A 72,089-nucleotide genomic window follows, 5' to 3' on the forward strand; every position below is an offset into this window, starting at 1 on the left:
TGGTCCTGTAGACTGGGAATTAATTAGAGTTGGAAAACCTAAGATTCTTTGAGAGGAAATTCCAGAACTAATCAAAATGAGAGAAAAACGGAGGTCAAGAAAATTGTTGATAGTTTTGGTGAATTTAGGACCCACAGATGTGTAAAACCACCTAAAGCAGGCCTGCTATAAACCAGGCACACAAGCCAGTAAGTGGACAATTATCTTTCCTTAGTTTGTGAAAATTTTAATTTGGCTAGGAGGAATATGGAATGTGCTGCTATGGAAAACATGTGTTCCCTGTCAATGAGAATATTCTTGCTGAAATGGGATGGCTTCTTCCTTTGGGTGTTAAATAAGGGATTCATACCCTAGTGTTGAACTGTAAAATGTGTTTCTTCCTAACACTATGGTTAGGACTCTGTGAGTTTAGGGTCCACCTGTTCTGAAACCCTTGCTTTACAGATGGGGAAATTGAGGCAAGTAGAGGGAAAGGGACTTGGGAAAGGTCACCCAGGGGAGGAGTGGCACCCAGGGAACCAAAACTAACTTAATCTAATATCAAACAGTATAATATATACACATTTTTTTTTTCCTGACTAGAAGGCTTCAGAAATAACATTGAATATTACCCTGGGAATCCTGAAAGGAAAAGCTCTAGACTCCACTCATTTAAATTACCAAGAAAGCTGGGACCTGATGATAGAATCTAAACTCAGTTAAGATAATATAAAACTTTGTCTCAAAGAGTTTGAGTGTCTGGCCACATCTCTAAAGAGTCCTAAAAAGTTTTACTGATTTTTTTTTTTCAATGTTCAATGATATTTTTGAAATCTTTGGTTTGAATATTAGAAAAATACAAAAACAAAAATAAACTTAAAGCATAACTCCTAAACTGTTTTAAGCTTAGAGCTCTGTTCTATTTCAACTACCATTGGCAATGAATCACTGAACAGGGCATTCTAAGGGCATTCCTAATATCCTTTAATTAAAACTTACAAGGGTTTGTATGATGTAATGCTAAGGAAATTAATTATTCCCAGGTGTTCCTTTGCCAAAAAGCCTTGCACAGGAGACTTGCTCTCCTGTTCTCTGAACACTACCTGCCTTCCTATCTGAAATGATGTCTGTCTTTCACCGCCTTTGAATTTATGTCTTAGCCCAAGTTCTAAAAGCGAGCCTGAGACTAAAGCCTCTGTGATAATAGTTTATTTGGTGACATGTTCTCAATGATCAGGGATCGCAATCAGGGGGACAGGGAGGAAGAGAAATGTGAGACTATGTTATTGAATTGGCCAACATTACAGGACTCTATTTTTTGAGTCCTTTTGTGAAGCCATATGAAAGATATCTTAGTAGTATCTACTTGGAGGGAATAAAGAGGGGAAACATTTACCCACTAGCACCTTTCCCTTTTGGCCAAGTGTTGTCCTGAGGAGTGCTAACATCCCTGACTTCTGGGTTGTCCTTGTGTGAGTGCCAAGTTACAGAGCTGGACCTGAGCAAAGCTAGTGGAAGTCTGCATAGAATAGGTTGCTGCCAAGAAGATCTGAAACCTTACATATGAGGTATCTAATTTACGTTCTGTGGTGGATTGAATTGTGTACCCTAGTTTGGACATGTTTTTGTTCTTGGCTTGCATTCTAATGGGCGAGGACCCATTATAAATAAGATCTCTTCAAGATGTTACTTCAGTTAAGGTGCATCCCAACTGAATCAGATTGGGCTTTAATCCATATTACTGGAGTCCTTTGACTCTGAGAAAGTCAGAAGGAGAGAGAAGCTGTGGGAAGCAGTCAGAAGTTGGAAGTCAGTGAACCAGGAAGAGAAAGAAAATACCACCATGTATATTGCCATATGATGGAAAAACCAAGGATCAAGGTTTACCAGTAGCCATCCCCAGAATGTCAGTCTTTGGGGAGAAAGCATTGCCTGGCTGACACCTCTATTTTGGACTTCTCCTAGTCTCAAAACCATGAGCCAAAAAATCCCCTTTGGTTAAGTCAACCCATTGTATAGTATTTGTTTTAGCATCTAGGAAACCTAAATACCTTCCTTCAGAGTTCAGATTAAGCCCTACCCAGTTGCTCCCTCCCCCCTGATTGCCTCATTCTACTGTCTACCTCTAGCAGAAATCACTCACCTGGGCACCTGCTACTTTACAGTGTGAGTTATTTTTTCATAGATTAGTGTCCTGGTGCCAGTATGATCCAGAATGCATGGACTTCTGAAGTCCATTTATCTGAGATCTTGGACTGTGTCTCAGTTTCTGTGTCTCAGAAACTGTGTCTCAGTTTCTCCACCTTGACAGTGATGGGAATTGGATTAGTCTAGGACTCACAAACTCATATGTCAATAGGGATCTGACTGGTGAATAAACAACTAAAGCTGGCATCTATCTTAATTGTATTCTTTCCACAGGATGTGCTTTGCTTGGATGTTAAATACACGGAAATTGTCCTTGCATCTAAGCATAAATTTGCTCTCTTTCATTCTTTTTTGAAAAGCCACGCTTCCTGATCTATCTTTCATTCTTCCACTTTTGATAAAAACATGTTTACAGGAAATATTACAGTACAATCTAGTGGTCAATGGCCATTCTTCCCAAGCCTTGGTGTTGACTTTGGGAGTTGATGAGGACTGTGGTGAAGCCTCAAAGGGGCAGCTGCTACTCAGGTTGTTGCACTCAATCCAGGGCCATTGGAATCTTCAGATTACGAGAAACTGGAAATATAGATTTTTATTTGTAAATCTACTAAATTTAAAATGTTGGTACTCCCCTTCAAATTAATCTTACAGAATGTTGACTTGAAAAAATTCCACATCCTATCTTTTTCTTTTTTTTTTTTTTTTCCCCCCCTAATTATTCAGCTTTTCTTCACAGGAGTCCTAGACCACAGCAATGCATATATATAATATACAGCACTCCCACACATCCACCAGAAAACCTTTTCTCTTCCACAGTGATACTCTTACACCCTATTCATATCATATTTACTTAAAGTGATGTACAGAGTCTGAGACATTAGCTTTCTAACAAGGTGACATCTGTGCTTACATTATGGTGCATACTTTAGGATACACAGTTCTTTACATTTTTAGTTATCCTATGTTTTACATTATGGTTTACATTATCAGTCTGTCATCTCCTATATGTTATGGTGTAATATTACATGTTTTATATCCATCCTTGTGTACTCTCAAGAAACTCCTCTCTTACCCCCCATTTACTTTGGTTCCACACATTTAACGTCCATTTTCCCTTCCACCTTGGTGCCCACAGTGACAGCCAACCTCCGTTTCCTGAGGAGCCACTTCCAGAGATAGATGGAATAGTGTTCAGGGCCTAACTTACTCAACTGCCCCAATGCCCTGGGAGCCACCCTTTCTCTCGAGGGATACAGTTCCCTCTATTTGATGGCATTAGTCCTCCCCAGGATGTGGGTCCACCCCCACTCTCACTACTTGGGTTTCTACCCCATGGTGTCACCCACTCTGGCAGAATGAGCATTTAGACATTCCCCAGGAGTCCGTCCTGCATCAGACCCTCCCCTCCGAGCATTCTAAACAGGTAACCCTCTTTATTATATTTTGATATGATTTTCTCGGCATTTTACTCTCCACCAACACCTGACCCTCTCCTGTGTTCGTATGCTACCCCTCCCTCCCCCCACTTTTGGGCAACGTTACCCATCCGTCCCTCCCCAGCCACCCTCAAACCCGCAAAGCCCCAACCAAAGGCAACCCCTTGCCCCCCTTTTATCTCATATCCATGTCTACATAAAATAACATGACTTTAAAATGCTGTTTGACACTTCTCTGAAGAAGAAATACAAATGGCAAGAAAGCACATGAAAAAATGTTCCAAATCTCTAGCTATCAGGGAAATGCAAATCAAAACTACAATGAGATACCATCTTACACCCATAAGATTGGCAGCTATGAAAAAAACAGAAGAATACAAGTGCTGGAGAGGATGTGAAGGAAGGGGAACACTCATCCACTGCTGGTGGGAATGCAGAAGGATCCAACCATTCTGGAGGACAGTATGGCGGTTTCTCAAAAAACTAGCCATAGATTTGCCATATGACCCAGCAATACCACTGCTGGGTATATACCCAGCAGAACTGAAAACAAGAACACAAACCGATATATGTACACCAATGTTCATAGCAGCATTGTTCACTATTGCCAAAAGTTGGAATCAACCCAAATGCCCATCAACAGATGAGTGGATCAATAAAATGTGGTATATACACACAATGGAATACTACTCGGCTGTAAGAACAAACACACTACAAACACATGTGATAACATGGATGAATCTTGAGAACCTTATGTTGAGTGAAGCAACCCAGACATTGAAGGACAAATATTACATGACCTCAATGATATGAAATAAACAAGCTGCCCTAGATAGCAAGAGACTGAACGATAGGCTTACAGGAAATCGGAGGGTGGAGGAAGGATATGAGCCGATGTCTGCAGGGGTCGAATTTAAGACGAGATGGTGGTAAGTATGAACACAAAGAAGAGATAAAAGGGGGGCAAGGGGTTGCCTTTGGTTGGGGCTTTGCGGGTTTGAGGGTGGCTGGGGAGGGACGGATGGGTAACGTTGCCCAAAAGTGGGGGGAGGGAGGGGTAGCATACGAACACAGGAGAGGGTCAGGTGTTGGTGGAGAGTAAAATGCCGAGAAAATCATATCAAAATATAATAAAGAGGGTTACCTGTTTAGAATGCTCGGAGGGGAGGGTCTGATGCAGGACGGACTCCTGGGGAATGTCTAAATGCTCATTCTGCCAGAGTGGGTGACACCATGGGGTAGAAACCCAAGTAGTGAGAGTGGGGGTGGACCCACATCCTGGGGAGGACTAATGCCATCAAATAGAGGGAACTGTATCCCTCGAGAGAAAGGGTGGCTCCCAGGGCATTGGGGCAGTTGAGTAAGTTAGGACCTGAACACTATTCCATCTATCTCTGGAAGTGGCTCCTCAGGAAACGGAGGTTGGCTATCACTGAGGACACCAAGGTGGAAGGGAAAATGGACGTTAAATGTGTGGAACCAAAGTAAATGGGGGGTAAGAGAGGAGTTTCTTGAGAGTACACAAGGATGGATATAAAACATGTAATATTACACCATAACATATAGGAGATGACAGACTGATAATGTAAACCATAATGTAAAACATAGGATAACTAAAAATGTAAAGAACTGTGTATCCTAAAGTATGCACCACAATGTAAGCACAGATGTCACCTTGTTAGAAAGCTAATGTCTCAGACTCTGTACATCACTTTAAGTAAATATGATATGAATAGGGCGTAAGAGTATCACTGTGGAAGGGAAAAGGTTTTCTGGTGGATGTGTGGGAGTGCTGTATATTATATATATACATTGCTGTGGTCTAGGACTCCTGTGAAGAAAAGCTGAATAATTAGGGGGGGGGGAAAAAAAAAAAAAAAAAAAAAGAAAAAGATAGGATGTGGAATTTTTTCAAGTCAACATTCTTTATCTAAGTTCTTTATCTAACTTTATCCAAGTTCTTTATCTATCCTTTAAGCTCATCGCTATATGCCATTCCCTAGTAAGGGACCATGAAGTTATATTGGGCTTCAAATTTCGGGGAGTTCTGGATCACAGAGTGTTTCAACAATGGCAATGGAGGGATACTGGTATGGGGTACCAATGACAGGTGATATATGGCTGACAGGGAGCTGTACAGAACATATGTCCAGGGTGCATGGTAATGTTTGGATATACTCATAGTGGCAACAATTAAAAACCACAGTAGGGGGGGTACTGGGTTCCTGGCCAGTGGTGCTCTGTCGTGGTCCCTAGGGGAGCAGCGACAGTCTCCCAGGTACAGTGGCGGGGACCGGGAGGGAGTGAGGGTTCAACAGTGAGCCCCTGATGCTAATGACTATGCTTGTGAGCTGATAAACCCAAAATAAGAACAAGGCCTAGAACAACTTTGTGCCTGGGAATTTCCTCCTGTCAGCCTTCATGTTACTCAAATGTGGCCAGTCTCGAAGCCAAACTCAGCATGTAAATGCAATGCCTTCCCCCCAGCGTGGGACATGACACCCGGGGATGAGCCTCCCTGGCAACGAGGGACCACTATCAACTACCAACTGATGATGCAACTGGAAAATGACCTTATACGGAAGGTTCAATGCGGATCAGCAGAATATCCATGTCTACATAAAATACCATGACTTTAAAATGCTGTTTGACCTAAAGTAAGGGGGAAATGGAAAGGAGAAATGAGTTTATATGGCTACGAGTTTCTAAAAAAGAGTCTGGAGGCTGGCAGAAGGTTTGCCCTCATGCACAACTGAGCAGAGTCAGAGAGACAGATAAAGCAGATACAACCCCCAGATATTGGTTCCTTTGAGGGCTAAAGAGACCCACGGGAGTTATGGTCATGGCCGATGGGGTTAACTACCAGGTCAGATGGCCCCTCTTTGGAAATGGTGTTTATGTGTGATGAATCTGGACTCAGATGGGATCTCCCTTCATAAGACTTTCATGCCAATGTGCTGGAGGTGCAGTTAATGTTGGGGTTTAAGATATATTTAGGGGATTTGAATCTCTGGACTGACAATGTGATAGCCAGATCCTGAGCCTCAACAGACTCCAGCACCTACAATCTGATTTATTGGACTTACCACATTCAGCTAAGATGGAGTTGAAGAAGGACAACCACCACACCATGGAGCCTAGAGTGATTATAACTGAAAATGGGAGGATTGCATCCAGCATCCAGGTGGATTCTGACCCTCCTCTTGACATAGAGGTGCAATGGACACAACCAATCCAATGTCCACATAGAAGAGGTGGCATTGGAATGGGAAAAGTGGACATAGTGGACGAAGGGTATGGGGAAAGGCAGGAAGAGATGAGAGGTGGAGGCGTCTTTGGGACATGGAGCTGCCCTGGATGGTGCTTCAGAGGTAATCACCGGACATTATAAATCCTGACAGGGCCCACTGGATGGAATGGAGGAGAGTATGGGCCATGATGTGGACCATTGTCTATGAGGTGCAGAGGTGCCCAAAGATGTACTTACCAAATCCAATGGATGTGTCATGATGAAGGGAACGAATGTTGTTGGGGGGGGGGAGAGGGGGGTGGGGGGTGGGGTTGAATGGGACCTCACATATATATTTTTAATGTAATATTATTACAAAGTCAATTAAAACAAACAAACAAACAAACAAACAAACAAATTAATCTTACAGATGGTGCCCATGAAACCAAACTAACTTCTCTTTGAGCTAGTTCTGAACCACGAATAAAAAATTCCTAAGAGGCTTTCTGGAGTTCATATGTTATGCTTCATACTCACAACTGCAAAAGCCTCTTTCACCATATATTTACTTCCTGGTCTGCATTTAGATAGTCTCTGAAATCTTTGTCCAGACCACAACCCCATTATCATCTTAGATCTGTAGTTCTAGACCTTATCTTCACAAGCTGCCTGTCTCCCTGCCCATAATCCAGGCTCTCTGCTAGCTCAGTTACATGGCCTTTGGTTCTAAGAAACACAAAGAATTAGCCATGAAATGAGACATTATTTTTCTTCAGCCCAAGGAGTGTAACTTTCGGCCAAAAGCAAAAGTTATCAGAACTATGGAAGCCTAAGACATGGGTATCATGTTAACTGTAGGATGCATTGCTGTAAAAAGCCAGAATAAATTGTATTGTCCGGTGGGGAGCTGTGGATCACTGGAAGGGCAGAACTCAAATCTACTGTTCCAAACACCACCTGGACCTTGCTCTTGCCACCTGGACCACTTGTCTCTCCAGTAGTTTATCTTTCTGCATGGTCATTCCACGTTGTACCTTGGAAGGGCTATAACATACTGAAATTGTGAACACCCACAGTTCTTAGGTGTGTGAAGGGGTTTCTAGACACCTTGTTTCCCTTTATGTTTTCATTTCAGATAAAGTAGTGATGGAAAGAAAGAGTGTTTCCTTTTTTTATTTTTAAAGAGGAATATCTCAATGATTACTTCAATGAAAACTGTAAAGGTAAGTTCCATTATTGTTCCCATTTTATGGATAAGGACACTGAAGCTTGGAGAGGGTCTGACTTACCTTAGATCACCTAGTCACATAGTAGTAGAACCAGATCTATACTAGTGACCCCACTCTTCCCCCAAATGAAGAAGTGTTAGGTAGAGATGTTTTACTCATGGTACATAACGTATAGAATATATAACAGCACCATAAATCACTAATTCATGGCATTAGCTGTTTTGTGACAGGGCTATGTAAATATTCATTGTTTCTCTGTACTCCTCTTTCTGGGAGGTTGCTTTGGAAAAGAGATCTATCTTTTAAGGCTTTGAAGGACAGAATAGCTATTACACCAGGTAACTGGGGTGCTGAGGACCAGCTATGCCTAGAAATGAGGCATCCAGAGACTGGCTTCAAGACACCATCTAATTCGAATTCTCTAAAATGCCTTGTTCTAGTAACTATGGGTATCTGTCCCTCTAAAGTCATTTCCCAATTATTCATAAGTAATTGTAAAAAAAGAGGGATTTGAAAATGAAAATAATATGAGTTAGCAGAAGACAACTTACCAGCAAAATGTGAGATCTTCATAACAGTAAATATATAAACTCATCCACCTATTCATCCATCCAATTATCCTAACACAAATAGTTATTTTTTTATGCTTTGTCACTGTATATGTTATAATGCATCTATCCCATGCTTCATTTATCTTACTTCTGATGGCCTTATACCATCCCTCCCTTTTTTCTTGCCTCCTACAGCCTGGTGCTTGGTTAGATACATACATTCAGTTGGAGTCAGGCTCTAGCTGCTATAGCCATATAGGACAGATCTATCAACCTTTCCAGAGAATGTCCTTCTTTTCAACCCAACTATGAGTTCAGCTTTGAAGTGTCCTATTTGGTCCCTTGGAGGCAGCATTTTATAAAGGTTATGTGAAAAGGTTCTGGTGACAGACATGATGGGTTCAAATCCTACTCTTAGTAGTTATGAGATCATGGAAATAAAATATCACAGAATTCTTGGGAAGGTGAAATGAGATTATGTATATAAAATCTCTAGCATCATGCCTGGCACATGTCATGTGTACAAGGAAAGGTTTTTGTTCTCTGCCATGTTTTTTTTCTTTGCAAATTGCTAACCACATGCTCAGATTGAAATTTTGAATCTAATATTATCTTGACTGAGGGCAGCTCACTTGGCCCACTTTGATTTCAACGCATTTGCTCATCCCATCCCATCAGGTGAGACTCTCAAGAACCCTTTTACAAAAACAGGGAAGATCATATGACCCAGCAATTCTACCGCTGGGTATATACCCAGAAGAACTGAAGAATAGGACACAAACCGATACATGCACACCAATGTTCATAGCAGCATTATTCACTATTGCCAAAAGTTGGAATCAACCCAAATGCCCATCAACAGATGAATGGATAAATAAAATGTGGAATATACATACAATGGAATACTATTCAGCTATTAGAAGGAATACAGTACAAGCACATGTGATAACATGGATGAATCTTGAGGACCTTACGTTGAGTGAAGCAAGCAGACATTGAAGGACATATACTACATGACCTCTCTGATATGAAACAAGCAGACCAAGCTGTCTCAGAGAGCTAGAGACTGGAAGATAGGCTTAAAGGAATTTGGGGGGGAGAGGAAGGTTGCAAGCTGATGCCTACATGGGTGAAATCTATGACAAGCTGGAGGTAAGTATTTGTACAGGGAAGGGATAAGATGGGGGCATAGGGATACCTTTGGGTGGGGCTTGTGGGCTTGCATGGGGCTAGGGTTGGGAGAATGGGTCAGATGGCCCAAGGAATTTGGGGGAGCACTGGGGGGAACAGATGAATATGGGAGAATGTCAGGTATATGTTTGAAGCTATAATGTTGAGAAAACTCTTTAGAAAATATAATAAGGAAGGATTATGTGTTTAAGGTGCTTAAAGGGGGGAGGGCATCTGGTATAGGGGCAAGCTTCTAGGGAGTGTGTGAGTGCTCATTTTGTTACAGTGTGTTATATCATTGGAAGGGGACCCATACATACAGTGTACCCACATCCTGGGGAGACATGATGTTCCCAAATAGAGGGAATTGTGTCTCTAATTGGTGGCTCCCAATTAGCTAGGGGAGGCTAGTATGTAAAGCCCTCAGCATTGTTGCAGTATCTGTAAATCTGGTCCCTCAAGTAGTGAAGATTGATTGTCACTGTGAGCCCTGAGGGGAGGGGGAGAGAGATAAAGAATAGATGGAAGCAGGGTAACTGGGGGACAATGGAAGTGCTCCACAAGATCAAAAAATGATGGACATAGGACATGTTAACTTATACTAAAAATGTATAAAAATCTATAAGCAAAAATGTAAACCATAATGTAAAACATAAGGAAGCTAAAAATTTAGAAATCTGTACAGTCTAAAATATAAACCATAATGTAAACCAAATTGGAACCTTGTTTGATAGCTATGTTTCAAAATCTGTACATCAGCTGCAGCAGATGTAACATGAACACGTAAAAAGATCACTGCTGGGAAAAGGGGAAAAGGGTTTGATGTTGGATATATGGGAATTTCCTATATTGTGTATGTGAATTTCTGTGATCTAAAATTGAAGTCAAAATTAAAAATTAGAAAGAAAAAGAAAGGATGTAGACACTGAGGAAGAAGTGAAAGAAAGTGCCTTGCCACTGTACATACAGGACAATACCTATTACAGTGATGAAATGCAAAACATCAAAAACAAAGTTTTATGATATTTTTCATTTTTTAATAACCCAATTTATTTTTACTTATTTTAGTTTTCTAAATTAGTATGTATTCTATTTCTAATCTTTAAACCTATCACTATTTCATTTTCCTATTAATTGAATTTGACAAGACATTAGGCTTATTTTTAAGGAAGTTTTTGACCACAGAGGGGTTCACCTATGGCAGGGGAGGAACACTGGTGTGGGGTGTTACTGATGGGGACAAGGTTGGGAGGGAGTTCTCCAGGATATGTATATAGGGTATATAAAAATGTTCAGATATATGTTGAGTATTTTCGTAGTAGCTACAGTTACAAACAACAACTGAGGGAGTGCTAAGTTCCTATCCAGGGGAACTCTGTCACATTCCCCAATGGAACAACATTAATCCCCCAAGTGCAATGGCAAAGACCAGTAAGGAAGGATGGTCCAACAATGAGCTCTTGATACTGATGACTATGCCTGTGTGCCTGTGTGCCTGAAATATGAACTAAGCCTAGAGCTGCAGATGCCTAAGAGTTACCTCCTAAAAGCCTCCATGTTGCTCAAATGTGGCCACTCTCTAAGCCAAACTCAGTTTGTAAATGCATTACCTTCCCCCCAGCATGGGACATGATTCCTGGGGATGAGCCTTCCTGGTGCTGAGGGATTACTACCAATCACTAACTGGTGATGCAACTAGAATGAGACCTTGAATAAAAGGGCCAACTCAGACCAGCAGAATATCTCAGCCTACATAGTGGATCAAGTGTTAAAAACTGCTTTTTGACCTTGAATAAAAAGGGAAAATGACAAAGATAGATGAGTTCATATGGCTAAGAGTCTTCCAAAAAGAGCCAAAAGGTCATCAGAGAGGTCATGCTTACACATACCTCAACAGGATCCCACAGAGAGCCGAAGTAGATACAACCCTAGGTGCTGGTTCTCCAGAAGGCTATGGAGATCCACAATGTATATGGTCATGGCAGATGGATTTGGAGTTCTGTGCCATGTCATAGGGCCCTACTTTGGAATTTGTACTCCTGAGTGTGATGGAGCTGGACTCAGGTGTGACTTTCCTATGCATGCCTCTTCTGTCACTTTTGCTGAACCTTTGGTTGGTGCTAGGGATGGTGCATACTCAGGGGTCTTGGATATCTGGACTGCCCATGTGCCAGCTGGGCCCTGAGCCTCAGAGAGTTGTGACTCCTACTCTCTGGTCCATTGGACTGGCCCAGGTCAGCTGACAGGGAGGTAGAGATGGTCAAATACCACAGCAGGGAATCTAGAGTGCCAACAGTTGCAAGCAGAGGAATTGCATCTGGAATCTACATGTGGAAATACATGTGGAATCTAAGCTCCCTCTTGATCTGGAGGTGGACTGGACATCACCATCCCAGGGTCCACACAATGGATGAATAAAATGTGGATTAGAGTGTACTTCCTGATATTATACTATAAAACTATTGTGACTAAATAGAAGAAATTATAACATTGAGGTGGAGAGACAGGGCAGATAATTAATCCTCATTTTATGTGTGGAGAAACACCCAAGCCAAGTTGAACTGCTCCTCCACAGAAACAGCCTGGTGCTTTCCCCACTCTCCAATGCTGTTTTCCCAGTTCTAGAGTTGTGAAGAGAGAAGACATTGCCTTGACCTTTTCTTTTTCCCTCCACATAGTTTACCTCTTAGCCTGCAGTGGCAAGTATTGGTCAGTCATGTTGGTGACAAATGTTCTTCCTTCCAACTTGGAATAATACAGTAGGAAGATCTTGGTTGTAGATAAAGGGAGCATCCATAGAGGAGATGGCATCAGTTCTTACACTGCATATGAAAGGCCCAAGACCTTTTGACTCGTAAGATCCCTTCAGCTACACATTTCCCTGCTCAAAAAACTGTCCTTCCTTAGCTGATGTTCAAGAAGCTCATCCTTTGCTTTCCCCCACATCCATCTTATTTTAAGACTAAGGATTGTCTTCCTGGTCTGCTAAGTGTTCCCAGCACACACTGCCTATCAGTCCTGGGAGCCACTGGTTATGGTGTGCCTAATGTGACTTTCCTTCCTCTTACCCCTTCTAATTATTTAGGTTTTGTGCATCCTTCATATTAAATTGAACTGCAAATGTAGAGGAATACTTAGTAGAGTGCCAAGCTCATTATAAAATTTTAATAAGTTGAACCTTTATTTTTTCCTTAAGACCTACCTCTTCTTTCCCTGACAAATCCAGCCCATATGAATCTCTCCTTCCTTTAGACTTGAACCAGAAAACTATTTCAAGTGGTAATTTTTTTTCCACTATTCTTTCTTCCTTTTTTGGAAAGTTGGATCTTTTTTTTTTTTTTTTCTTTTAGAGAAGTTAGAGGTTTTACAGAAAAATCCATACAGAAAATACACTGTTCCCGTATACAACCCCCAACCCACATTAACACTTTTGTAGTTTCTTTTTTTATTCGTTATTTTTCAATTTGAAAATATTTTATATTTATTTTTAATTCTTTTTTTAAAGATACATAAATAAAAAATATTATATTAAAAAATATAAGAGGTTCCCGTATACCCCCCCCCCACTCCTCCCACATCAACAACCTCTTCAACTATTGTGGCACATTCATTGCATTTGGTGAATACATTTTAGAGCACTGTTTCACCACATGGATTATAGTTTACATTGTAGTTTACACTTTCCCACAGTCCATTCACTGGGCTATGGCAGGATATATAATGCCCAGCATCTGTCCTGCAATATCATTTAGGACAACTTCAAGTCCTGAAAATTGCCCCCACATCATATCTCTTCTTCCCTCTCCCTGCCCTCAGCAACTACCATGGCTATTGTCTCCACATTAATCATACAATTTCTTCTATTGCTAAAGTCACGATAGTTCTATAGTAGAATACCAGTAAGTCCACTCTAATCCATATTTTATTTCTCCATCCTGTGGATGGTGATGTCCACTCCACCTCTAAATTGAAAGGGGACTTCAATCCCACATGGCTGATGGATGGGATTCTCTTACTTGCAGTTATAGGTACTCTTGGTTCCCTGGTGTGGTGGTTGACCATCTTTACCTCCCCGTTAGCTGACCTGGTAAGTCCAATGAACCAGAGAGTAGGATTTACAACTCTGCTAAGGCTCAGGGCCCAGCTGGAACATGGTCAATCCAGAGACTCAAGTCTCCTGCATATACACCAACCCCAGTGCCAACCTCAGGCTCAGTAGAAGTGACAGAAGAGGCATGTGTAGAAAGGTTACATTTGAGTTCAACTCCATCACACTCAGAAGCACAAATTCTAAAGTAGGGCCCACTGACAAGCACTGAACTCCAGAGTCATCTGCCATGCCAGTAGAACCTGTGCATCTCTGTAGCCCTCAGGAGCACCAGTACCTGGGCTAACGTCTACTTTGGCTGTCTCTGGGAGGTAGTTTTATTTTATTCTCTTTTTTTATTGCTGCCAAAACTCTGGTCCTGAGTGTTCTTGCCTGAACATAGTACAGCCTCTCTATTTCTCTCTTGGCCTCCAATCTCTTCTCCCTACCTCAATTCATCCTTTGAATTGCCTTTAGATGTAGATTTCTTGCAGAGAAAATAAGACCCTGTTCCTTTCCTAACTGGAAACTATGACTCCATCATTTTCTACAAGATAAAACCTGAATACCTTAGCCTGACATTTAGGGTCTATAAATGCCTGGCCCTGATCTGTCTTTCCAGCTCCTTCAAAATATACCATTTGCACCTTCTACTAAAATCTTACTAGAATATTCAGCAGTATAGGAACAAGCCCCAGTTTTTACCAACTCTTTCATTTTTACTTGTATTATTCTTTCTAAGTGAATGTTTGCTCTACCCCACCCGTTTTCCCCTAGTGCAAGTCATATCCGTTTTTAAAGACTTAGAGTGAATTTTATTTCCTTCATGAAACTTTCTAATATCCAGAGTCAGAATTTGCCTCTCTTTTGTCCTGTGTTTTGATTATACTTTGTACCTCATCAGAGCACTTAGCTCATCCATTACATTGGAAACTCTTTAGGGACTGGGCTAGATCTTATTTATGTTTGTATCCCTTGTAGCATCTAGTACACTTCCTCATAATTTGGAGGGGGCAGGGACTGTTGAGGGAAGAAAACCTTACTTCAACCAATCAATTTGTTAACAATGTAAACAGTTAACAAATGTGAGATTTGTATGGCTACCGATTAGATCAGCAAGCAACAGGCTGCACCCTCGCTTTTGTGTCTCCTTAGAGATACACATTTATTAACTGTGCCCTTCAAAAGAGTGTAAACTTCTGAGAGTTCTCAGTGAATGTTTACAAGACACACAGGGAAGCCCAGAGGAATTCCTTAAATCCTCTGTTCTTTTTCTCTCACCTATCCTCCACTGCCTGCCGGCTGCACCCCACCCCCCACCCGTGGGGTAGCCAGGGGCAGGCCAGAGACTTCAAAAGCCTGATGAATCCAGTCTGCAGGAAAAACCAACGTTTTTAGCTCTTTGTGAGGGCAGATCCTAGAGGGAAGTGTTTTGTATTATAAACAAGGAGAAAGTCCATGTAGCCTTGCAAATTAGCACAGGCTGGCCGCAGCCAAGTCTGATCTTGAAAAATCAGGCAGAAAAGCCTTGGAGATGAAATATGTAGCTTCTAATCCTAGCACTCTGTGGGGTCCAGCATGAAAATAGTTGGAGAAATCTACAGAAGTTACTAGTTAGTGTAAGGAATAGTAGAAACCTTGAGTGAGGAGGGGTACGGGGAATATGATATTATTATATTTTTTAACTGTTATTGTTATGGTGGGTAACTTGGGGATCTTTTCCCAAACCAAAAGTGAACGACCCCCCCCTTTTTTTTAATCTTCTGGGAACTACTTATTCTTCTGAATTCTTCTGACCAATAAATGTGAGTCCCAGATCCCTGGTGAGGATTCCCAGTGGTTGTTTGGTATGTGACCTGAGCCCCGCCCCCTCCCTACCCTGCCAGAGTGAAGGGTAAGCACCTGACCCAAACTAGACCAGCAAGAGTCTCTTTTCTCAGAATTTGGAATTGGGATTTAACTGGAGTCAGTCTGTTAAGGCTTCCAGTAGCCAAACCCTCCAGTTTGTCTGAGGACCAGGGGAAGCTATTCTGCAGGCGCAGAAGGATCAGGAGCAATAGAGAAGGGCTACGGGAGCATCCAAATGTACCCCCGTCTCTGCCAAGTTTTCTCATGGCTTGATCTGCCATAGCAATAAACATTTCTGCCATTTGGTAGCTCCTTCCCTTACATTCAGGAAATAATCCTTTTCCAAAAAAGATAATATGATTGCAAAAACAACAATTTCATTTTGTCTAACATTAAGGAAATTATAGTGCTCAATGGAAAGTTATGCAGCTATTTAAAAGGATGTTTGCAAAAGGATGTTTCTAATAATTGGAGGAAATGCTTATATTATAACTTTAAGCAAAATAAAAGCCAGACAAATTTGTTTATATAGTATGACCTTAACCACATTAAAATTCTTATAAAACTATGTATAAGAAAAAACAAATAATAACAGTGGCTGTTGTTCTGTTATTTTATACTTTTTATATTCATCAATTTTTTTCTAATAGGAATACTTTTCTTTTTATAATGGAAAACCCAATTTTATTTGAAAGAATATATTGTCTAATTTTCTGCATTATCATCTAAACTTAGAATTTATTTTATTTACTTATTTTTTAAAGATTTATTTTTTATTTATTTCTCTCCCCTTCCTCTCTCCCCCCTTGTCTGCCCTCTGTGTCCATTCGCTGTGTTCTTCTGTGACCGCTTCTATCCTTATCAGCGGCACCGGAAACTGCGTTTCTTTTTGGTGCGTCACCTTGTTGTGTCAGCTCGCCATGTGTGCGGCGCCATTCCTGGGCAGGCTGCACTTTCTTTTGCACTGGGTGGCTCTCCTTGTAAACTCAGAATTTAAAACATTGACTGGAAGACCACAGAATGCTAATGTTGAGAGGGTCCTTGGAGATTTTTCAGACCAGGGTTTTTAAAATATTTCTATAGGATTATAGATCTCTTGTCCTCTGAGAATCTGATAGAAACTTTCACTCTTCTTTTCAGAAAATAAATAAATAAATAAAAGTGAATCTCTTAGGATGCTTTAGTTGCAAGTTACTGAAAATCCCTGTTCATATGATCGTAATTTATAAATAAAATTTATTTTTTTAAGCGACTAAAACGTCCAGGAGGGACTTCAGGATCAATCTTTACGTGAGGATTGCTCTAGTAACTCAACAATAGCACAGGGCCTTGGTTTTATTCCTCTCTTCCTACTCTTCCTTTCTCAGGTGCAACTTTATCCTAAGGCTAACTCACCTTGGAATCCCAGGATAGGTGAACTAATTTCCTGGGGCTTCACACATTTCCATATACACCCAGAAGAAAAGAGAGTCTGCCTCAGTTTCCCCAGTAAATAAACTGTTATTTTCAACCTGATTGACCAAACTGAGATTACATGTCCTTTCCCAGATCAATCACTGCAGCCAGGAAAATTTAAGTGTGTTGATGAGCTTTGTCTAGGTCATGTATTCCACCCAGTTTCTGCAGATCATATTCATGCACCAAATGTCATGATGTGCCTAGTTCATGCTGCCCAGAATCTCAGGATAGATTTTCATCTATAGTCTAAGGACAATGGAAAGACACAGGGGATTTTTAATCTTTCTAAATCACTCCCAGTGACATGGATAGATGAATGGAGTACTCAAAGTTTTGTGAAATGGTTCTGGTGAAAGTGAAAAATGAGCACTGCTGAAGGTTAAGGGCAGTGAAACCTGAGAAAGTTCACCCCTGAAACTTTAGCTTCTAAACCCATTTATCTGAGTGAAACTCTAACTTATCATCAACCCTACCCTATCGTCTGCCAATAAGTTCACATTATATCTCATGGAGAAATGAGTTCAATCCATTTTCAGATGAATAATTATTATGACAGTGGTAGTGACGAAGATGATAAAACTGATGATGATGATGGTAATGATAATTAAATATTAGACTGGACTAATAAACTTTTGAAATAGATTTTATTGCTATCACAATTTTACAAGACGGGGACCTGAAGTTATAAAAGAAGTTAATTAACTGCCTGAGATCATACAGCTAAGTCGCAGGATCAGGGCTAAAACCCAATATAGTCTGTCTGCCACAGGAAGCTGGTCTCTAAACAACGATCTATAAGGTAACTGTTGTAGAAAGATTCCAAAAGCTCCTAAACTTAATCGTCAGCAAGTTCTTTGTGTTACCAGTGAGGCCAGAGTGTAGTGGTCATAAAAATGTGACTCTCAGGTCTCTGACTGCCCCAGGCATCACGCCCTGAAACCCACATCCTCCCTGGCATCCAGGCCACATTTCCCAGGAGCTGCTTCCAGCTAGTGACCAAGTTTGACAAAGACATAAGGCAGGCCTGTTCCTGGGAGATGGAAGGCCTCTCTTAGGGGCAACTTTGGTTCAAGGGCTCCCTACCGGCTTTGCTGAACACTGTTAGAATTGAAGTGTGATCTAAAACTCTTCCCTCAACCCGCCTTCCTTCTTTCTCAGTTCATCAGGCACAGACCTACATGGTGCTCCTTTGGGTCTCGTTTTCCCTAACAGGTGTTTCTCCTAATTAATCTTCTTACAGGTGTAATCCATTTTAGCATCTCCTTCTTGAAAGACTTACTGAAGTTCAGGAATTTCAGTACGTCTATATTTAAAACATGCATCAGTTTCTAGAGTTGTATATTTATATTTATAGTTAGGACATCGCTCTGGAGCCATACCCATATACGACAGTGAACTTAATTGATAAATGTTGTGTGTGTTCGGCCTGCTCCTCAACTGGCTATTCCCCATCTCTCTCTTTCCTTAGGCCTCCCTATTCCATGAGAAAGAACAATTTTGAAATTATGCCAATTCGTAACTGTACAGTAGACTCTAAGTGTTCAAGTGAAAGGAAGAATCGCACATCTCTCACCTTAAATCAAAAGCTAGAGACACTTACACTTAGTGAGGAAGGCAAGTCAAAAGCTGACAAGGCTGGAAACTAGGCCCCTGTGGCAAACTCTTAGCCAAGTTGTGAATGCAAAGGAAAAGTTCTTGAAAGAAATTTAAAGTACTACTCCAGTGAACATATAAATGATAAAAAAAAAAAAGAAACAGGCTTATTGCTGTTATGGAGAATGTTTTAGTGGTCTGGATAGATGACTAAACTAGCTACAACATTCCCTTAAGCCAAAACCTAACAGAGCAATTTCCTAATTCTCTCCAATTCTCTGAAGGTTAAGAGAGATGTGAAACCTGCAGAAGAAAAGTTTCAAGCTAGCAGAGGATGGTTCATGAGTTTTAAGAAAAAAAATCCATCTCCATAACATAAAAGTACAAGTAAAGCAACAAGTGCTGGTGTAGAAGCTACAGCAAGTTATCCAGAAGATCTAGCTAAGATAATTGATGAAGGTGGCTACATTAAAAAATAGATTTTCAATGTAGATTAAACAGCCTTCTATTGGTAGAAGATGTCATCTAGGACTTTCCCAGCTTGAGAGAAGTTCATGTCTGCCTTCAAAGCTTCAAAGCACTGCCTGACTCTCTTGTTAGGGTCTAATGTAGCTTGTGATTTTAAAGTTGAAGCCAATGTTCATTTACCATTTTGAAAATCCTAGTGCCCTTAAAGAATGATGCTAAGGGAAGCAGACTTGGCTCAATGGATAGGGCATCCGCGTACCACATGGGAGGTCTGCGGTTCAAACCCCGGGCCTCCTTGACCCATGTGGAGCTGGCCCATGCGCAGTGCTGATGCACGCAAGGAGTGCCCTGCCACGCAGGGGTATCCCCCGTCCAGGGGAGTCCCCCCGCGCAAGGAGTGTGCCCAGTAAGGAGAGCTGCCCAGTGCAAAAGAAAGTGCAGCCTGCCCAAGAATGGCACTGCACACATGGAGAGCTGACACAACAAGATGATGCAACAAAAAGAAACACAGATTCCTGGTGCTGCTGATAAGGATAGACGTGGTCACAGAAGAACACACAGTGAATGGACACAGAAAGAAGACAACTGGGGAGGGAAGGGGAGAAAAATAAATAAAAAGTAAATCTTTAAAAAAAAAAGAATGATGCTAAATATACTACTCTGCCTGTTCTCTATAAATGGGATAACAAAGTCTGAATGACAGCACATCTGTTTACAATATGGTTTACTGAATATTTTAAGCCCACTGTTGAGACCTACTCCTCAAAAAAGAAAAATTAATTTAAAATATTACTCGTCATTGACAGTGCACCTGGTCATTCAAGAGCTCTGATGGAGATATTCAACAAGATGGATTTTGTTTTCATGCCTGCAAACACAACATCCATTCTTCAACCCATAGATCAAGGAGTCATTTTGACTTTCTAGTCTTATTATTTAAGAAATACATTTTGTAAGGCTATAGCTGCTGTACTTTGTGATTCCTATGCTGGATCTGGGCAAAGTCAACTGAAAATTTTTGGAAAAGATTCACCATTCTAGGTGCCATTAAGAACATTTGTGATTAATAGGAGAGGTCAAAATATCAGTATTAACAGGAATTTGGAAGAAGTTGAGTCCAACCTTCATGGATGACTTTGACGGGTTCAGAACTTCAGTGGAGAAAGTAATTGCAGATGTGGTGTAAATAGCACAAAACTAGTGTTAGAAGTGGAGCTTGAATTGCTGCAAGCTGAATGGATGAGGAATTGCTTCTTATGGATGAGCAAAAATGCTGGTTTCTTGAGTTGGAATCTACTCTTGTTGAACATGCTGTGAATGTTGTTCAAGTGACAACAAAGGATTCAGAATAATACATAACTGAGCTGATCAAGCAGCAGCAGTGTTTGAGGGTTTTGACTCCATTTTTTTTTTTAAAGGAGGTGCCGGGGATTGGACCTGGGACTCTGAATATGGGAGGCAAGCACTCAAATCACAGAGCTATACCTGCTTCCCTTGACTCCAATTTTGAAGGAAGTTCTAGTGTGGGTAAAATGATATCAAACAACATTGCATGTAACAGAGGCATCTTTTGTGAAAGGAAGAGTCAATTGATGCAGCCATTTCATTGTTGTCTTATTTCAAAAAATTTTTACAGCCACCCCCAAACTTCAGCAGCCATAAACATCAAGGAAAAACCTTCCATGAGCAAGAAGATCATGACTCACTGAAGGCTTAGATGATGGTTAGAATTTGTTTTTAGTAATAAACTCTTTTTAATATAGGTATTCATGTTGCTTTTATAGACATAATGATATTACACACCTAATAGACTGCAGTATGTGTAAACATAGCTTTTATTTGCACTGGACAACCAAAAAATTTGTGGGACTCACTTTATTGCAATATTCATTTTATTGCTGTGGTCTGGAACCCAACCCACCATATCTATGAAGTATGCCTGTACCACGCTTTGTTTATCAAATCATCAGTTGATGGACACGAGTTGCTGCCATCTTTTGGCAATTGTAAATAATGCTGCTGTAAGTGTGCTAATAGCTGTCTGAGGCTCTGCTTTCAAGTCTTTAGGTATATACCTAGAAGTGGGATTTCTAGGTTATTTGATAATTTTATTCTTCAACTTCTGAGGAGCCACCAAACTGTTTCCATAGCTACTGCACCATTCATCAAAGATCAACTAGTGGTCCTATCTCTCCACCTCTTCTCCAACACTTGTCTTTTACATTTTTACAAGTAGTCATGCTAAGTGAAGTAAAATGGTATCTCACAACTGTGGTTTTGATTTTCATTTTCTTAATGAATAATGATGTTGAACATCTTTTCATGTTCTTGTTTTTTACTGTTTATGTATTTCTATGGATTTAAAAAAAACTTTATTGTGTTATCATATTTACAACCTAATATTTGCCCTTTTAGTCACATTCAGATATATATTTCAGTACTGCCAATTACATTCATAATGTTGTACAACCATCACTACCACTCATTACAGAACGTTTCCATCATTCCAAATGGGATTGCTTTACATTTAAAGCCTTAACTTCACATTTCATGTATCACCTCATCCCCTGTTAACCTATATTCTATGTTCTGACTCTATGAGTTTATTTATGCTATTTATTTCACATCAGTGATATACAGTATTTGTCCTTTTGTGTCTGGTTTATCTCACCCAACTTGATGTCTTCAAGTTCATCCATGTTGCCACACATAACAGTACTTCATTCCTTTTTAAGGTTGAATAATATTCCATTGTATGTGTATACAGCATGCTGTTTATCTACTCATCATTTGATGGGCATTTGGGTTGCTTCCCCCCTTTGGCTATTGTGATTAGTGCCCCTTGTCACCATCAGTGTGCAAATATCTCTTTTAGTCCCTGCTTTCAATTCTATACTTAGCTTCCTGAGGAACTGCCAAACTATCTTCTACAGTTCTGCACCATTTTACATTACCACCAGCCATGAGTGAGTGTTCCAATTTCCCCACATTTTCTGCAACAATTGCTATTTTCCTTTTATTTAATAGCAACCATTGCAAAATGGTATCTCATCATGGTTTTGGCATTTGTTGGTGATTAATGATCTTGAACATCTTTTCATGTATTTTCTGGCTATTTGTATCTCATCTCTCAAAGAGATGTCTATTCAAGTCTTACTCGTTTTTTCATTGAGTTAATTCTTTTTGTTGTTAAGTTGAATGATTTCTTTTTGTATTCTTGATTTTAAACCTTTATTGGATATATGTTTTCCCAATAGTTTTCTCATTTTGTAGGCTGTTTTACTTTCAAGATAAAATCCTTGGAGGGAAAAACATGTTTATTTTTGATGCCGTCTGATTTATCTACTGTTTTTTTGTTGCTTGTGCTTTTGGTATAAAATCTAAGAACTATTGCCCAACACAAAGTCCTGAAGATGCTTTTGTATATAGTCTTCTAGTAGATTGGTAGTCTGATAAGTTTTTAATTTATATTGAGTTGATTTTTGTTTAAGGTATGATGTAATTGTTATATATTTTTTGCAAATGGAGATCCAATTTTCCCAGCACCATTTTTACCCAATTGGGTTATCTCTAACTCCATGTGAAAAATCAGTTGGTTATAAATACGTGGGTTGATTTTTGAGCTCTCAATTTGATTCCATTGATCTACATGACTGTTCTTGTGCCAGTAACAGGCTATTTTGGTTACTGTGGCTTTGTAATAAATGTTAAGATCAGAAACATTTTTGTCCTCTGACTTTATTCTTCTTTATCAAGATGGATTTGGCTATTTTGTGCCCCTTAACCTTCCATAAAAATTTCATCATTTGCTTTTCCATTACTGCATAGAAGGTTGTTGGAATTTTGATTGGGATTGCATTGAATCTGTAAATCACTTTGGGTGGATTGACATCTTAACAATATTAGCCTTCCAATCCATGAACACAAAATGTCCTTCTATTTATTTGTCTTCTTTGCTTTCTTTTAGCAAAGAATCCTACTTTTAATATAGAACCATAGACTTCTCCCTTCTGAATTGTTAATATATCATCATATATTTTGGGGCTTTGCTGTTAGGTGTATATGTATTTATAAGTGTTACATCTTCTTGTCAAATTGACCTCTTTATCAGTATATAACAAACATCTTTGTCCATCATAACTGTTTTTTACTTAAAGTCTATTTTATCTGGTGTAAGGATAGCTACCCAAGCTTTGTATTGGTTACTACCTACATGGTATTTTTTTAAAAATTAATTTATTGAAGTATATCACTCATACATAAACATACATAAATAATAAGTGTATAGTAATAGTTGTGAACTTACAAAACAAACATATACAACATCATACAGGACTCTCATAACTCACCCTACCACCAATACCTGGCATTGTTGTTAAATCTTTTTAACTAATGATTAAAGAGCATTGTCAAAATATTACTATTAAGCAAAGTGTTTTCCCCAAACCACCCTATTATTATTATCTTTATATCATTCATATATGAGCATACATAAACAATTAAGTGTATAGTAAAAGCTGTGAACTTACAAAGCAAACATGCATAACATCATACAAGGATCCCATACATCAACCCTCCACCAACACCTTGCATTGTCATGAAACGTTTTTTACAAATTATGAAAGAATATTGTCAAAATCTTACAACTAATCATAGACTTTATCTTACATTTGGTGTGTTTTTTCCCTCAACCCACCCTATTATTATTTTTTAAATATATTTTTTATGACAGAAATTGTAAACTTATAAAACAATCATGCACATGTGCAGAATTCCCAAACAACACTCCTCTATCAACACTGTGGTGGAACATTTGTTACAGATAAGATAATATCATCTGATTGTTACCATGTCCATAGTGAGCATTTGGCTCACATTTTCCATACTTCCTCATTATCAACAGGGTACATCTTTGGCATAAATATAAGAATATTAAATTATTACTGCTAACCACAGTCCATAGGTCACTTCAGTTGTATTTTTCCTATGCTTCTCCACATTCCCAACACCCTGCAGTAGTGATGTACATTTGCTCTAGCTCACAAAAGACACTTGCATCTGTACCATCAACCACAGTTCTCATCCACCTCTTGATTTACTGTGCTATTCAGTTCCTAGATTATTTTCTAGCATTCTGTCAATTGACATTTACATACATAGACTACCATTTTCAGCCATATCCCCATTTATGTATTGTCATCCACTCACTATGTATTGTCATCCACTCTATACATTCCCACACTTTTACAGTAAAGCTAATTAAAACTTCTATATACATTAAACATCAGTAGTCCATCTTAGTCCTCCTCTCTTATCTCCCTTAAGAATCCACCACCTACCACCAGGTCTTGAAGATATTTTCTTGCAATTTCTTCTAGCAGTTTCATGGATCTTGCTTTAATTTTTAGGTTTTTGATCCATTTTCAGTTAATTTTTGCTAAGGTGTGAGATAGGGGTCCTCTTTCCTTCTTTTGGCTATGGATATCCAGTTCTTTCAGCACCATTTGTTGAATGTACTGTTCTGCCCAAGCTGTGTGGATTTGACAGGCTAGTTAAAAATCACTTGACCATACATGTTAGGGTCTGTTTCTGAACCATCAGTTTGGTTCCATTGTTCTACATGTCTATCTTATGACAGTACCATGCTGTTTTTACCCCTATAGCTAAGTAATATGATTTAAAGTCTGGAGGTGGGGGTTTGCTTTTTCTTTTTATGATGTTTCTGGCTATTCAGGACCCCTTACCCTTCTAAATAAATTTGATAATCATGTTTTCAATAAAAAAATGCTGGTGGAATTTTTATTGGGATTGCATTGAATCTGTATATCAATTTGAGTAGAATTGACATCTTAATGATACTTAGTCTTCCAATCCATGAGGATGGAATGTTCTTTCAATTATCTAGGCCTGTTTTGATTTCTTTTAACATTGAGTTGAAGTTTTCTCAATACAAGGGCTTTACATTTTTGGTTAAGTTTATTCCTGACTATTTGAGTTTTATCTGTCATATTTTATTTTCACCACTCTTTTGACATTTTTAGTTACTTTTATTGATATAAAAGTAACTTCATTTCTAGACTCTCTTCCAGGCCTATCTCTCCTGTCTCAGGCTCTGGCATACACTTTAGTATTTCCTGAAAATCTGGTCTCTTGCTTAGAAATTCTCTCAGTTTCTGTTTATTTGTGAATATTCTAATCTTGCCCTCATTTTTGAAAGACAGTCTTGCTGGATATAAGATTCTTGACTGGAAGTTTTTCTCTTGTAGTATCTTAAATATATCAGACCACTGTCTTGCCTCCATGGTTTCTGGTGAGAAATCAGCATGTAATCTTATTGGGTATCATTATATGTTATGCATTGCTTTTCTCTTACTGTTCTCAGAGTTCTCTTTGTCTTTGGCATTTGACATTATGATGAGTATGTGTTTTGGTGTTGGTCTATTCAGATATTTTTGGATGGGAGTATGTTGTGCTTCTTGGACATGAATATCTATATCTTTCAATAAGGTTGGGAAATTTTCTACTATTATTTCTTCAAATATTCCTTCTGCCCCTTTCCCCTTCTCTTCTCTTTCTGGGACACCCATGACATGTATGTTTGCATGCCTTTTGCTGTCATTTAATTCCCTGACACCTTGTTCAATTTTTTCCATTCTTTTCTTCATCTGTTCTTTTGTATGTTCACTTTCAGAGGCCATTTCTCCAAGCTCACCAATCCTTTCTTCTACCTCCTCAAATCTGCTGTTATGATTCTGATGTTTTTAAATTTCATTTATTGCACCTTTCATTCCCATAAGATCTGCTATTTTTCTATGTATGCTTTAAAATTCTTCTTTGTGCTTATCCACTGTCTTCTTAATATCCTTAATCTCTTTAGCCAGCTCATTGAATTTATTAAGGAGATTTGTTTGAACACCTATGGTTAGTTGTCTCAACTCCTTTATGTCATCTGGAGGCTTATCTTGTTTCTTTAACTGAGCCATAGCTTCCTGTTTCTTGGTGAGGATTGTAATTTTTGTTGGTGTCTTGGCACCTGGCTTACCAGAGTATTTATTCTGAGTGCAGTTTTTCTTTCTAGTGTAGGGCTTCCTGCCCTTTCTCCCTTGCTGTTTGTGCAGTAGGAGCTATGGATGTAGTTTGTGCTATAAGCTGTGGAGGCTCAAATGGCCCTCATTGCCCTAGGACCAATGAAGCTTCTTCCAACTTTCTCCTTTGCCAGGGGTAGGGACAGAGTCACAGCTGTGTAAAATAAGCCAAGTCTTGCAGACCTAGACTGTAGCTGCCCAGAAAGACTGATGAAGCTTCACGCCTCTTTCTCCCCTGCCTGGGGCGGGGATGGAGCTTCAGGTGTGGGCAACTATCTATGTAGTGTGGGTGCAAGATGACTGCAGTTGTCCTGGTAGACTTCCGATTATTCAGTCTGTGCCAACCAAAGTTATCTGCAGCTACCTGGATAGGCTGAATCAGGGCCCCCCCCAGCCTCCTCCCTGCCAGAGGTGGGACTGAAGCCTAGGTTAGGGCTGCAGGCTGATCTGAGTGAAAGAAACCAGTTCCTACTGTCACTGTGATTTTTGCTCAGCCTGGTTTCTCCTCATGCTGGGGCTGGAGTCCAAATTGTAGCCACCAGCTTCTTTCAAAGTTGGACATATTCACATCCCAGCTGTTCCTAGGGCCTTACCTTAGCCTGCCAAGTCTGCCAATCAATAGCTGAAATTGGTAGCCAACTGTTTCTTCCTCCTGTTTTTGGGAAATGGAGCTTCAAATTCTAGCCACAGGATAGCTCCTGGGGTGGCTTGGGTCACCAGCATAAGATAATCCCTGGCCTTGGCAGCTTGGCTGGTAATTTACCAGAGAGGCTGCTACAGGTCCCTGCAACTTTCTTCTTGCTGGCAGTAGTGCTGGGGCCTAGGTTAGACCTGCAATCTGAGCTGGATGGAAAGAAGCCAGTCCCCACTGGCACTGTGATTTTTAGTCTGCCCTGCTTCCCCTCATGGAGGCACAGAGTTAAGATGGCATCTACCCACCTCTTTCTGACTTAGACAGTTTTCAAACTTTAGCTGTTCTTAGGATTATACTTTAGCCTGCTGAATTTACTCATCAGTAGCGGAAGTTGGTGCTCATCTGTCTCTTCCTTCCCTGTTTTTGGGAGGTGGAGCTTTCAATTCAGCTGCAAAATAGCTCCTGAGGTGGCTTGTGCCTCTAGTGGAGGATGGACAACAGCCTCCATTGTGTGGAGTGCACTATTTATGAGTCTTCTCAGCAGATGGGCAGCCTCCTCCTTCCATTCCTTCAGGGATGTTGCAGGATGCTCTTCTGGCCTTCTAAAGCCCCCAAACAGGTGTTTCAGATAGCTCCAGATAGCTATGGGTGTTTACTAACTGCCCTGTAGCAGGAGCTGACTCTAGGAGCTCCTCCCTCTGCTGGTTGTCTGCAACTACATGGTATTTTTTTCTACCCTTTCATTTTCAACTTACTAGTAACTTTGTTGAAGATGAGTTTCTTGCTGACCGTATAGAGTTGGGTCTTGCTTTTTTATCCATTCTGCCAATCTCTGCCTTTTGACTGGAGAGTTTAATCTATTTACTTTTAAAGTCACCAGTGATAATGCTGGACTTTCTTCTGCTAGTTTGCTAGTTAGCCTTTGTATAGGTCTTATACTTTTTTGTCCCTCAATTCTTTCATTAATGTGTACATTTATATTTGTGTGTGTGTGTGGTACCATATCAAGTGTCTTCTCTTTTCTCCCTGGATATATTTTTGTCTTTTTTCCTTTGGTTACCATGGGGTCAAAATTTAACATCCTAAATGTATAACAATCATCTTTGGTTTGAAAGACCCTTATCTTCAATAGCATACACATATACATTTCTTACAACCTTCTGTTCCTCCAGCTTACTTGTACTTATTAACACTTATATCTTTGTACATTATGTCCAAAACCTTAGATTTATCATTACTTTTTATGAATTTGCAGTTTACATCTATAGAGAGTAAGAAGTAAATACATACCAAACATTACACTATGGTAATACTGGCATTTATAATTACTCAGATGGTTAGCTTTACCACATGTCTTTATGTCTTTATGTCTTTTAACCACTATCTTGTTTCCTTTCCTTTCAGTATGAAGAATTCCCTTTAGGATTGCTTTTGGGATTGGTCTAGTGGTGATGAACTCATACTGCTTTTGTTTATTTGGAAATTCTTAATCTTTCCTTAATTTTTGAAAGCAAGTCTTAACAGATAAGAAATTTTTTTTACCAACCTCTTCCTCCTGCTTTTCCCCAGATTTTAAAAAAGTTTTATTGAAGTCTATCATTCAAACATGAACATACATAAACAATAAATGTATAGTAAAAGTTGTGACCTTACAAAACAAACATGCATAACATCATACTGTCTTCCCTAGATTTTTTTGGACTCTGGCTTCTGGAGTCTCAAAATAGTTGTTTCAGAGTTCTTCCTTATTTACTTGTTGTTCTGCTGAAGGAATGAATCCTGGAGCTCTAATCTCTTCTATCTTCCCACAATGCTCATATTATTTTTCACCATTTATATAGCTTTTTTGAGAAACGTCTATTCAAGTCTTTTGCTCATTTTTAAAATTGGGTTGTCATCTTGCTTTTCAGTTGTAGAACATTATATATGTGTGTGTACATATATATATATTTGATATTAGACACTTATTGGATGCGGGCGTTTCTCCTCCTGACGGGGGCGGCTGGAGGGGTCAGGAGGGCCGCACCTTAGCAGGGTTCGAGGTCGCAGCAGACGGCCTCGGGGGCTCTCAGGTGTGGAGGACGCACGGCTGGGGAAAGGAAGATGCCGCGGAGACCAGGTCTGTGCGCAAGTCCGATTTATTGAGGGAGTACAGTGGGTTATATAGGAAACGCAGAGGGCGGGGGGAGACGTGGCGGTAGGGGATTGGCAGAAGCATGGGCGGACTTGTGGTTGGCTGCCGTAAGCAGTTACTAGGGATGGGGGCGGATCTGTCTATAGGGACGGGGATTGGTGCAGGCGGGTACTGCCTTCCGATAGGTGGTTGCGATTAGTTGCTAGGCAGAGGGCAGGCGGAGAGGTTAGAGACGGGGGTGGGGGGGGAAGAGGAAAGCGACTAGGCGGGAGTCTGCTATCTGTTTGAGGAGATAGGCCAACAATTGGATACATGATTTGTAAATATTTTCCCTAATTCTGTAAGTAGTATTTTTATTTTCATTATGAAATCCTTTGATACATAAAAGTTTTCAATTTTGATGAAGTCCCATTTACCTATTTTGGGCTTAAAGTCTAAGAAACCATTGAATGGCATATGGTCTTAAACATGCTTTGCTATGTTTTCTTCTATGAGTTTTATAGTCTCAGTTCCTATATTTATGTCTTAGGTCTATAATGAATTAATTTTTGTATATGATGTGATGTAGGGGGTCCACTTCCATTGTTTTGCATATGAATATATAGTTTTTCTGGCATCATTTGTTGAAGAGAAACTTCTTTCCATGTTTTGCTTTCTGTTTTTAATATTTATTTTACTTTATATTTATCCCCCACCCCATTGTTTGTACTTACTTTCTGCTCTCAGCTTTTCATGGCACTGCAGGCCAGCATGCTTTCACTAGGAGGCCCCAGGAATTGAACCCAGGGCCTCCCATATGGTAGACAGGAGCCCAATCACTTGAACCACACCTGCTTCCCCTTCTTTCCATTTTAAGTAGACTTGGCAAACTTGTTAACAATAAATGGGTCATTTGATTATTTCTGAGCTATCAGTTCAATTGATTGCATTGTTCTATTATTGTCTGTCCTTGTGCCAATATCATGCTGTTTTAATGCTATAACTTTGTAATGTGTTTTAAAACTGGTAAGTGCTAGTCTTCCAATTTCATTCTTGCTTTTCAAGATAGTTTTGGCAATTTGATACCCTATCTTTCCATATAAATTAGATGATGGGGTTTTCCATTTCTGCAAAGAAGCCTATCAGAACTTGATTGGGATTGCATTGAAACTGTAAATCACTTTGGGTAGAATTGACATCTTAACAATATTTAGTCTTCAAATCCATGAACATGGAATGTACTTCCATTTATTTAGGTCTTCAATTTTTTTTAGCAAAGTTTTGTGTTTTCCACATATAGGTCTCTTATATCCTTGGTTAAATTTATTCCTAGACGTTTTATTCTTTTTGTTGCTTTGGTAAATGAAATTTTTTCATGATATCCTCTTGAGATTGTTCATGAATATTATATAGAAACACTACTGGGAAGTGAATGTGGCTCAAGCAGTTGAGTACCTGCCTTCCACATGGTAGGTCCTGGGTTTGGTTTCCAGTGCCTCCTAAAGAAAAACAAACAGACAAAGTGCAAAACATAATGAACAGACAATGAGAAAAACAACAAGCAGATGATGAGCAAAAGATACTAAAAAAACATTGAATTGTACACCTAAAAATATGTGAATTATAAGGTTTATGAACTATATGTCAATAATATAAAAAAAAATACTTGGAAGCAGATGTGGCTTAAGTGATAAGGCCTCTGCCTCCCATATGGGAGGACCTGGGTTTGATCTCTGAGGCCTCCTGGTGAAAAGAAGGAAGAGAAAATGTGCCTGCACAGTGAGCCATTGCCTGCCTGGCAAATCAAGTGCCTGCATGGTAAGCCAACTGCCCACACAGTGAGCCAAGTGCCTCTGTGGCAAGCTGAGTGCCCATGTGGGTGCCTGCACAGTGAGCCAAGTGCCCTCATGGTGAGCCAAGTGCCCATGCAAGTGCCTGCATGGTGAGCCATGTGCCCATGCAGTGAGCTGATTGCCCACACGAGTGCCCACATGATGAGCCAAGTGCCTATGTGAATGTCTGCATAGTGAACCAAGTACCCGCACAGCAAGCTGAGTGCCCATGCGGTGAGATAGTGCCCGTGCAAATGTGTCACACAGCAAGATGGTGACGCAACAAAAGAGAGATGAAGGGGAGAGTCAAGGTGAAGCACAGCAGAGACCAGGAACTGAGGTGGTGCAATTGACAGGGAACCTCTCTCCACATCAGAGGTCCCCAAATTCGAATCCTGGTGAATTCTAGAGGAGAAAGACAGGAAGAGAAGACAAAAAGAGAAAAAGATACCAAAGATCACACAAGCGAGTGTACACAGACAGCAAAAAACGGCAGGGCAGGGGATGGGGAGGGGAAGGAAAAAAATGTCAAAAAAATATACTGATTTTTCCATGTTGATCTTCTACCCCACTACTTTGCTGAATTAGTGTATTGGATCTTCTAGCTTTATGTGGGTTATTCAGGGTTTTCTCTGTATAGGATCATGTCATCTGCAAACAAGGAAAGCTTTACTTCTCCTTTTTCAGTTTAGATGCCTTTTATTCATTTTAATTACTTAATTGTTCTGGCTAATAGTTCCAGCACAGTGTTGAACAGCAGTGACATCTGTGGACATCCTTGTCTTGCTCCTAACTGAAGAAGGAAAGCTATCAGTCTTACACCATTGAGTATTAAGTTAGTTGTATGTTTTTTCATATATGCCCTTTATCGTGTTAAGAAAAATTCTTTCTATTCCTTGTGCTCTAAGTGTTTTTACCAAAAAAAGGGTGTTGAATTTTCTCAAATGTCTTTTCTGTCTCATTTGACATAACCATGTGTTTTTTCCCCTTTGTTCTATTAATGTGGCATTTTGCATTAATTGATTTTTTTATGTTATATCATCCTTACATACTTAGGATAAATCCCACTTGTTCATGGTATGTAATTTTAATGTACTGTTAGATTTGGTTTGCAACTATTTTAAAAATATTTTTGCATTTATATTCATAGGGGATATTGGTCTGTAATTTTCTGTTCTTTTATCTTTTTCTGGCTTTGGTATTCAGGTGATGGTCTCATTTTATGACTTAGGTCATCTTCATTCTCTTCAATTTTTTGAAATAATTAGAGCAGGATTGGTATTAATGTTTCTTGAAATGTTTGGTGAAATTCATCTGGTCTTAGACTTTCATTTTTGGGAGACTTTTGATTACTGAGTCAATCTCTTTACTTATTATTGGGCTATTGAACTCTTTTATTTCTTTTTGAGTCAATGTTGGAAGATTGTGTGCTTCTAGAAATTTGTCCATTTCATCCAGTTTATCTAACTTGTTTGAGTTCAGTTGTTCATAGTATCCTCTATATAGGGCTTTTATTTCTGTGGCGTCAGTAGTAATGTCCTCACTTTAATTTCTGCTTTCATTTATGTGCATCCTCTCTCCTTTTCTGTCAAGTGTTGTTAAATGGTTGTCAATATTCTTGATCTTTTCAGAGAACCAACTTTTGGTTCCAATGATTCTATTTTTTTGTACCTTATTTATTATCTTTGATCTAAAATAATTGTTTTTTTCCCTTCATTCTGCTCACTGTGTTATGTTGTTCCTCTTTTTCTAGATCCTTCAGTTGGTGGTTAGCTTTTTATTTGAGATCTTTTTTCTTTTATAGTGTAAACAGACTTAGAGCTGTAAATTTTCCTTACTGCTGCTTTCTTTGCCATAAGTTTTGGTATATTGTTTTTTGTTTTGTTTTGTTTTCATTCACCTTAAGATTTTTCCTAATTTCCCTTGCGATTTCTTCTTTCACTCATTGGTTATTTGAGTGTTTCATTTAATTTCCACATTTGTGAATTTTTCAATTCTCCCTCTCTTATTTGTGGGAGTGTGGGCCAACTCTGGCCCAATGGCCCGGCCAGCCTGGCAGCAGGCGTGTGCACAGCCTGAGGCCATGGTTCAGGGTGGCTGGAACGGGCGACCACGCCCTCAGCCTACCCAGGCACGCAATATCACTAACGGCTGCCTCCCTTCATCTCTCGCCTAAGCCGCCGCCTCCACTCCCTCCCTCCTCACTTCCTCTTTTCCCGCCCCACCAAAGTCTTGTAGCAACCCCTCCCCTTAGCAACCGCTCGCGGTAACCAATCAAGAAGCCACTTCAGCTTGCACCAATCAGCAGCCTACACACCACCCTTTAGCCCTACAAAACTGTAACCACTTCCTCAATAAACCAGACTCACACCACCAGCCTTGTCTCCGTGGTTCATGTTACTCCAGCCCGGCCTCGTCGTTCTCGCCTCCTGTGACCCCACGAAGCTCCCCAGAGGCTTCATTATTGATTTCTAGATTTAATCTGTTGGATCAGAAAATATATGGTTGCAATATTTTTTAATATCTTGAGACTTGTTTTGTGACCTAGCATATAGTCTATCCTGGAGAATGATGCATGTATACCAGAAAGGACTGAGTATTCTACTGCTACTAGGAGATATGTTCTATTTATGTCTGTTAGGTCTAGTTGTTTTAGAGTATGTTTCAAGTCTTCTATTTCCTTAATGATCTTCAGTTTTGTGTTCTATGCATTATTAAAAGTAGTGTATTGGAAAATCCTACCTCTGATGTAGAACCATCTATATATCCCTTCAAATCTGTTCATACTTGTTTCATATATTTTGGAACTCTGCCATTAGGTGCGTATGTATTTATATTTGTTGTGTGTTCTTGTTGAACTAACCCCTTTATCAGTATATAGTGACCTTTTTTGTCCCTCAGAACATTTTTTTACTTAAGTCTGTTTTTATCTGACATGAGTATCAGATACTTATATCTGAAGTACCCCTCCTGGGTTTTTTGGTTTTCTATTTGCTTGGTATATATATTTTTCCATTCTTTCACTGTCAATTACTTACATTTTGAATTTAAGGGGACTCTTACAAACAGCATCTACTTGGGCCATGCTATTTTATCCCTTCTGCCAATGTCTGCCTTTTGACTGGAGAATTTAATCCATTTTCATTTATTTAAAATTACTACTGATAATGCAGGATTTTCTCTGCCTTTTTGCCATTATTTCTTTGTCAATGTTATAATTTTTTCCCTTGAATTCTGTCAATACCTACTTTTGTATTTATTTGGTTTTTTTGCATTTTGTCATTTTGATTCCTTTATTTCTTTTTATTTTAATTTTTTACTTTATTTTTTAATATACTTAGATTACATAAGTGTTACCTAAAAATATAGGGGATGCCTATATACCTTGCTCCCCACACCAGAATGGGATTCCAGCACTTTTCCCCTCGTTATGTGGGTTTCCAGCCACTGATATAACATAGTATTTCAAGAAGAACATTCACACACTCCTTAGAAGCCTATCCCTGGGGTGCCTTGTCCCAAATGTCCCCTACGTCCAATGCCCTAAACCAGTAACCCTACATTGACTTATTTCCAAAAGAGCATTCCCAAAATTGTAGTTTCAACTATGTACCCACCAATCCCCAGTGTTTATCTGCTCCTTCCCCTATCTCCCCCCAGTTCCATGGACAGCCCAACCCCCCCTACCCTATCCTCCTGAATACCTGCACTGCCTGACCCAACAATCACCACTGTCATGTCCCTCCACTGCATAACTACACATTTCCACCTTATCATAGCTTTTGCCCATATGAGCATTGGCTAACGGGCTTCTTCTGCCTTTCTATTTACTGAAAACCAATCTTCCAGACTCTAGCTCCATGAGTCTGCTCACTTTGCTTAATTCATATCAGTGAGGTCATATAATATTTATCCTTCAGTGCCTGGCTTGCTTCACTCGGCATAAGGTCCTCAAGATTAATCCATGTTATCCCATGTTAATACTGTATTCCTTCTTTCAGCTGAGTAATATTCTGTTGTATGTATATACCAGAATTTGTTTTTCCATTCATCTGTTGATGGGCATTTGGGTTGATTCCAACTTTTGTCAATAGTGAATAATACCACTAAAGAACATTGGTATGCATATATCTGTTCAAGCCTGCTTTCAATTCTTCTGGGTGTATACCCAGAGGTGGAATTGCTGGATCATATGGAAGTTCCACAGTTAGTTTTCTGAGGAACCGCCATACTGTCCTCCACAATGATTGCACCATTCTACATACCCACTGGCAGAGAATGAGGGTTCCCTTTCTTCCACATCCTCTCCAACACTTGTGGTCTTCTGTTTTTTTAATAGCCACCATTCTAATGGGTATAAGATGATTTATCATTGTTGTTTTGATTTGCATTTCCCTAATAGTGAATGATATTGAGGAACTTTTCATTTGCCTTTTAACCATTTGTATTTCTTCTTTGGAGAAGTGTATATTCAATTCATTTGCCCATTTTTAAAAAGTGTGGGTTGCCTTTTTATTTTTGAGGTATAGGATTTCTTTATATATCCAGAATATTAGGCACGTGTCTGCTATTTGGTTACCAAATATTTTCACCCATTGATAAGACTGCCTTTTCACTTTCTTGAAAAACTCATTTGAGGTGCAAAAGTTTTTAATTTTGAGGAGGTTCCCATTTATCTATATTTTCTTTCACTGCTCATGCTTTGTGTATGAAGTTCATGAAACTATTTCCTATTACATGATCCTGTAGACACTCCCCACATTATCCTCCAAGGTCTTTATGGTCTTGGTTATTATATTTAGAACTTTGATCCATCTTGAGTTAATTTTTGTATAAGGTGTGTGATGGTATTCCTCTCTCATTCTTTTGGTTATGGATATCCAGTTCTCCAAGCACCATTTGTTGAAGAGGCCATTCTCTCCCAGTTGAATGGACTTAATGGCCTTGTCAAATATCAGTTGACTGTATATGTGAGGATCTATATCAGAGCTCTCCATTTGTTTCCATTCGTTGATATGTCCAGCCTTGTGCCAATATCATACAGTTTTGCCCACTGTAGCTTTGTAGTATGTTTTAAAAGGTAGTGTGTTTCTTCTGATTTTGGTTTTCTTTTCTGTATGTCTTTGGCTATTCAGGGCCTCTTGCCCTTCCAAATAAAGTTCATAGTTTTTCCAATTCAATAAAAAATGCTGTAGTGATTTTTATTGGGATTGCATTAAATCTGTAGATCCGTTCGAGTAGGACAGACATCTTAATGATGTTTAGTCTTCCTATACATGAACAGGGAATATTCTTCCACTTATTTAAATCTTCTTTGATTTCCTTTAATAGTGTTGTGTGGTTTTCTGCATATAAGTTATTTATATCTTTATTTAAATTTATTCCTAGGTATTTGGTTCTTTTATTTATTTTGTAAATGGGATTTTTTCTTGATTTCCTCCTCAGATTGTTCATTGCTAGTGTACAGAACTGCTACCAATTTTTGCATCTTGATCTTATAACCTGCAACTTTACTAAACTTATTCATAAGCTCTGGAAACTTTGTTGTAGATTTCTCAGGGCTTTCTATATATAGGATCATGTCATCTGCAAATAATGAAATTTTGACTTCTTCCTTTCCAGTTTTGATACCTTTTGTATCTTTCTCTTCTCTAAGTGCTTAAGCAAGTACTTTTAAGACAATGTTAAATAGGAGTGGTAAAAGTGGGCAACCTTGTCTTGTTCCCAATCTTAGAGGAAAAGATTTTAGAATTTCTCCATTGAATGTTATGTTAGCTGAGGATTTTTCATATATACCCTTTATCATGTTGAGGAAGTTTCTTTGTATTCCTATCTTTTGCAGTGTTTTTATCAGGAAAGGGTGTCATATTTTGTTGAATGCTTTTTCTGCACTTATAGAAATGATCATGTTATTTTTTCATTTTGATCTGTTATTATGGTGTATTGATTGATTTTTTTCTGTTGAACCATACTTGCATACCAGGGATGAAACCCACTCGTTCATGGTGTATAAGTCATTTGTTGTGTTGTTGAATATGATTAGAAAGTATTTTGCTGAGGATTTTAGCATCTAGGTTTGTTAGAGAGCTTGGTCTATAATTTTCCTTTCTTTGTGTCTCTGTTTCTCTTTGGTATTATGGTGATGTTGGCATCATAGAATGAGTTAGGCAATATTCCCTCCACTTCTATTTTTTAAAAGAGTTTAAGCAGGGTTGGTTATAGTTCTTTCTGAAATCTTTGGTAGATTCACCTGTGAAGCTGTCTGGTCCTGGGCTCTACTTATTTAGGATGTTTTTGATTACTAATTCTATCTTGTTACTTGTGATTTGTCTGTTGAGTTCAATTTCTTCTTTCATCAGTGTAGGCTGCTTGTGTGTTTCTAGGAATTTGCCCGTTTCCTCTAAATTGTCCATCTTGTTGGCGTATAATTTTTCAAAGTATTCCCTTATGAGACTATTTCTTTGGAGTCAGTGGTGATATTTCCTTCCTCATTTCTTATTTTATGTATTTGCATCTTCTCTCTTTTTTTCTTTTTTAGTCTAGCTAGGGGTTTGTCAATTTTATTGATCTTCTCGAAGAACCAGCTTTTGGTTTTATTTTTGCTAGTTCATTCTCATTTTCAATTTCATATGCTTCTGCTCTAATCTTTGTTATTTCCTTCTATCTACATCCTTTAAGGTTAGTTTGTTGTTCTTTTTCCAATTCCTCCAGGTGTGCAGTTAGGTCTTTGATTTTAGCTCTTTCTTTTTCTATAATATAGGCATTTATGGATATGAATTTTCCTCTCAGTACAGCTTTTGCTGCATTCCATAGATTTTGATTCGTTGTGTTGTCATTTTCATTCATTTCAAGGTAGCTACTGATTTCTTTTGTGATTACCTCCTTGACCCACTGTTTGTCCAAGAATGTGTTTTTCAACTTCCATTCTTTGTGCCTAATCTGGTTCTCTGTCCCTTACAGATTTCCAGCTTCATTCCATGTGGTCATAGAAATTGTTTTGTATAATTTCAATCTCTCTCAATTCATTTAGAGTTGTTTTGTGACTTAACACGTTGTCTATGCTGGAGAATATGCACTCAAGTAGAATGTATATCCTGCTGTGCTTGGGTGTAATGTTCTGTATATGTCTATTAGATCCAGGTCCTCCAATGTATTATTCAGAATCTCTGTTTCTTTACTGATACTCTGTCAAAATGTTCTATCTAATGGTGATAATGGTGTATTAAAGCCTCCCACAATAATTGTAGAGGTATCTATTTCTCCACTTAGTTTTTCCAGTGTTTTCCAGTGTTTGCCTCACGAAGCAGGCACCCAGATAGATGCGTAAATGTTTATGATTGTTCTTTCTTCTTGAAAGATTATCCCTTTTATTAATATATAGTGTCTGTTTTTGTCTCTTACAATAGTTTTGCATTTAAAGTCTATTTTATCCAGTGTTGGTATGGCTCCTCCCACCCTTTTTTGGTTATAGTTTACTTGTTAAAACTGTTTTCCAACCACTCACTTTCAGCCTTCTTGCATCCCTGGGTCTAAGGTGGGTTTCTTGTAGACAGCATATAGATTAGTCATATTTTCTTATCCTTTCAGCCAATCTGTGTCTCTTGACTGGTGATTTTAATCCATTAACATTTAATGTTATTACTGTCAAGGAATTACTTACATTAGCCATATTTTCTTTAGCTTAATGTATGCAAAATGTTGTTTTAATTTCTCTTCTTCTCTTTTTAGTTGCTCTTACACTCTCCTTCAACTCCCTCTCTCTCTTATTTTTTTCCTTTTGACCTGCAGATCTTCCTTTACTGTTTCTTGTAATGTAAGTTTCTTGTTGATATAACCTTTCAATTTCTGTTTATCTGTGAATATTTTGAACTCTCCCACATTTTTGAATGCCAGTGTTGCTGGATAGAGAATTATTGACTGGGAGTTTTTTTCTTTTAGCACCTTGACTATGTCATCACACTGCTTTCCTGCCTCCATGTTTCATATGAGAAATCAGCACTTAATCTTATTGAGCTTCCCCTGATGTGTTGGTTCTCTTTTCTCTTTCTGCTTTTAGTATTGTCTCTTTGACTTGAGCACTGGACAATTTGACAAGTATATTTCTTGGTGTAGGTCTGTCAGGATTTATACTGTTTGGGGTGCATGCATTTCCTGGACATGTACGTCTATGTCATGTCTTTCAATAGGGTTGGGAAGTTTTCAGCCATTATTTCCTCCAACACACCTTCTGTCCCCTTTCCCTTCTCTTCTTCTCTGGCATGTCTATAATGCATATGTTTATGTGCTCCATGCTGTCATTCAAATCCCTGAGTCCCTGCTGGACCTTTTCTACCTTTGTATCTATCTGTTCTCATATCTGTTTAATTTCAGTTGTGCTGTCTTCCACATCCCTGATTCTTTCTTTTGTATGTTCATATCTGCTGTTATGTGCTTCCAGTGTATTTTTGATTTCTTGTACTGTGTCATTGACCATCATATCTGTTATCTTTTTATGTATTTTTGCAGTTTCTTCAGTGTGTTCTTCCAGTGTCTTCTTAATAAACTTAATCTCTTCCTTCACATCATTAAGTTGATTCATGATATTTGTTTGGACATCTCTGATTAGTTTTTCCATGTTCTGCATCTCCTCCTGTTTTTTAGATGATTTGTTGGATTGGGCCATGTCTTCCTGTTTCTTAGTACAGGTTGTCAGTTTTTGTTGGTGTTTAGGCATCAGTTTATCTTGATGGGTTTGTTCAGTTGATTAGCTTCTTTTTGTAATCTAGGGTTTTATTTTGTTGTTGTTTTTCGTGTGCATGGTAAGTTTTCACTTTGACACTTTATTCCTCTTATTCTATTTCCTTAATGTTGTCTATGTTCTGGTTTTCCCTTCACCTCCTTATCTCTTTTCCAGTTTCCTCCAGATCGATACCTGGAAGTCTCCTGCTCTGTGAGTTCCCAAAAACAGCTCACTTGGGTAGGGTTTTACACCTTCTCAGCCATTTTCTGTGAGAGAGCTGGAGAGTGTACACCTAAGTTGATGCCATTCTGAAAAGACCTACATTCTCATTTCTTTTTGCTTATATTTTTAATATATTTTCTTTGTATTTAAGATGAGGCTCAAAGTAACCTCCTAAATCTACAACAATCATGTTTGATTTGATACCAACCTAACTTCAACAACATTAACATATATTAATCCTATATCCCTCTCTTCTCTCACCTTTTTGTTGTGCTTGTTACAAATATATCTCTATATGTTGTATGTCCCATAGCATAGATTTATCATTTTTTATGCATTTGCATTTTAGAACCCATAAAAAGTAAAAAGTGGAATTACATATCAAAAATATAATACATTAATGATGGGATTAATAGTTGGAATTTTTCAGTGTGTCTATTTAAGTCTTTCAATAAATAGTAATTTTCTGCCATTATTTCTTTGAATATTCCTTCTGTCCCTTTCTCTCTTTCTTCACCTTCTGTGATTCCCATGTGTATATTGGTATGTTTGATGACATTCCACAAATCACTTAGGCCTTGCTCATCCCTTTTAGTTATTTTTTTTCTTTCTGCTCTTCAGACTGAATCATTTCAACTGTCTTTTTAAAGAGTTCATTGATTCTTCTGCCATCTCCAATCTGCTATTGAAAACTGCCAGGGAATATTTCATTTTCAACTCCATTACTTTTGTTTGGTTCCTTTCTAGAATTTCTGTCTCCTTATTCAGCTTCTCATATGATCATTCATTGTTTTCCTAATATCTTTTACTTATTTGCCTGTTGTTTTCTTTTATCTCATTGAGTATATTGAGGATCATTAATTAAAAGTTTTAAGTCTGGTTGTCTTTATTGATGGTTTCTGAATTTTTATCTTGTACCTTTGAATGGGCTGCCATCATTTCCTATTTCTTTGTTTTCTTGTAATCCTTTGTGGCACTTGTACATTTTAATATTTTAATATGTTAGCTCTGGGATTTAGTCCCTGAGCTGTCCTTCCCTATGCTTGTATTCAGCCTGTGACAGGAGAGAGATTTCCTTAAATGCCAGCAGTGAACAAGTACAAACAAACAAATGCAAAAACATTTGTTAAAGTCTTTGCAAATTGGATCAGCTGGTGCTTTCCTTCAGTGTTTAGCCCTCCTATCAAGAAGATCAGACCAAAGCAAATGTGAATGCAGGGTCCTCTGCCTCTTTTCTGAGCTTTCTTCTTGTCCTGAGCTTGAGCTTGTGCTTGCTTATGGCCTTAGCTATTCCTCCATTTGCGGAAATTCAAATGTCCTTTCCTCTCCCTATGATACAGACATTCTCCCCCTTCTGGGTGCTCTGCTACATGACATAAAACAGGTAATCTTTTGCGCCAACCATCTTGACCCAGTTGTATCTTACTCTATTTTAGCTCTCTACTGGCTACTTGTACCTGCAGGGAAAGCTCTATGAGATTGGGCCAGAGACAAGTTTCCTGGTTCAGTCTTTTAGACTGCCACCTGATAGATTAGCACAGACATACAGGCACCCCAGTAAGCACATAAAGGTTAGTCTGCTCCCTCCAGAACAGGGCCAGAGATCCACCATGGGAGTGCAGGCTGCTTCCAAATTGCACTGGGGTGGGGGTGGGACAAGAATCAGCAAAGGTTCCACAAGCTTTTCCTACCATTTTGAAGATGTGTTATATTGATTCATTTATTACAACTCTTTAACTGTTTTCCAGAGTTTTAAGAAAGATAGCTCTACCTGTCTTTGCTAATTGTTTAAAGATTCTGTGGGGAAACAGAACCCTGGAGTGTCTTACCATCCCATCTTGCCCAACTGCTCCATGGTATGCTTTGAGGATGCACAATCCCGTATTTGTGAACCATGAAAGTTCTAGAAATATCAAGTTAATCTAATGGAATGGAATGATACTAATTAGATGCATTTAAAAATTTCATCAGATATATCCTAAAAATTTTAGTTTTAAAGAGGAGCTATCCAAAGGTTTTCCAGGAATAGGATAATTTTATTTTTTATTTTGAGTAATAGTGAAACTTTCTTTGGTTTAGTTTTCTCTTTACAAACTGTGTTCTGTGGAATACAAACTTACTTTGATTTTAAGAAAAGTATCTTTAAAAAGGTGTTCTGTTGTCATATTTGTTAAGGAAATAGAACATATTGGGTTGACTTCTTAGGGATTCATTCATTCATGGAACAAACATTTACTGGATGTTTCTATGTGTCTGAGATTGTGCTAAGTGTGTGGATTCAGCACTGAATAAGACACTCAGTATCTCTTTCTTAATGGATTTTGTGTCTTCTGTCCTCATAGTACTTTTAATTATAATGATCAGTAATCAATATGAAAGTAAATAATCAAATGAACAAGGTATGCAAGGGAAATAAAGGAAGTGATATGATAAAGATAACTGGGTTGGACCATATGTACTTTGGAGGGGGTGGTCAGAAAGGACTTCTGAAGGAATTGACATTTCACCTGAGTCCTGAAAGGTTAGAAAGAGAAGGGGTCAGCCATGCAAAGTGCAGAGGAGAGTACAGGGGGCAGCAAGTACAAAGAAGGGCTCTGAGGCTGTAAAGAGTTTGGCTTGTGGGAAGACCTGAAATTAGGAGGATGTGGTTAGAGCATGGTGACCGGGGGTGTCATGGCTGAGTTTGGAAAGGTCAGTAGAAGCCAGATCATGATGTATCTCATAGGCAATGCTGAGGAGTTTTTATTTTATTATAAATCCATGTACCATGGCATATTAAAGGCTCTGATAAGTCCTGCATTAGAGTAACATGTTTGATAGAGCTTATTTCTAAATTTCCAAAGCTTAATTGACCAAATTGCTATGTCCCTATCTGATATCTGACTGAACACTTATGTTTCATGGAGAATAGGCTCAGAAATGCTGATTTGGTGAATTTACTCAAGTATCTCATGAAAGTACCATTTGGTACAGTAAAGGTGGGAGTCACAAAAACAGAATTTTACTTCTGCTATCTCTGAGGCCTTTTTGTTAAGGGGATTAATTTTGAAAATACAAGTAAATTTGTTTGAACATAAATACCTAATAATTATCATTATCTTTATTGTCATTATTAGTTCAAAAATATCAACTTTTCCCAATGTTAAGGCTTTATTTTTTATGTTAATGGGCTCACGCACAAGAAAAAGGTGTTCTGGGGAATATGTCTTCATTTTAATGAAAAAATGTCATTATAAAACAAACATATATATATACACATATAAATAAAACCTTAAAAATAATCTTGTCTCAGTTACACTCTACAGTAAAATTAAATAATTGCCATTTGATTATCAATTCTTGGATTTCTTTCCTCTGTCTTCTTTCTCCAGAATTACCAGATATAGAACCTAACCAAATTAGGAAATTATCCACTCATTAAACACTCATTTGCTAGTCAGTTTTCAAGTGTCAACTTTGTCTCTGGCATGAATACAGGTGTTTGTCTTTAAGTGACTTTATGGACCCCTGAACATTCTCTCATTCCATTCTCAGCAACAGAGGTGAGCATTCTCTCTCATTGGTCACTTGCTGAGGATGCTGAGAGCTTCTGGACAATGTATCCTTGGTGATGATTGGCTGCACTGACCTAAATGAACCTCACTCAAAGAGAGCAGGGACCAAACCTGGCTGACAGCATAGGTGAGAAAATTTCCAAAGTATCAAAAATGGCAGGAAAACTAGTCAAATAATCATGACTTCTCTACTTTCCTACTGAAACTAAGAACCATTGATATCATTTTCATCCATTAAAGTTTTGTTTTAAAAGTGTCTTGCCTAAGTGGATTTAAAGATTTTTTTTTTTTTCCCTCCTGACACTTATCAGCTTGGGAAAAAAGAAAACTTAATTGCAACATTTATATATAATTGCTGGGTGATGAATGCTTGAGGAATTTTTACTTTCCAGACACACACACCAAACAAAAAAAATCATGCCACAATCAACATTTCTGGGCAAAATGAGAGAGCTGCTCCCACATCCTGTGGGTGGGCATTTCGGATTTAATTGCTTTACCACTTCATTTGTCATTTTCTAAAATAAGCATCCAAAGAAATTTTTTGCAAACAAGATGTTTTTATAGTCAGGGGTGTATAGCGCATGAGTTAGGTAAAGAAATTCACCATAACCCAACATTGTATGCCACATAATGGCATGTATCCTGCTCTCAAGAAGCTTACCTTTGAGGAGATAAAACGAATAATGCATTTGATACAATTGTGGAAAAATACAAGAGGGCTGAGATTGTTCAGTGCCTCCCAATGAAGTAAAGACTCTAAGTATTAAGTGATTCCTAAAGAAAGATTTCTAATAGAACTGAAATAATGTGGAACAGGAAACAACATGCTCCATATAACTGTGGTTTTTCCATTAGCTTTTATGATGATGTCGGTTGAGATGATACAAGGCAGGGTCCAGAGCGGTGGTCCAGTGGCTGTACATGGCTCTATCTGCATTTAGAAATAACTGTGTGGAAGCAAGTGCTACTTTTATTGTTAACACCTTAGGTTCATTTTCTTAACACCCTACCCTTATCACGCATTTATATGCATTTCAGGCCCCCTGCAGGCATTTGAGTTGGTAGCTGCTAAACATATAAACTATAGATTGGTAGGATTGGACTGGATAACATTTAAAATATTCTTCTTGATATACTCTGTTCTTAAAACTCAGAAAAAATAAGTATAAACCAGAACAATGAGGAAGGCTTGGAAGTGTAGGTAGGACTTGAAATAGATGCTGAAAGAGAGGCAAGACAGGGATAAATGCAGGAGAGGGTCTTCCAGCAGGCAGAATACCAAGAGTGGAGACATCCGATGGTAACGAGCACTGGGGAGAGGAGAGACTGTTCTGGTAAAGGTGATGAGAGGATGTTGAGGATAGAGAAAGAAGCTGGTCTGATTATGTTGGAGTCAAATATAGATATACTTTCAAGATCAAAGGTGAATAGACTTTCCCAAAAATCATGCAACCAATAATCAGCAGAGCTGAGATGACTAGATCTCAGAGTTCCTAGCTTTCTTTGACTTGGTCTTACTTTGACACTTCTGTGTTATTTTTAGAGCTAAAAGATAACATACAGTTGCAAAGGTAGGAGACCCAACAAATAAAACTATAGCTGATTTGACTTGGATTCTTTGAAGAATAGAATAGGTATGATAAATATTAGGTATATACATCATTCCTAAATTATCTTTCTTTTCCTGTCTTTGCTAAAATGGTAAGTGATTTTCTTAGAGGATAGAATAATTTACCTAAAGAATGTAGGTCATTCTTACCCAGCATATCCACCATCACATTATAAAGGGAATGGAAAGAATGATTTCTTCTGGAAACCCTGCCCATTTTCCCAGGACATTATTTTTATTTCATGTCTTTATTTATGTGCTTGTGTGAGTGGGGAATCCAGGCTTTCTCTTTCATTGAGCCTCTCCTTTTCTTGAAGTCCTGACATTTTCTCTCCCATGATGTGGAGATGAACTGTATTATGGGGAAAAACACCAATCCTGGATTTTTACCTCCATCTGTTGTCAATAGCTTAATATCTGAATTTCTTTAATGATCAAGTGGATTGATGAATCCTGTATTAGGACTCTTTTGGTTGCAAGTGACAGAAGCACAAACAGCTAAAAAAAAGAAATTTTCCTGGCTCATATAACTACTAAGTGCAGGTCTTAGCCTCAGGCATGGCCAGGGATTAAATGATTTCAGCAGAAATTGGTCTAGCTCCATCTCTTGGATCTGAATGATGTTGGCATCATTCTCAGGCAAGCTCTGCCCATGTACTGGCCAGATGGCTCCCAGCAGCTCCAGGCCAATAGTCGTCAAGCTTCATTTCCAGACAAAAGAACTTCTCTTTCCAAATTACCTATAATTTAGTCCCACTGGACAGAACTGGATCACAGGAATAAGGTCAATCACTGAATTAACAAGAGCCAGAGTGGGTATGAGAGGTGGTTAGTCCCTAGACGAAAATCTCGGTGCTACTGCTAGAAGGGTGGATGCTGGGCAGCAACAACCAGATGCAGGTGTGCTGGTGAGGTGAGAAGGATGAATCAGTTGTGGAGTTAGCCCTTCTGGGAGATGGACTGAGCCCAACATTTTTTTGAATACTCATGTTTTACCTTAAAAAATCATGTAAATTCTCCAAAATATGTGTTTCAATAGAAATATAATGTTCTAAATTACTAATTACATCAATTACCCCCACATCATTGGGTTGCTTTAACATTCTAGGAAGAGCCATCATCTAAAACTGTGTGGATCCAATGCCCCAGGAACCATCTCCATTTTCCTGAGGTTAAGTGTATTCCAGTTTGAGAAGTACAACTTTAGGCAACTATCAGATAATAATATAACCATTATGTGGTTGCTCTGCTGTTTCAGATGAATTGCTTAATTCTGAAGTAATAAAACTGGAGTAAAGAGATAAATGTAAACTGAGATAGAGAAGAGCACTTGGTGGAGGAGATAGGACTCGTAGGTAAGTATGTAAAAGAGCAAGCTTTTGGTCAAAGGAACATGGGATGGAATCCTGCTTCACTATTGAATCTGTATAACCTTTGATAAATAACAATCTCTTTAAACCATCGTTTCCTCATTAATTAACACAACTCATCCTTTTAAGTTGTTGCATGGATTGAATGAGCTAATGCTTGTGAAATACTCAACACAGGCCCTGGTACACAGTAAGTATCAGGAATTGTTGGTTACAATAGTTGTATTATAATAAATATTATTAATAATTTATACAAACTACATATGTAATAATTTTAAATGACCTAGTATTTCTACCAATAATAACCTTATATTAAAGTTTCAAATTCAAGTACAAGATGGACAATAATTTTGGTTTTTATTTTTCCATGACCTGCAACCAAATGTAAAAGACCTAAGATATAAAGCAAGGAGGCAGAGGAACGTGCCTCTATATTGGGAAGATCTTTCTTTTTTTCCATGCCATTAGCTTAGACTCACTGTAATATTTTCCTGCCCTTTAATTCCTACACTGTTGTCACTAATTGCACACTTATTTTGCTGTTTAACACTAGCTCTTATTTTCTGACCAATTACTACATAGTGTTAAGCCAAAATATCTTTCTTCAGTTTTCAACAATAAGTCCACCTGCTAAGTACTTTTCACACTTTGAATAAAAACAAGCAAAAGAAAGTAGCAGGAAATCACCTAACTGAGATAAATTACAAGACAATTATTGGTGTCTTTTAATTCTAAGAGCTAATGATAATTTCTAGCTCAAGAAAGTGTCCACCACGTTTGAAAGGATGATAGCTACAATTATAAAGGCTAGAGAAATGTGAAATGGTAGAAATAAAAAGGCTTCATAGGGCTTCTTTCATTTAAGCTCTGGAATCTCTAATTTTTTTTTTTTTTAAAGATTTATTTTTTTATTTATTTAATTCCCCTCCCCTCCCCCGGTTGTCTGTTTTCTGTGTCTGTTTGCTGTGTCTTGTTTCTTTGTCCGCTTCTGTTGTCGTCAGCGGCAGGGGAAGTGTGGGTGGCGCCATTCCTCGGCAGGCTGCTCCCTCCTTCGCACTGGGCGGCTCTCCTTATGGGTGCACTCCTTGCGCGTGGGGCTCCCCTACGCGGGGGACACCCCTGTGTAGCACGGCACTCCTTGCGCGCACCAGCACTGCGCATGGGCCAGCTCCACACGGGTCAAGGAGGCCCGGGGCTTGAACCGCGGACCTCCCATGTGGTAGACGGACACCCTAACCACTGGGCCAAAGTCCGTTTCCCTCTAATATTTTGTTTTTAAGGTTTACCTTTAGCTTTGTTATCGTACTTTTAAGAGCTACATCTACTTCTTTTTTCCATACAAACACTGAGTGCACACACATGTTTCAATACTGGGTACAAACTCATATTTTAAAGATTTAGAATATCTTCTATCAGGATACATATAGTCAAAGTGATTTGAACATATAGAAAATTCCTTATTATTTGTTGGATGAAATCTTTCCCCATCTTCCAGTCATTTCATGCAATGAAAAATATGAATGATCCAAATTAGGAAAAGGGAAAGTCCCAGTGGAACACCTTTTATTTTAAATATGTTATTCTTGAAATTTAGACCATTTAGAGCAGGGGTTCTTAACCTTTTTTGTTCCACAGACCCCTAGCCAGTGAGGTGAAATGGATACTGTAATTTATTTTATGTATTCATAAGTGAAAGAAACACTAGATTTCAATTAGATATCAGAGAAAATCAAGATAATAATTTGGTTTTTTTCAAGTCAAGCTCACAGACCCCCTGAAATCTTTCCAGGGGTATCTGGACCCCTGGTTAAGAACCCCTAATTAGCAGTGTCCTGTGAATGAGGTATATTTGTGAGGCAGGGGGTTCTGAACTTCCAAAATTCCCCCTTATGACAGTCTGAAATTATTTTATGAATCCCAAAAAGAAATATTATGTTTTTAAACTAATCTATTCCTCTGGGTATGATACCCTTTGATTGAATCAAATTCAGTTGAGGGGACTTTGATTAGATTGCTTGATAAGATTGCTTTAGGGCTTTTGATTGGACTGCATCAGGAAGGCATGACTCAGGGTTGAGTCTCTGCCCATTGCTGGGTCTGATATAAAAGGAAACACCGAAAGACTCAGACAGACACAGGAAGAAGCAGCTACCACATTTGCTTCTTGTAAGAGAGAATTTGCTTAAACATGAAGTCCCAAGAGCCTGGGCCCACGTAGCAGCTCAGGAGGAGACGGTGAGTCCAGAGGGGAAGACTGAAACCATCTTTCTTCATCACATAGCAACATTCCAGGATCAACAGTAGATGACTTTGGTGAGAAAGCATCTCTGATGGTGCCTTGGTTTGGACTTTTCATGGCCTTGGAACTGTAAGCTTTTATTCAAAATAAATTCCCTTTATAAAAACCAACCCATTTCTGGTACTTTGCATCTCAGTTCCTTGGCAAACTGAAACACCCCTCCACCGAATCTTTAAAAATAGGGACTATAATACCATGGTTAAGAGCTCAGACTCTGAAGCTGGATCCCTTGAGTCCAAATCTCAAGGGTGCCATTTCCTAGCTTTGGGACTGTGGGCAAGTTACTCAACAGCATTCCACTTTAGTTTTCTCGTGTCTGCCTATATTAGTTTCCTAGGGCTACCATAAAAAATTACTGCATATTTGGTCACTTAAAACTATACAGATTTTTCTTCTTGCAGTTTTGGAAGCCAAAAGTCTGAAATCAAAGTGACTGCAGGGTTGGTTCCTTCTGGAGACTCTTAGAGAGAGTGTATTCCATGCCTCTCTCCTAGCCTCTAGTGGCTGCCAGCAATCCTTGGCAGCCCTTGGTTTGTGGCTGATTTGTGGCCTCCAATCTCTGCCTTCATCTTCACATGGACTTTTCCTCCATGTGTGTCCTGTGTATTCTCTTCTTTTACCTCTTATGAGGATAGTCTTTTTGGATTTGGGGTCCCCCCTAATCTAGTATGATCTGATCTTGATCTCAAAGATCCTTCATTAAATATGCAAAGAACCTTATTTCAAATAAGGATACATTCTGAGGTTTCAGGTGGGCATAAATTTTGGGGATGGGGCACTTATTGACCCACTGTAGCACCCAGTGCTTCGGGTCATTGTGGGTTTTAAATTAGTTAATCTGTGTAAAGTGATTAGAATAGTAACTGGCATATTGTAAGTACATTTATTTATTTATTTTTTAAAGATTTGTTTTATTTATTTATCTCCACCTCCTTGCTATTTGCACTCGCTGTCTGCTCTCTGTGTCCATTTACTGTGTGCTCTTTGTGTCTGCTTGTCTTCTCATCTTTTCTTTAGGAGGCACCAGGAACCAATCCTGGGACCTCTGATGTAGGAAAGGGGCAGTCAATCACTTGAACCACCTTAGCTCCCTGGTTTGTTGTGTCTCTCCTCTGTCTCTCTTATTGCACCAGCTCACCACATGGGCCAGCTTGCCTTTACCAGGTGACCCTGGGAAATGAATGGGACCACCCATACGGTAGACAGGAGCCCAATCACTTGAGTCACATCCACTTCCCTGTAAGTACATTTATACACATTTGGTGCTGCTGCTACCACCACCATTATTTGCTGTTAAGAACATGGGTTTTAAGAGCACATGTCTGAGTTTGAATCTCAGTTCTGCAATTTACTAGCTGTATGATCTCTGGTAAGTGAGTTATTTACTTTGCTGAGCTTCAGTTTCTTCACTGGTAAAATGGCCTCATAGAATGAGTTTGGTGTCATTCTTTTCTGTTCAGTTTATTAGAAGATGAGCTTGAGCAAAATCAGTATTAGTTTACCTTTGAATGATTGGTAGAATTTACCTGTTAAGCCACCTGGTCCTGGACTTTTTATTTTTGGGAGGTTTTTGATGACTGTTTCAATCTTTTCACTTGTGATTGGTTTGTTGAGAATTTCTGTTTCTTCTAAAGTTCCTGTAGGTGGTTCATGTGTTTCCAGGAATTTGCCCATCTCATCTACATTTTCTACTTTTTTGGCATACAGTTGTTCATAGTATCGTTTTATGATCTCTCTTATTTCTGCAGCATCAGTGGTAATGTCCTCTCTCATTTCTGATTTTATTTGTATCCTCTCTCTTTTTTTTTTTATCAGTCTAGCTAAGTGTTTGTTGATTTTGTTGATCTTCTCAAAGAACCAGCTTTTAGTTTTGTTGATTCTATTGTTTTTTCGTTCTTGATTTCATTTATTTCTGTTTTCATCTTTACTATTTCTTTCCTTTGACTTGGTTTGGGATTAGTTTGCTGTCTTTTACTAATTCTTCCAAGTGGGTAGATAGATCATCAATTTTTCAGCTCTTTCTTCTTTTTTAATGTTAGCATTGAGGGATATAAATTTCCCTCTCAGTACTGCCTTTTCGGTATCCCATATGTTTTGATATGTTGTGTTGTCATTTTTATTTGTCTCAAGATGTTTGCTGAATTCTCCTGCAATTTCTTCTTTGACCACTGACTGTTTAGGGGTATGTTGTTTAAACTCCATATATTTATGAATTTTCCCTTTTTCCATCCATTATTGATTTCCATCTTTATTCCATTATGATCAGAGAGAGTCTTTGTATAATTTCAATATTTTAAAATTTATTGAGACTTGACTTATGTCCCAACATATGGTCTATCTTATAGAAGGATCTGTGGGCACTTAAAAGAATGTATATCCTTCTGTTTTGGGGTGTAGTGCTCTACAGATGTCTGTTAGATCTGGTTCATTTATCATACTATTCAGATTCTCTGTTTCTTTAATTATCCTCTGTCCAGATGTTCTTTCAGTACTGAAAGTGGTTTATTGAAGTCTCCAACTATTATTGTAAACACATCTATTTCTCCCTTCAGCTTTGCCAGTGTGTGCCTCATGTATCTTGGGGCATTGAGGTTAGGTGCATAAATACTTAGAATAATTATTTCTTCTTGTTGAATTGCTCCCTTTATTAATACTTAATGACCTTCTTCATCCCTTATAACAGTTTTGCATTTAAAATCTATTCTGTGGGAAGTGGCCATGGCTTAAGTAATTGAGCTCCTCTTTACTATATGAAGGACCTGGGTTCATTCTCTGGGACCTTCTCATAAAAAAAAAAGGGAGAAAAATAGTGTCCCAGACCTGTGCAGTGAGGCGCAGGCCCCTGTGCACCATGGTGAAGTATGGTGAAGTGACACACCACACACACACACAAAGGTTATGATGCAACCAGATAGGAAAAAAAAACTATTTTGTGTGATATTAGTATTGCTAATCCAACTCTATTTTGGTTACTATTTGCATGTAATATCCTTTTCCAACCTTTTGCTTTTAACTTGGTTGTGTTCTTACATCTGAGGTGAGTCTCTTGTAGACAATATATAGATGGCTCATATTTTTTAAAACATTTTTTTTTCAGTCTGTGTCTTTTGATTGGGGAGTTCAAGCCATTAACAGTCAATGTTAAAACTGTAAAGGCATTACTTACTTTGTCCATTTTTATCTTTGGCTTTCTGTTGTCATATTATACTATTAGTTTAGCTTTTTACCCTTTCTAATATTTCCATTTCTAAACTCTTCTATAAGTCTCTCTCCCTTGTTTTTCCCTTTAGTATCTCTTGTAATTCTGTTTTTTTGGTAACATGTTCTATCAGTTTTTCTTGTCTGTAAAGACTTTGAACTCCCCTTCATTTCTGAAGGACAGCTTTGCCAGAAAAAAAATTCTTGGCTAACAGTTTTTCTCTTTCGATGCCTTAAATAAATCATACCACTTTCTTCTCTCCTGCATGGTTTCTGATGAGAGGCTGACACTTATTCTTATCAAGTTTCCCTTGTATGCGATGCTTTGCATTTCTCTTGCTGCTTTCAAATATTTTCTTTATCTCTGACATTTGTCATTCTGAATAGTAGATGTCTTGGGGTAGGTGTATTCATGTTTATACTGTTTGGGATACATTGTCCTTCTTGAATATTGCTATTTATGTCTTTCATAGGGTAGGGAAGTTTTCAGTCATTATTTCCTCAAATATTCTTTTGTCCCTTTCCCATTTTCTTCTTCTGGGATGTCAATAATATGGATATTTTTGCATTTTGAATTGCCATTCAATTTCCTGAGGTCCTGTTCCATTTTTTCTATTCTCTTTTCTTTCTGTTCTCCTGTCTTTTCCAGTTCAGATATTCTGTCTTGAAAATTACTAATTCTATCTTAAAGCAGTTCAGATCTGCTCTTATGTGCCTTTAATGTATTTTTTCATATAAATTTTTTCATTCTTTTATTTATTAATTTTCTTAAGATTTATTTATTTATTTATTTCTCTCCCCTCCCCCCTCCACCCCGGTTGTCTGTTCTCTGTATCTATTTGCTGTGTCTTCTTTGTCCGCTTCTGTTGTCAGTGGCATGGGAATCTGTGTTTCTTCTTGTTGTGTCACTTCTCTGTATGGACGGTGCCATTCCTGGGCAGGCTGCACTTTCTTTTGTGCTGGACGGCTCTCCTTATGGGGCACACTCCTTGCGCGTGGGGCTCCCCTACGCAGGGGACACCCCTGTGTGGCAGGGCACTCCTTGTGCACATCAGCGCTGCATGTGGGCCAGCTCCACATGGGTCAGGGAGGCCCGGGGTTTGAACTGCAGACCTCCCATGTGGTAGATGACACCCTAACCACTTTTCTTTCTTTTAAAACAAACTTTAGATTGCATACCTGTTATACTGAAATATAGGGAATTCTCCCACCACCTCCCTCAATTGTTACAATGGAGGGACACATATTGAAGCATTGTTTCTAACCATGGTCTATAGCTTACATTATGGTTTACATTTTCTACCACTCAGTTTTATAGGTTTTGACAAAATGTATAATGGCTGGTATCCATCATTGTAATATCATGCAGAACGATTCCAGTGTCAAATGCCCAATGTTACACCTATTCTTCCCTTTCTCTCCTCGGAATCTCTGATGATCACTGTCTTTATATGAAGGTTACCCTTTCTTCCATTACTAGAACAATAACATGCCTCCTTTAGTTAATAGTTGCATTCTCTCCTTACGTTTATTCATTCATCTATCTTGAGGATTTGGGGATGGTGATGCCCACTCTTCTTCAGATCGAAAGGGGGACTTAGATCCATGGGGCAGATGGATGAAACTGCCATGCTTACAGATGAAGATCTTTGTTTCTTGGGTGTGCATTGTCCAACATATCCTTTTGTTAGTTATCCTAGGTGAGTCTGATGAACTGGAGAATAGGTGTTGTCTGCAACTCTGCTGAGATTCAGGGCTCACCCAGCATATGAACAGCCAGAAGATTTAAGTTTCTAGAACATATATTTAATGGGTATTATGCTAATTATAGGTACAAAGAAATGGGATAGAAGAACCATATGTAGGAAAATTATAAATGAGTCTAACTTTGATACATTGGGGGCGATGGGTTATCATATATGCCAATATCCTGGGGTTGTCTGCCTTGCCTACAGTTTCTAGATGGCTCTAAAGACCCCAGGAGGACCCCTATTTAAGGCACTGTTTACTGTGGCAGACAGTAAGATCCTCCAGAGACGTGTGTAAGTGTTACATCTGGACTGATATCCCTACTTACTTTGAAATCTGTTAGCCATAAAAACTCATTTGCATTTAACATTTCCCCCTTTTGGTCTAGGTCTTTTTTCCAAGGTATCATTAGTTGGTGCTTGGGATTAATCCCTCAGTTCCAAGGAGGCTCAACCCTGGAAGTCATGTCCCACAAGAGAGGGAAGGCAGTGAATTTATATGCTGAGTTTGGTTTAGAAAGAGGCCACATCTAATGTATTTTTAATCTCATCCTTTGTGTCTTTCATTCCCATAAGGCCTGCTACTTTTCATTGCAGACTTTCAAAATCTTTATGCTCACCCACTGCCTTCTTAATATCCTTTATCTCTTTAATCATATTTTCTGTCAATTCTTTAAACTGATTTAGGAGAGTTGTGTGATTGTCATTGATTAATTGTCTTAAATTCTGAATCTCTTCAGGACATTTGGTTCGTTCCTTCAGTTGGGCCATCTCTTCTTGTTTCCTAGTGTGGCCTGTTATTTTTGCTGATGTCTAGGAATCTGATAAGTTGGTGAATTTACTGATGTCTAATTTCTCTCCCTTGACTATTGTTATTTTTTCACAGCTCTTTGATATTTGGTTCAACTTATCCTAAGTCTTTATAATTGCCCAGCTTAAGTTACCAATATTGTGCCAGGGACTCAAGAACGGGGCACAGATTTTCTCCCAAGGGTGGGGTAAAGAGAGCTCTAAAAGCAGTTTTTGTCCATGTAGTTTCCAAACTGGCCAGCAGATGGCACTTGTTGGAGCGCCTTTCCACTGAGGTGTCTCTCTCTCAGTTTACCTTTGTATTTTCTTTGGCAAGAGTGATATTCAAACTGGGATCCACTGGTCACATTCACTGAAGAAAAGCCCCCAGACTCCCCCTCCCTTTTTCCTTGTAACAGCTGGCAGGGAGAAAGACATCTGGTCCCTTCTCAGTCAGCTGCAATAAGCCAGGGTTTTTAATCCTGCTGAATATCTCAGGGGTGGGGCATTCAGAGAATTTTTAATTTCTCTTACTGTGGTCTTAAGCTCTGTTTGGTTCCTTTTCATAATTTTCATCTCTCCTTGATGTTCTTTTTTATGTTCAACTAATTGTTTTCCTGATTTCCTTTAGTTGGCTGCATCTTTTTTAGCTCTTTGAGCATACTTAGGAACATATTTTAAAATTCTTTTCTGGACTTCCACAGATCTAAATCTTCTCATTGATGGTTTCTAATACTTTAATCTTCTCCTTTGCCTGGGACATCATTTCCTGTTTCTTTTTATGTTTTGGAATCTATTGTTGAAACCTCAATATTTGGATATTTTAGTATGTTATAACTGGAAGTTAGACCCTGAGGCATCTGTTTCTTAAGTTTGTTTGCAGCTAGTATTATGACAGAGCTTTCCTTGAATGCCAAAAGCTAATGGACATAAAAAAAAAAAAGGAGGAAAAAAGTAAACATCTTTCCCAGTCTTTGTAGATTGACCTGTGCCAGTATTCTCCTGCAGGGTCTATACACACAATGAGTTTGGGGAATAGCTCCAGACCAAAGAATAAGGGCATCCAGATCCTTTCTGCACTTGACTCTTATCTTTTGCATGTCCATGTGGCCCTAGGATTCTGAACATCCTTTCTTCCCAAGGAAACAGACTGCTTGTAGCCCCAGGCATTGGGCTGTATGTCCTATGGACAGTAATCCCTTGCCCCAGGCAGCATGACTTGGCTGCTCCCTGCAGTGTTCTGCAGTAGGAGAGCTCAGAGTAAGTTCTGGGATAGCAAGTCCCTTAAGCTACCACCAGAAAGAATGGGCCAGATAGACTGGCTCCCAGTATGTACATGATAGATACACTACTCCCTCTGGAACTGGAACACTGAGAGTATGGGCTGGCTCCAAGCTGAGATCTTTTGGAGTCAGAGAGGGGCCAAGGGCAACACGATATTATACTGTCTAAGTGGCTTTTATTTTGATTTGGCATGAGCTATATTATTGCAATCCTTTAACTGTTTTCTGGAGCTTTTAGAAAGCCATTTCTCCCAGTTCTTGCTGGCTGTTCAAAACTTTCTGGGTGGGGGGAGGAGTGGAGCCCTGGCGGGTTTCATGCTGCCATCTTGATCAGCCTGTATCCTAATCATATTTTAATTGAGAAGTTTGCAAACTGGACCATAGTTTCTTCATCTAATATTATCGGTAACATCTTAGAGATGAGGAAATTGACTAGATAGTCTCTAACATTGATGTCAAACCAGTGGAATTTTTAACTGCAATAAGAAAAGTAAGTTGACGGAACCAAAGACATCACATCCTACCTATGTGAATTTAGTTGTTAACCTTTATAAGCCTAGTTGTTATTATTATATAGAGTTTTCTTCTTTCTAAGACATCCACTTTCTCTTTAATAGATTTGCATCATCCAAATTTTAGTACTCATCTCTGATCTCATCAAAATTTTAAATTTCTTTCTATAAACAGAAAAAATGTGACATTTTAGCTCTTGACCTTTATGGATAAGACAGAGTTTATTTCCTAAAGATTCCTCTGTTTTTGTTTGTGGTCTCAGGGATTCTCATAGGAATTGTAGGCTAACCAATCACACTTGAGCATTTTGAGCCTGCCAAAGGAGAGGTTTCAAAGTCTATTCCTGTAGTATGTGTCCAACTTGGGGCTCTAAGATGTTCATTTCTGCTGATACATTTCTTAGTATTGGAGGGGGAATTAGAGCTAGGAGTTCTCTACGTGACTGAAGGACCAGATCTAAAAGGCACGGGGAATTTGGGAATTTGGAGCCACCATGTGGGGGTGGGGAGTGGAAGAGGGACTTGGTCTGGACCTGACTGCACATAGTCCCTATTCATTGAGAATCTCTTCACTGTCCCAGTTACCGTGCTCGGAACCTCACATGGATCCTCATATAACCCCATGAATGGATGCATGGCATCGTTGTTATAATGGATGAGAAAACTTTCCAATATAGGCCAGGCTGAAAATGCCTTATACTAGGTCATGAGAAGAACATCAATAAAGACATTGGAACATCAATCAAGCTATTCCCCAACCAGTCTCTGTTTCATCTGAGGCTTGTTTAACATGGAAGTCTGCATAGATGTCCCTCTCCAGGGATATGCTACCTCACGGGGTTTGATGGAGAGTATAGCATACTCCCTTCTTTCCCTGCAGGAGCTGACTTTCTATAAGTCACAGAGCTACCAAAATGGTTCTGAGTCATTTTTAAATATGCCCATTGGTTGGGCAAATACATAGCTGAGTGAAAAGAAAACTGCCATAATCTTCCCTTCTTAATGGGACACTGTTAACATTTTGATGTAATGTCTCTGAGATATTTATGTGTATGTATTTAAATGGACAGATCAAATATATATATAAGATATAGTTCTTGTTTTACAGAAATGCCATCACATGAACTAACCATTTTGGAATCGACTATTTTTTTTTAATACAACAATATAAATTCCTAATACATATGCCCCAACAGAGCTTTACATTTTGGGGAGATATGGTCAACACATACAAAATAATTTTTAAAATGTATAATAAAACCTAATAATGTGATACCAATTCTATATTTTTAGGCTTTTCTTCTGAAAATATTGGATATGATTGGCAGTAATCCATATTCTACTTTCATTTAATTATGTAAATCTTCCTGGAGAAGAAAACACACAAAATACATGGGGTCAAGAATGGCAGTTCTTTCATTCTTATGAACAGGAGCAACAGCTTTTTATAGCTGCCTCAGATCTGAAAGAATATTTTCTGGCATGATTTTCTGGCTTAAATTTGTCTTGAAAGGTTTCATACGACCATGGAAATGCAGAATATACCCTTAGGCTATATATCTTGATAATTTCACAGAGTGAAATAAATAAATTAGACTTTGACTTAAAATTAAATTCCAGAAGAACATTCCACCCCTCCACCTAACATTTTATTTTATTATTTATTGTTTCTCTCCCCTCCCCTCCTTCCCCATTGTCTGCTCTCTGTGTCCATTTGCTGTGTGTTCTTCAGTGTCTGCTTGCATTCTTATCAGTGACATAGGGAATCTGTGTCTCTTTGTTGCGTCATCTTGCTGCATCAGCTCTCCATTTGTACGGTGCCACTCCTGGGCAGAATGTGCTTTTTTTCACACAGGGCAGCTCTCCATGCGGGGTGCACTCCTTGCACATGGGCTCTGCTACACAGGGGACACCCTGCGTGGCAGGGCACTCCTTGCACACATCAGTACTGCACGTGGGCCAGCTCCACATGGGTCAGGAGGCCCTGAGTTTGAATCCTGGACCTTCCATATGGTAGGCAGATGCTCTATAAGTTGAGCCAGATCCGCTTCCCTCCACCTAACATTTTAGGGATCAGAACCACATTGCCTAGAAATTGCCTGAATTCTTTAATTCCTCTGATGATGGCACAGCCCAAGTTAAGGTGTACATTTAAGTGTTTGCTTGAATGAAAATGCCTCAGAAACCTGTTGTGCTATCCAATAAGAGGCCAGAGGTAAGCACACCTTCTTGAGGATAATGACTTTATACCATGTAGGTGCTCCATAAATGTTTATTGTTTGCCATAAATTATAAGGCTCTGTGCTCTTTATGTTTCTTCTTTTCCTTTTGTGGTAAGCAGCAATGATAAAAACAGGCAGACACATTTCTTGCCTCAGCAAGTAGGGTTTGTGGAAGTAGCTATGAACATGCCTTCAAAGACCTGAATTTTTTTAAAAATTAATTAATTAATTTTATTTAGGAGGCACAGGGACTGAACCCAGGACCTCCCATGTGGGAATGGAAAGCAGATGCTCAACTACTTGAGCCACATCTGCTCCCCCAAAGATCAAAATTTGAGTTGAATTTTGCTGCTCATGGGATCATTAACTCTGGGCAAGTTATCAGGCTTTGGTTTCCTCATCTATAAAGTAGAAATAACGGTCCTTGGTTTCTTCAATAGATTCCTGTGAGGATAATGCAAAAGGGATGCTTGGTATTTTGTAGATCTCTCATAATAAAGACAGAACTAACAATCCTTGATCAGGGACTCAAGAAAACTAGGTGCTGTGCTAATAAATACTTTTTTGTGCATTATCTTATTCTCAAAATCCCTCGGCAGTGGGTACTATTGCTATCTTCATTTTACAGATAAGAAAAATAATGTTTAGAAAGGTTAAGTGCCTTGCCAAGGCCACAAAGCTTGACAGTAACAGAGCCAGAATAGAATACCGTGTAATATTAATGTTTTTTTTCCCCCTCAAAGTGTTTTAAGTATACTGTGTTGCATATACAATGCCTTTAGAAGAGGCCCAAGAACTTTTTTTTTTAGTTATGCTTTTATTTTAACATTAGGAAAAAATACATATCTAGCATTATCAAGCTCCTGATTTCATGGCTATGATTTCTTAGGATAAGGCTAAAGTCCCAAGTATTCAATTTAAAGGCATCAGTTGATTTAAAGATAAGTATAAAATAATTGTCCAAGTGGTATGTAGATGTGGTAATATCACAAGTTCGGTAAAAATGACATGTGAGATATATCAGCCTATGCCATTTAAGTTGTAGTTAGATAAAACATTGCGCTTAGTATTTAAAAGGGCTATATATGAAATAAAATTTGGTGCTTTGTACAAACAGACCACAGACATATATAAAATTTCAAATGAGGATTTTTGTGTAAAACAAGCCTCAAGTAAAGTATTCAACCTAAGTCCAATAACAATAATATTAATGATAATATTTACTTAGTTACTACATTTTAGGTGCTGTGCTAGGCATTTTATATACATAGCCTAATTTAAATCCCAGGTTTCATTTTGTGGGGACCTAGAAACCAGGTCCCCACCCAGTCCTCAGCACAGAGCTGCCTACCTGACCTAGGCTTAAGTTAAAAGTTAACTCACTCCCCCACCCCCGCCCCAGGGGAGAGAATGTCTTAAACAAGATCCCCTCTGAGCAGTAAAACCTCATTCCTGAGATAACATCACTAAACCCCATGTGCACAGTCACAGGACCCTAGCAGGGACTCTGTTCTCATACCCTATGGGATGTCCTTGTTCTGAGACCCCTTATATCTCCCCTCACTTTCTCCTCTCCTCTTGTGGGGGCGCTAACTTCATTCATCCTTTGACTATCAAGGAATCTTCTCCTGTCCGTAAGTCTCAATAAAGCCAATGTCTGATTCTCTGCCTGGTGCATCCTTTGGTATCACAGTCTCACCAGTTTGTGCCCTTCAGGAGTTGGTTGGAACACATTTGTACTTTGAGAAGCTGCTCTATGAGAAATACCAAGAAACTCTAGAGACTGATGCTGTCCAATATAGTTGCCACTAGTCACTTGTGGCTATTGAGCACTCCAAATGTGGCAAATCCAAGTGTAAAATGCACACTGCACTTCTTCATTGGCTCCTGTACCCATGTGGTCAAGGCCGACTCCATGGGTGTTAAGTCTCCTACACCTCCAGGCTGTGTGAGGGCTGAGTGTGGGCATCCCATACCGTGGCATTGGAGAAGTCCTATTTTATGAAAAAAAAGTAAAATGCCTCAACAATGTTTATATTTGATTACATAGTTAAATGATAATATTTTAGATACCTTGGGCTTAATGTATCATTAATATTAATTTCACTTGTTTATCTAGGAGATTACTAGAAAATTTTAAATTTCTTAAGTGGCTCTCACCTTTGGCTTGATTATATTTTGTTGGGCAGCATTGTTTTAGACGAAGTATATGATGTACTCTTGGCTTATGTCTAGTCTGAGCTCTCAGGTTAGAAGGTTTTTAGCAGGGAAGAAGAGCTTTCTCCCCTTTGGTTTAATTAGCAGGTGCAAATGGTAACATATCGAAGGTTCAACTACTGCTTCTGCATTTGCATTTTCCTACAGAGGCCACCAGCTGCTGAAAAGCCAGAGAGGAATAATGAAGTGTGCTTCTTGCTGCTTTAGAGCCATTAAACTCTTAAGGCAGGACATTGCCTCTTGATTCCATGTGCAAATAACGGAGTATTACAATTAGCATCTGTGTAGTTACACTGATGTAATCTAATGGGGTCAGGGCAAATCACATTATTCTGGATGTAAGAGCATTCGTGATGGGTAATTTATACATAGGTGATGTGTAGCAGTTTCCTAAGGAGTCTCTCAGAGAGTGAGTTCTAATGCACAAATGCTCTGGAGGGTAATTATTGCAACAATAGATGCTATTAAAGGGGTAAGTACAGAACTTGAGAATGTAGCATGACCTCACCCCAGTACTACAGAGATCCAAGCAGCCAGCACAGCCCTAGGAAAGCAAACCTGTGCTTGTGCCAAAAAATCAAAACCCTACCCATTTTTGCTTTCCCCTCAGTTGAGTGGCCTTACCAGGAGCGTCCTCTGAACAAGCAAGACAGTGACACCATACATGTACAAATAAAAAACAAAGCCAAAAATCAAAACCAAACCCAATTCCTAAGGTAGGCAAAGCCCAACGTCAGCACCTTCCTCTCATCTTCCTGTCGTCTCTAACAGTCCCTCCCTGTCATGATACCAGTGCTGGGAGAGAGCAGGGACTGAAAGGAAGACATGAGTTCAAGTCCTGTTAAAGAGTTTTCTGAGCCATGTTTTCCTAACCACCTCAAAATGTTATCACGTTTATGAAGGAATTTGGAAAACTGCAATATGGGCAAATGGTAAAACATTTTTATGGCAAAACCATTCCACTCCTTAACTATTGGCCTCACATTAAGTTTTCCCTTCATAATAATAATGAGTTATGATATAGTGAAAACAAAGTGTGTATCAGGATTCCTTCTTTTTCTTTTAAAAATAAGCTACTGTGAAAAATTACATACTTACTAAAAACACAAAACACAGATGTGCAGCTTAATGGATTATTATTAAGTGAATATCTGTGAAACCCTCATCTAGATCTAAAACACTATTGCCAGTACCCACAGATGACCACAGGACCTGACCCAAGGACAATTTCTCTCCTCCCCTTAAAGGAAACCATTATTCTGACTTTGCAAAAATTGTTTCCTTGCTTTTCCTTATACCATTAACACCAAACATCTATAAGCACTATGGCTTGATTTTGGCTGTTTTGGAATTTTTAAAAACCAGCTCTGTGCAAACTCTCAGGCCTGACTTCTTATACTCAACATCAGTGTTGTGAGAATCATTCACATTGTTTGTTGAATGTAGCTGCAGTTATCCTTTTTATTGCTAGGTTCCATTGTGTGAATATACCGTGGCTGATTTGTCCAATCTGTTGTTGATAAACCTTTGGGTTGTTCCTAATTTGGCTTATTAAAATTATGTTGCTGTGAACATTCTTGTACATTTCCCTTGGTGCCTATGAGTATGTGTTTCTGATGGGTATATTACTAGAAGTGGAATTACTAGACTTTAGGTTATGCAAATGCTCAGTTTGAAAAGATACTCACCAATTTTCTAAAGCAGTTGTATCAATTTACACTCCTACCAGCAGAACTAGAGGATTCCTCCTTCTCCATATCCTTGTCAACAGTTGGTATTGTAAGTTTAAACAATTTTAGCCTGCCTGCTGTGTGTGTGCGTGTGGGCATGCTCATCTGGTATTCATTTGCATAGCTTCTTTGGCGTGTGCCTGTTCAACTCTCTACCCACTTTTCTAGTAGGTGTTCTGTCTTTTTCTTATGTATTTGTAGGACTTAATTTTATATTCTGGATATCAGCCCTTTATAAGTAACATGTGTGGCAAACATCCTCTCTTTCGCTCTGCCTTGCATTTTTATTCTCTTAATGATGTCTTTGCTGAGCAGATGTTCTTAATTTTGCTGTAGTCAAATTTATCAAACTTTTATTTTATGGTAGTGATGTGTTCTCTTTAAAAGTCTTCTCTTATCCTGAGGTCTTGAAGATATTCTCACATGGTTATCTTCTTGAAATTTTATTGTTTTGCCTCTCACATTTAGATCTACAATCACCTAAAATTGATTTTTTGAAATGAGGTATAGCTATCCTTCCCCTATTATTCAACAACGCACTGTCTTAGGCTGAGTCTTCCTGAAAGCAGAGCCCTAAGGCAAAGGTTTGCATGCAGATAGTTTATTTGGGAACATGACCCCAGGTAGCAGAAGTAGAAGATAGAGGCAGTAAAACAAGAAAGCAGAGAAAGTCAATACAGGTATTTGTAATCCAACTGCCCTGCTATAGGTCACTGGTGCTCAGTTCTTCTAAGAAGTCATTTGAACTTCAAATCAGAACTCTCTGCTTGAGGACAGGAGGATGAAACATTCCTCAATTGCCTTCCATCCCCCATTGGAAAAGGCTGACTCCATGTTTTTTTAAACTCCCCTATATTTCCAGGTTGTGCATGTGTGAGTACTGAGTGTGGGCACCCATGTCTTGGCATTAGAGAAGTCCCTATGACAAGAAGAAAGAGGTATTTAGTGTGAGTCCACAGTAAGGTGCAGTATGATTGCACATGCATGAAGCTGGTCAAAGCCACCATTTATGCTGTTCCAGTAGCAGAGACTGGAGTAAAAGGTGGACCTAGGAGAGTGTGATGTGGTACCCAAAAGGTGTCTGTTTCTGGGCTCATTATTCTAGTCCATTGGCCTATTTATCTTTGTTTGCACCAATACCACACTTGGTTAAACTATAGCTTTTTACTAAGTGTTTATAGACAGTAGAGCAAATCTTCCCACCTGCATTCTTCTTCAAAAGTGTATTGGCTGAGCTTGGCTCTTTGCATTTCTGTGGACATTTTAGAATACTTGTTAAATCCCATAAACAAACATTTTTGGGATTTTGTTGAAAATACCTTGAATCTATAGATTGGGTTAGCAAAATGGTATCTCTAAAATATTTAGACTTTCATGAACATAGTTTATCCTTCCTTAATTGCTCTAAATAATAATCTCTAACTATTCTGCAGAGAAACCTTATGCATATTTTATTAGGTATATTTCTAGATAGATGTTTTTTATTTAATCTTCTAACTTTGTTCCTGTTATAGAGAAAAGAAATGGAGATTTGATATCCAGCAACCTTGCTAAAGTCACTTATTCATTGTATAATTTATCTGTCAATATTTTTAGATTCTCAATCTATATCTAGATACAGATATCATGGCATTTATGAATAATGACAGTCTTATTTCTTCATTTCCACCCCTCCCCCCACAATTTATATCTCTTTCTTCTTTATTCTACTAGCTAGGATTACCTGCGCATTGTGAAATAGAAGGACATCTATAGGGCATCCTTGTCTTAGTCTCAAAGGGAGGGTTTCAATATTTTATCATTAAGTTAGAAATTATAATAACACTTTTAAAAGATACTCTTTATCAGACATATGAAGATACATTTCTATTTTAGTTTGCTAAGAGTTTTTTAAAAAATCATAATCGGATATTGAATTTTATTAAATAATACTCCCACAACTCATGTTTCCTCCTTCATTCTATAATATCATAATTTACACTGATTTTTACTTTGTATTTTAGAATGATTTTAGGTTTCCAGAACTGCAAAGATAATAGAAAGTATTTCAGTATACTCTTCATCAGCTTTCTGTAATGTGAATATTTTACAATATCATGCTACATTTATCAAAATTAAAATGTTGTATTTTTAAAAAGTTAAACCAAAGTAGCATTATTGGTCTAACTCCCACTTAGTTATAATTTCTATCCTTTTTCTATATTTTTTAATTTGCCAAATTTTAAAATAAATATTTTTATTCCTGATATTACTTATTTGTGCTTTTTTCTACTTTTTTCTTAATTATTTCATCAGAAGTTTATCAATTGTTCTTTTCAAAGACATAACATGGCTTTGTTGAGTCTCTTTACTGAACATTTGTTTCCTAGTTCATTAATTTCTGCTATTATTTACAGTTTTTTCTTCTATTTCATTTGAGTTTATTTTACTTTTTTTGTTCTAACCTCTTGAGATGCCTGCTTAACTCATTAATTTTTAGTCTCTTTTTTTGTATATATGTAAGCTATAATTTTCTCTTTCAACTCATCTCTCTCTACTCTTTTGGCCCTCTCCTGTTCCTCTTCTCTCCTGACAAGCAGTTTCTTTGATTGTTTGTCACTTACTAAATGCTTGTTAGGCTGTTGTGTGTGGAGCCAGGGATGCTGTGGGGGCAGGCCTCTTGTTCTGAAGAAGAGTCATCCTTGCCAGGTACTGTGTCTGCGGGTCTCCTGGCTGAGGCCTCAGTGCACCTCCCCTTCCCCCCTGTAATTCTGGCCCAGCTTTTTGCTGTCTTCTCTCCCAGGGTAGGAGTGATTTTTCTTGCTCCCTTTCTCAGTTCCAAACCTTTCACCTGTGCCCTGAGGGCTACATTGTCCTCCTCACTCCCTCCCCCCAAAGTTCTGCAGGGGAGAAGAAGGAGGAGGATGTGGGTGGGGTTCATGCCCCCCTGCAGCTCCTCTTTCCCAGGTCTGTTCCAGGAGGCACATCCTCTCAGATTCTTACCAGGCATTGGCCTATTTGTAAAGAGAGGCCTGTGGAGAAGAGCCTACTGATAGGTCACGTGACCTCCCACCACAAACCCATTTGCTGCTCCACAGGGCTCTGCCCATTCTCGCCACCCAGCACTTTTACCAATTAATCAACAATTCCAGCTAAATCCTTCTCATCAGTGCCTGGCTGTGTAAGCAAATGCTCACATCCCATTTCTTCCTGCAGGTGCCTGTCTCTTCTTAGATTTTGGGCAAGATTATTGTCCTGGGACTTCAGTACTGTGATGGGTTCAAGAGAAGTCATGAACTTGTAGTTTTTTCTGGGTTCTTTTTTCTTTTTCCCCTGATAATTTTAAGGATGGGAGAAATACTCTTTCCAGCTCACCACATCCCAACAAGACCAGAGTGGGTTTCTTGAGTGTATAGATTGATGGATGTCTTCAGTTTGGGGAAATTCTTAGCCATTATCTATTTAAATATTGCTTCTGCTTCATCTTCTCTCTGTCCTTCTTCTGGGACAACATTAAAAGCTGCGTTAGACAACCACCGGCATGAGCCTTGGCCCCTCACCAGGCTGGTGAGCTGTTTCAGGCTGAGACCACTGCTGGCCCGATGCAGTCACCCACCTCTCACACTGGGCACATGGAGCTGTCGTAGCCAGAGTGGGCACCTGGGGGAGGAGAGCACACAACAAAACAAACAAACAACCTGAACAAACACAAAACCCATGTTAGAACTTCTCACTATATTCTTTATGCATATGATACTCAGTTTTCAACTTCTCTCTCTCTCTACATCATTCTAATTAATCATTCTTTGAGACAATTCCCCTTCTAATCTCTTTTCTTACACTAACATTTTTTCTTAACATTTAGTTCTACACATCATCAGCAATTTTTGTGTATAGCATGAAATACAGGTTTCCTTTTCTGTTTTCAAATGAAAAACCATTTAAATAATTGTATTTTCCTTCAGATTTGTAATGCCACATCTCTTTTAAGTTGCCATGTGCTTTCATCTTATGCTGGGTTCTCAACACTTTTCATTGATCTATTTATCCACTCGTACACTAATTCCATAATATTTTAATTTCAACAGCATTTTGATAGTTTTGATTTTTAGTAGGGCTGGTCGTTCCTCATTATTTTTTTAATAGAAATTCTATTTGGATTTTATTATAATGGCCTTTGATTTTCTATATTAATTCAAAGAAAAATCTTCATATCTAAGCTATTTAATCTTCCCATCCACAAATGTAATTATCTTTCTCTCAAGTCAGATCACTTTTGTAAGATTCAATACGTTTCAACATTTCTCCATAAAGGTCCTATACATCTTTTATCTTTCATCTGACTTATTTCTTGATTCATATCATTTTTCTTGTTTTTATTTTTTTGAGGTACTGGGAGCCAGTGATTGAACCTGGGACCTCATATGTGGGAAGCTGGCACTCAACCACTGTACCACATCAGCTTTCCTGAGTTGGTTTTTCCATTTGATTTGCTTATTGTTATTTTGTTTTGTTTTTTTAGGAGGCACTGGGAACTGAACCCAGGACTTCCCCTGTGGGAGATAAGAGTTCAACTGCTTGGGCAACATCTGCTCCCACATATAGTTTTTACTATTACTGTCAATGGGAACAATTTTACTGTTATATTTATTGTTTATTAATAGTACACAAGGAGTTACGCATTTTTGTGGTTGATTTTGTGTCCAGCAACCCTGCGGAATTATCTTTTGTTTTAGAAGTTTGTAGAAACTTTTTTAGGGTTTTCTATATAGACAAAACATTAGCAAATGACAAAAAATTCTAATCTTATTACCACTTTTTTCCCCTTATCTTATTCCATTGACTAAGCCGTCAAGTAAAATAATCATAGAAATTATAGTGGGAATCTTTATCTTATTCCTGAATTTAGTGCAAATGTTTCTAATATTTACATCAGGTTTTGGAAAGTACCGTTTATCAGGGCAAGATTTTTTTTTTTGCTATTCATTTTTAAAACATTTATTACAAAAATGTGTGGAGTTTTATCTAATGCTTCATCTGCATTTATTGAGGTGACCACATGCTTTCCCTTGTCCTCTCTTAATGAAGTAAAACTGTATTTTTAGATATTCTAATGCTGAAAGAATGTTACATTCTTTGAACAAGCCCTATCTGGACATTATATACTATTTAAAAAATAGTACTAGATTCAATTAATTAATATTTTATTTAGGAATTTTACATGAATGTTTATAAAATATGTTGATCAATAATTCTCTTCTACTGTCTCTAGTTTTGGTATGAAAAATGTCTTAGTCTCATGAAATGAGTTGTGTAGTTGCCTTGTTTTTCTAATATTTGAAACAATTTGCATAAACTATTATTGAAATATTCTTTGATTATTTTTAAAATTCTTTTCTTGAACTGCCAGGCCTAGAAACTTCATGAGAGAGAAATCTTGAAGCAAATACCCTTTATAAGAACCAGCAGAGCTTTGGTACCGTATCAGTACCCCTTTGGCTGCCTAATACAAGCAGAAAGGCTTGTTTAACTTTTTCTACCTGCGGGTATTTTAGCTCATGTGAATAATCAGGTTTGTGGGGTGGTTCAAAGCATGGTCTTTGTTTCAGAATGACTTGACTTTGAATCTTGCCTTTACCATTTGATCTGTAGTATAAAGGGAAATTTAGCAAGTTACTCAATGCCCATATACCATGCTGTATTATTTTATAATAATTCACAAAAATACACAGAAGCTAAGACAAGACCACAATGAGGCAAGAACTATGGCGTGACTAACGTGTGAGCCTTTATTTGGGCTGGAAAGCATTGTGGGTTGTGAGGTACTTGACACAGACAAGTTCTAACTTGTGTGTCACATACCAAACGACGAGTAATGGCATAAAATTTTCTTGTCAAAATACGTGGAGTAAATTCAGCTAGTTTCAAAGCAGTCAAGTACAAGACTCTACTATAAAATTCACCACTTTAAAGTGTACAATTCAGTGATTTTTAGTATATTTGCAAGCGCATACAACTTATCACCACTATCCAATTCCTGAACATTTACCTTATCCCAAAAGAAACTGCATACCCATTAGCAGTAACTTTCTCTTTTCCCCTCTCCCAGCCCCTAGCAACCGCTAACCTACCTTCTGTATCTATGAATTGGCCTATTTTAGACATTTTATATGAATGGAATCATACAGTGTTGCCTTTTGTGTCTGACTTATTTCATTTAGCATAATGTTTTCAAGTTTCATTCATGCTATACTGGCATATGTCAGTACCTTATTCCTTTTTATGACTGAGTAATATTCCATTTCTTGGATATGCCATATTTTGGTTATGTATTCATCAGTTGATAGCCATTAATGTTATGCCTACTTTTTGACTATTGTAAGTAATGCTGTTGTGAACATTCATGCACAAGATTTTGCATAAACATTTTTATGACTCTTAGGTGTATGCCTAGAAATGGAATTGCTAGGCCGTATGTAACTCTTAGTTAATTTCTTGAAACACTGCCAAACTATTTTCCACATGGCTATCTCATTTTACATTCTAGCAGCAATGTAAGAAAATTCCAATTTCTCTACATCCTTGGAAATACTTATTTTCTTTTTTTATTATAGGCATATGCTGTGAGTTGCTATTCCAAGTTAGCAACCCCTGCTGTGGGCTGCTACTCTAAGTTAGCAACCTACGAGGACCGGGCGGGCTTCCACGGCTCTGCGGTGAGCCCCTAGGCCAACGCGTAGGCCTAGGTTCTCCAGGCGTGGGGGACGCGCGGTAAAAACCACGGAGACAGCCTGTGAGAATGAGCTAGTCCAATTTATTGCGGAAATACACTTGATTATATAAGGTCGGGTCAAGGGAGGGGTAGGAATTGGGGCGGGTAAACTACGGGGCGGTAGTGGATAGGCGGAACTGTGCAGGCAGCTATGAAGTAGGCGGTGATTAAGAAAGGGGGCAGATTATGAGTTGGCTAAGTGGACGGGACTGGCGGGAAGGATAGCAATGGCTGGAAAAGGGAGATAACAAAGGCTAGGAGGAGGGGTGAAGGGAGGCAGCAACAGGCATATTATATTATAGCCTAGAAGGTATGAAGTAATATCGTGGATTAGAAATGCATTTCTGTGATGACTACTAATATTGAACATCTTTTCTTTTCATGTATATACTGACCATTTGTGTATCTTTTTAAAAGAAATGTGTATTTGAATCCTTTGTTCATTCTTTAATTGGGTTGTCTTTTTATTATTGATTGTGAGGGTTCCTAGATATTCTGGATCCTAGACTCTTACAGATAGGTGATTTGCATATTTTTTCCTATTTTGTGGGAATATTTTTTACTTTCTTTATAGCTTACACACTAAAGATGCAATCTTTTATTTAATCTTTATAGCATCTTTATGAGATAGGTAATAACATCCTCATTTTAAAGCTGAAAAAATGACTCAGAGAGGTTATGTGGCTTCCTCAATCACACAGCTAGTAGTAGGTAGGGGCCAAACTCAAACAAATATCTAGTTCAAAACCCATGAACTTGCTGCCAATATCTACAACTTCCTTATAAGACATGCTCCAATAAAGTATAAGATATATGACCAAATGGTAGGTATAGATACAGCTATGGATTCAAAATACGAAAAAATTGGTATGACTTACAGCAATTTGGAGTAACTTCAGCAAGTCAGAGTTTCAAAGGGATAGGTAGAGGGCAACATGGAACATTCTCAGGAGAAATAATTTTATCAAGGACCTTAAAGTAGGAACACAAAGTCGATACAAAGAACAGTAAATAAACCAGTGGGGCTTGAGTGGTGGCTATTGTAGGCAATTGTGGGAGATGAGAGTAGGAAAGTAATTTAATGCCAGATGGTAAAGGGCCTAAGTATTATTGCTTTTTTTTTTTTTTTCTGTAGGCAGGCAATGGAGCACCATGGAAGCTTTTCAAATAGGGAAGTAACAGAATAATAGTTTTAGGGCAATTAGTTTGACATAACAGATGAAGGGAGAGAACGATTAGAAGTAGGAGACATTGTTGAAATTGAATACAGATATATTATGAAATGATCAAAACTGGGTTTAAATGGTAGAGGTGGATAATGGAAAAGGAAGAACAGACACAAGAAACATTTCATAGGGAAAATGTACAAGTCATAATGAGTGACTACAAGTGTAAAAGAATCTAATCTACAAGTTAATTCTACAAGTTAAATATGGAGTAATAATAATATCAATAGTGTCTGATATTGAATGAGCAATTATTATGTGTAAGGGAAAAGAGAAATGTCATGGACAATGAGTCTGAAAGGAAGGGTAGGAATTTAAATAGGTAGAGAGGTGCATTCAAGGTGGATAAATTGACATGCCAAGTGAACTGAATACATTATCTTATATAATCCCCATAATAAGCATATTTTACAGATTAGAAAACTGGGGCTCAGGGTTGTCAAGTGACTTGGTCAGAGTTCCATAGCTAGTGTGATATGAAATGAGAATTCTAACCCAGGTCTGCAAAAATCTGGAACAAGGAGTTAAAGAAAAATCTAAACTTTTGATCTTGACAAACTGGTAGAAGAATAAGATACTAACTGAAAAAAGTTCCCATGGGGAAGAAAAGGCATTTGGTCTTGGGTTTCTTGGGGAGAAGGACCATTTAATTGTAAATGCCCAAAGTAGAGGGAGAAAGAGGGAGGGAGGAAGGTAAGGAAGGAAGAAGGAGGGCTATGGAGAGACAATGTTCTGCCTCTGTCCCTGCAGTATCATTCAGGATAGCTCCAAGTCCCCAAAATGCCCCAATATCACTCCCTGCACTCAGCAACTCCCATGGCCACTGTCTCCACATCAATGATAACATTTCTTCCACTGTTGGAGTCACAATAGTTCTATAGTAGAATACCAATAAGTCCACTCTAATCCATATTTTATTCCTCCATCCTGTGGACCCTGGGATGGTGATGTCCACTTCACCTCTAAATCAAGAAGGGGCTTAGATCCCACATGACTGATGGATGTGATTCTCCTGTTTGTGACTGTAGACTCTCTTGGTTCCCTGGTGTGGTGGTTGACCATCTTCACCTCCCTGTTAGCTGACCTGGGTAAGTCCAATGAACCAGAGAGTAGATATTGCAGCTTTGCTGAGACTCAGGGCCCACCTGGCACTTGGACAGTCCAGAGATACAAGTCTCCTGAGCATACACCAACCCCAGTGCCAACGACAGGTTCAGTAAAAGCGACAGAAGAGGCATGTATAGAGAAGTCACATCTGAGCCCAACTACATCACACTCAGGAGCCAAATTCCAAATTACACCCCACTGGCAAGGCACTGAACTCCAGAGCCATCTGCCATGCCTGTAGAATCTGTGTATCTCCATAGCCCTCAGGAGTACCAGTACCTCGGGTTATATCTCCCTGTGCTGCTTTTGAGAAATGACTTCAGAGCAAGGTGGATGTTATTTGGAGTCCAGGAATCAGAAAACTGAATTAAAAAAAAAAGAGACCATAAGTGTAGAGTATGTAATTAAATAAATGAGTGGGAAAAAAGAAGACTGAAGTTAGGACTGCAAGTCTAGACACAGTTTGTTTGGAATTCAGTGTATGTTATAGACAGAAGAATGACAGGGGAAGGGATGAAGGGATCAAACAAAACTAAAGTTCTAAATTAAAGTGAAACATTTCTAATGATGGCACTAAGATATCGACTAGTAGGTAGGAAAATTTTTGTTTTTTGTTGAAAGCTAATGTTTATTTCCAGGCAGGTTAATAGGCATTTAATTCTCTCAACAA

This window comes from Dasypus novemcinctus, chromosome 2, assembly GCF_030445035.2.
Source record: "Dasypus novemcinctus isolate mDasNov1 chromosome 2, mDasNov1.1.hap2, whole genome shotgun sequence".
NCBI lineage: Eukaryota > Metazoa > Chordata > Mammalia > Cingulata > Dasypodidae > Dasypus > Dasypus novemcinctus.